This window comes from Heterocephalus glaber, unplaced genomic scaffold (genome assembly GCF_053883595.1).
Source record: "Heterocephalus glaber isolate CG9 unplaced genomic scaffold, H.glaber_assembly_v1.0 deba00000901, whole genome shotgun sequence".
Lineage (NCBI taxonomy): Eukaryota > Metazoa > Chordata > Mammalia > Rodentia > Bathyergidae > Heterocephalus > Heterocephalus glaber.
Window position 1 is genome coordinate 12,684,770 of NW_028258171.1, and position 72,089 is coordinate 12,756,858.

General features: G+C 39.9%; 1 protein-coding gene and 1 pseudogene across 5 annotated transcripts; both read left to right on the top strand.

Annotated features, from left to right (window-relative positions):
• The first annotated feature begins 14,228 nt into the window (after positions 1–14,228).
• Tmx1 (thioredoxin related transmembrane protein 1) lies at positions 14,229–40,126 on the top strand. 5 transcript variants are annotated; one of them, XR_015450091.1, is made up of 9 exons: positions 14,303–14,583; positions 17,278–17,393; positions 18,628–18,673; positions 20,362–20,490; positions 22,850–22,895; positions 22,988–23,089; positions 23,359–23,425; positions 33,779–33,964; positions 39,938–40,126. XR_015450091.1 is itself a non-coding variant. In XM_004835543.4 (8 exons), exons 1-8 carry the CDS (start codon positions 14,432–14,434, stop codon positions 25,912–25,914), a joined length of 834 nt encoding a protein of 277 aa, XP_004835600.1. In that variant the 5' UTR covers positions 14,229–14,431; the 3' UTR covers positions 25,915–30,983. The 5 variants fall into 5 exon arrangements, 4 of the variants coding, with proteins under 4 accessions (XP_004835600.1, XP_004835602.1, XP_087064216.1 ...); XM_004835543.4 differs by lacking the exons at positions 33,779–33,964; positions 39,938–40,126 and adding an exon at positions 25,739–30,983 and having other exon boundaries at positions 14,229–14,583; XM_004835545.4 differs by lacking the exons at positions 33,779–33,964; positions 39,938–40,126 and adding an exon at positions 25,739–30,983 and having other exon boundaries at positions 14,261–14,414.
• LOC147828835 (small nucleolar RNA SNORA70) lies at positions 17,502–17,658 on the top strand (annotated as a pseudogene).
• Positions 40,127–72,089: the final 31,963 nt, after the last annotated feature.

The following is a 72,089-nucleotide window of genomic DNA, read 5'->3' on the forward strand; positions in this document are numbered from 1 at the left end:
GTGATACTGGGATCAAAGGGTGTGTGATTACTAAATTAGTCCACTGAGTGGTTTGGAATAGTTCTGGGTGTGGATAATGGGAAGGCCCACTCTGGGTGTGTTTCCTGCCCTAAGGGTGTGTAGCATGGATAGACTATAAGGTACAGAGAGAGAGCTGTTGCTTTTCACTTGCTTCTTGTTGCTCTTGGTGCTTTCTGCCCTCCATGGACTGTTTCTCCTGTGTGATGCCCCTCTACCATGCCACCCTGCCTGGGAGCCAGACGATTATGGACTGAAACTTCTACAAACTGAGCTACAATAAACCTCTCCTCCTTTAACTTTAGGTACCAGGTATTTTGTCTAAGCAAGGAGAAAAGTAACTAAAACAAGTACCCTTGCAAAAACACCTTGAGTGCTTGACCAAGAATCTCAACACCCCAATGGCCCAGTCAAATTGACTCATAAAACTAATCATCCTAGCAGAAGATATATAACGGGTTCAGGAATCTGCAAGTATCTCCACATATTTGGGACTGTAGGGCTAAATGCAAGGGCAGTGAATAGAAAGGATGTCAGGCTAAATTCCCAAAGCCTTGAATGTGATGTATCTGAATTTCAACCTGTGAAATATTGGGAGCCACCAAAACTCCCCACAAAGGAAATTTGATGATGACAACTGAAAACCACTGATTAAGACGAAAGCTGCTATTGGTTAAATATTGCCTGTATGCCATAAATCTTCTTGTTTCCAAATAATTCAATCTTATAATAATCTCAATGCTTACAATAACCCTTGAAACTTTGTTTTAACTTACATATTTTACTTATTAGGAAACTGAGGCTCAGAGAAGTTAAGTAACTTAGTTGAGGTTACACAGCAAATAAGTGCGGGAAGAGTCAAAGATGATCTATCTGTGGATCACAGTTCATTCTAGTAAGCCAGAGGAACTATACAATACTTCCTGATATGATCATGTTTGTTTTAGGACAATAAATAGTGCTCTCTAATTTTGACTTTTGAAAATTAGAGAACATACTTAGGGAGGTGGGATTATCTCTTAAAATATTTTTGTCTACCATTGTGCACAGTAAAGTGTGGAGATGCTTGCTATGTGAGTTAACTGTTTTGCCAGCCTCTGATTCTAGGAAGGGTGGATGGAGAGTTTTAGGGTGAAGCAGTCTTAAGTGGAAGTGTCCTTTCATCTAATTGCTCAGAATTGCATGAGAAAGAAGACACTATTTGAACAACTCCCCTAAATTTTCACCTGTTAACTGTGTAGGTCTTACAATAACCCAAGACTGAGGAACCGACAGATTGCAGAACTTCTAAAGTCACAGGCTATTAACTAGCAGAGGCAGGATTCAAAGACATCCGACTTTAGAATCCTACACTCAAGCACTTTGAATGCAGTTCCCTCTGTGCTAGACTGCTTCTCAGTGCAGATTTCTTCTACTCAATATGATTTAGCAGGTGTTACGGTCCAATTTAAGGTGTCCCCCAAAGGCCACTTGCTGGGGCTTGGTTAGCAGCTGATGGGCTTTTGGGAAATGATCAGTTCATGGGGGCTCCACATCAGTTAATTAATCCATTGATGAGATCAAAAGGTGGTGGCAGGCCAGGGATTTAGCTCAGTGGTTCCACCGCCTGCCTCGCAAGCACAAGGACCCAAGTTCGATCCCCGGTACCAATAAATAAATAAATAAATAAATAAATAAATAAATAAATAAAAGAATAAGGTGGGAGGAGACATCATTGAATATTCCTCCCTACCGTGTATCAAAAACAATTTTAAAAAAAAGATGGTGGCATTGTTGACAGATGATAGAAACTTAGTTGGTGGTGCCTGCTTGAAGGCAGTGGATCATGAGGGTGGCCTATACTGTCCTCTCTCTCTCTCTCTCTCTCTCTCTCTCTCTCTCTCTCCTTGACCAACAAGAGGTGAACATCTTTGCTCTGCCATGGGCTCCTACCACCATGATACTCTGTCACCTAGGCCCATAGTAATGGAACCAGCTAACCGTGGACTGAAGCCTCTGAAACCATGAGCCAAGATAAACTTCTCCTCCTTTAAGTTTCTCAAGTATTGGCCACAGTGATGGAAAGCTGACTAACACAGCAGGGTCATCCTCTTCTTGGATGACACTGGACCCATGGGTAACCTGTGGGCAGCGTACAGGGAACAGAGACTTCTGTTGCCTGCCACTGTTCTCTAGGACCTTCAGGCAAGTAGTAGCGGGGTTCAAATTGACCTGTACTCTGCCAGCAAAGTAACGTACCCTGGTAACTTTCCCTATGAAATTGGGTCCTCTGCAGGGCTGGAAAGGATATATTTCCTAATTTGATGAAGGCAGCACATGGGTAAGTGGCCTATATGGGAACTGAATTTTGCAGGGACAGTGGAGGCAGACAGAGAGGATAGTGAATGTGTGAAAGAAACTGCTAACCCTAGAGGAGCACTCCAAAAGTTGGAGAGTCGTAAAACATAATTTTCTTCTTCAGACTCTTGCCGAGAGAGATTAAGTTCAAGTACTAAAGACTCTTATGAATTAAGCTTAAATGAATTTGAAAATGACCAGTTTGTAATACATGGTTTTTATTGAGAACATTTATTCACTATTGGACAGTTTGAAAAAAGTTAGGAAGGTTTGTAACCATAAATATTCAACTTCTCTGAAAACAGAAGTCATCTCAGCTAGGGCAGAGGTAGGAGTTAATTTAGAAGATTCTTTCAAATAGTCACATATTGGATTATATGGGCAAGCCTAGATTTTAAAAAATTGTAGCAAACTATAATTATTTACCAAAATCACCATTATTATTTAACAATCCCAAATTTTCTGCACTGGCACATGAACATGGTTAAATATTAACGAGGTAAGAAAGCCAACTATGAATACACCTTTTGGTCACAATCTTAACTTACATTTTTAAAAATCAGAAAGTAAAGTAACAATAAAATGAAGATTGTAGAAGCAAAGAAACAGCTGGATACAACTCATCCAGAATTGCTTTGAGCTAGGGCAATTATTATCTAAGGACTGTGCCCACCCAGAGCCGAGGGTGGTGGAGCACACCTGTAATCCCAGGGCTCTGGGAGGCTGAGGCAGGAAGATTCCAGCCTGTGGTACATAGTGAGTTCAAGGCCGGCCTGAGCCACACAGCAAGAGTCTGTCTTGAAAAGCAAGCAAGGAAACAAACAAATAAAAAGGACTGTGCCCATTCTGCCTCAACCCCATCCTGTTTGAAAGACACCGTATTCCTGACTACAATTTTCATTTGATGCAGTTGTCATTCTAAAATTTACCTGTAGAGGATTCTTTTACTGAATATTTTATGAATAAAACTGAATAACTAATTGAAAATGGCTAACTCTTCTTATGCAATATGAACTTCTTATATTCTATCAAACTTTTAACTGACACACACTCATGTACAAATAGTACAGCAGTTATACTTTGTATTTCCCTCTTCCTATCTGATTTATGCTACACTCTGTCACAGGTAAATGTGCTCTAACTCTGGACAACTCATTGTTACTGAGAAAAGCTGCCTATTCCATGAGAAAAGAATAATCTTCTGGCAGTAGCATCTGAAAATAAAAAGATCTTTTGTAGGAAACAAATTCTCTCCTTGCACTTCTTAGATTTGTTATTTTTCAGAGCATCTCAACAACACTGAAATTATTACAGCTTTGCTTTTGAAAGTATTACTACTCTAGAAACAATAAAAGAATTGGAAGGATGAAAAGTACCTTATTGGTTATAGAATGATGATGCTAATGGTGAAATTGATGAAGTCCAGATTCACTGAATTCTAATGATGCTGTGGATCAAGTTAGGTGACAAGTAATTTACATTCATTATTAAAATTTTAAACAAATATTTATGGAGCTTCTATTTGAAGCCAGACATACTTCTAGGCATTAAGGTTCTGGTGATGAATGAGACACAGTCCTCATGGAACTGAGGGAGAAAAAAGAGCCACAGTATCAAATTGGGTAAATAAATGTGAAATATAATGTCAGGTATTAATAAGTGCTATGAATGAAACAAATGATAAAGAAATGAAAGAAACAGAGCAGATATATGAGGAGATACATTTAAGGTACAGCCCTAAATGAAGGAGACGCAGATCCATGAAAACATATAGGGCAAATATTCCAGAGAGAATATCGAATATAAAGGCTCTGAGATGAGAGAGAGCTTAGGATGTATGAAGAACAACAAAAGACCAATGGATGGAGTGGCATGAGGAAGAGAGACCAAGGGGAGAAGAAATGAGGTCAGAGGAGCACAGTAGTTGGTTCCTAGATCAGGGTCGGGTAGGCCTTTGAGTTTCCAAGGCTAATAGGAAGTTGCTGGAAGATTTTGAGATGCAAAATGACCCTGTCTATCTGACAGAAAGGATTTTTTGTGTGCCTCAACTCATTTCCTTCTTACAGTAAACTTAGGAAGCAGGTCTATCATTTTCCTACCACAGACAAGGAAAGTGAGAATTGGAAAGAATAAGTAGACATGCAATCAAAACTGGAGCGCTGGTCCATGTGACTCCACAACTACCTAACTACTATGGCCATAAAAGGGAGCTGTTAGGTGTGGCAGCCAAGCCCCACGGTGGCCCCAGTGACCCACTGCTCATATCATACTCCCGTGTGGTGTTTCCCACAATGAATACGTGTGACTTCTAAGTCCCTGTTGAAGGAGTGATGGTAGCAGCTTCTAAGGCCAGGTCATAGGAGATATTGCCACTTCTACTTTGCTTTCCTGGATGGCCCACTCTGGAGGAAACCGGCCATGGAGACTTAAGCAGATCTGGGAGAGTCCTATGTGGAAGGACTTGTCGCTTCCCACCAACAGTGGGCACTGACCTGACTTGCCAGTGGCACAAGAGCCTCTTTGGAAGCAGGTCCTCCAGGACCAGAGGAGCCTTCACATGACTGTACTCCAATTGGCAACCTCTAATCTTAACAACCTCAACAAACATGCTGAGCCAGAGCCACCAGGAGTTAAGCCACTGCTGACTCACTGACACACAGAAGTTGTGAAAGATAATGTTTATTTCTCCTTTAAATTACTAAGCCTTGAGGGAGTTTGAGGCAGCAATAGGTAACTAATATCTTAGGCTTTTTTAAGTGCAGGTGCCTCTGATATTATTGAATCCCAATATTATGTAGAATGCAAATATTGAAAACCCAAATAGTGCATTAACTTGTTGACTTTAATATTTTCAAATAAGTAGTCATTTTCTATACTTACTAAATTTCATAAAGATAATTACTTATAAGTATGGTATATCAGTATACATACAAAATTTATTTATGTACTATAACTAGTATAGTATATAAATAAAAATTAATACGCAATGTTGTTCTTTATTTAAATGCCCATACCAATAATGGGCAGGGGAATAGTGTCATTCATATCCAGGAGAAATCACTAACTCTGGGCAGGGCTAGGTCAAGTATTTTTTGTTGTTCTGACTGTGCATCTTTTCGATGCCTTTTTATGCCTTGGACTGTCTGAGTGGGAAAAGCTGCTGCTCTTGTCAGAAATTTTAATGCTAAATGCCTAAGAACATTTTCTCCTTCCCCTTCTGAAATCCATCAGACTTCAAATTTAAGTCTGGTGTCTATGGCTCTAAAGATCCCCACACCTTTTGGACAATTACAATGCTAATATATATTAAACTAATCTTGAGCTACAAATCCTCTGTAACTTGCCAAGTAATTACAGCAGTGATTAGTAACCTTTTATATGGCCAAACCTTTGTTTATTGATTCTAACTTAGGGTTTCACATGATAGAATCTCTTTGAACATTTAGATTTTTCTCTAGATTTAAATATTTCATGCTTGAAGAAGAACATTGTAAAATATTTAATAAGCTTCTTTAAAGTTAAAATTTAAAGCCAATCTCATAAATTTAGACTGTCTTTTACGTTTCCTTTCTGCACGTAGATGGGAGAGGAGAATGTGTAATTAATCTTCTTAATCTTGGTCCACAAACCTGCGAGAGTGTCTGAGGAGCTTTGTCCTTCTGCGATGACACAGGGCCCGTGCTTTTCCAGCTGTGTTTCTTTTTACTTTTAGTGATAGTCTTTCCCTGCCACTCACCAGGCAGCAGAAACAACTTCTTTTGCAAACACTGATATATAAAAGCCTTTCCTCTTTGACAACATTGGTGATGCAGTTTATTTTACTATCAGCAATATATCATCTTTCCTTTAATTCATGTATAATTATAACATATATGATCTTTTCACATACATGTCAGAAAAAGTCCAAATTTTCAATTTATTCCTTATGATAAAGTACTTGGAATGAGGTTCCATGGTGTATAAATACAGTTCTATTTTTTTTTTTTTTTTGAGGCAGAGTCTCGCTATATAGTCCAGGCTCGCCTTGAACTCACAATGTAGCCAGGGCTGGCCTCGATCTCACAGCAATCTTCCTGCCTCAGCCTCCCAAATTCTGGGATTACAAGTGTGCACCACCACACCTAGCTAGCATAGTTCTAATGCTTTAAAAATATTATCAAATTATTTCTGAGAGTGCCATTTAGATTTATCAGGCTGCAAGCCACATTTGATCACAAGGTGTTGCAAAGACAGTCAGGCCTTCATACCACAGTTCTACATCTCTAGATTCAACCAACCTCAGATCAAAACTATTCGAAAAAAATGCCACCTGTACTGAACAAGTAAACTTTTTTCTTGTCATTATTACTTAAACAATACAGTATAGCAATGTCGCTTTTACACTGTGTTAGGAATCATAAGTAACCTAGAAATGATTTAACTATGTGGAAGGCTGTATATAGATTATATGCAAATAGTATGTCATTTTATGTCAGGGAGTTGAGTATCCAAGAAATTTGATATCTGTTAAGAGTCTTGAGCCATCCATCTCCTGCAGATCCTAAGGGATGACTACACGATTATTTTTAATTTAAAAAAACTTAAAAGATAAAAGACATTCATACTTGCCATTTATATTTGTTACAAATATATAGAAAATTTTCTTTATACTGACTGAATGTGTGTATGTACTGTATATGCACATATCCACGGAAATACATGTATATAGCATGCACACATTAATGTCTGTTGAGTTAAGGATATAAAATTTCTATATCTTTAAGTAAATTTGATACCTCTAACTCTCTGGGCTGAAGATTTAATTGGCCTAGAGAATCTGGTAACATCATGACCTGTAAGTGTTTATCAAAGAAATATCAATGAATATGATAGACATAGCTCACAATCTAGAGCCACAACTGTGAGGGAGATACCAATAAGTAAGCAAATGCAATACTATGTGATAAATGTGAAGTTAGAAATTTAGGGTTCAGTGGGTGCTGTGGGCTCCTTATAGAGATTCTTTCTAGGTTCTTGTCCTGAACAAAGAATTGCACAAAACAAATGCAAAAGGCAGCGAGGTTTTACTTTTATTAAAGGTAGGGAAAGAAACATGTTCTGCAGAGTGAGTGCAGGCCAATTAAAAGCAGCAAAAGAAGTACACTCTGTGGGTGGGAGTGGACCACTGCGGAAGAGAGAGCACAGTGGCCAAGAGCTCAATGGCAGCCATCTTTTGTATCTCCCCCTCCTCAGGCCAATTATCAGTCTAGTCCATCCTATCAAAAACCTGCTTGAATTCTTGTGAGAAGAACTCAAGATAGCCCTTTCTGATTGGTTCCAAGTGCAGAGCTGGGTGTATATCTCCTGTATCTCTGGGATTGACAGGCCACACCAAATTCACCAGTCCTAATCTCCTGCCTCAGGTGCACCAAGGAAGATACTTGACCCAAACCAACTGACTCAGGAAAGACTTCTTGAGGAAAGGGATAAGTACTGTCTGAATATGAAATTGATTATTATGTGGAAATGAAGCAAGGAGGTGAGAAATGAAGGCAGTATGGTTTCTGTAAAAACCCAGAAGAATATGGTTTGGTGAAGGTACTGTGAGAAACCCAATGTAACTCTGTCAAATAGTATGAAAGAAAGAGGCAAAAATGAAGACTGGGTCATTAGAAAATAACAGCTACAGCAGAATCTTGGAGACTGTACTGAGAAAGCTTCATGCTGAGAATAATGGGGAGTATATCACTCATCTGTTGAATGATTTTAATAGGGTAATGACACCATCACTCTTATGTTTTAGGAAGACTACTCTAGTGTTAGATAGGAAAATGGGTTTGGTGGTGGGGGTAAAGTGGGATAGAAGTAGGAAGGCACTGAGACATGATGAGCTTTCATGTGGTAATAATCCACATGAGACAGGATGATGACTCAGGGTGAACTTCAGATAGCAGTGTGAGCTGCTCTGTGGCCCCACTCAGCAAAACCAGCCTAAGGGATTGTAGACAGGGCTGTCCTAACAAACACCAAAGACTGGTTGGGTGGTTTTTAAATAACAAAAATAAATTTTCTCACAGTTTCCTGAAGGCAGGAAATCTGAGATCTCACTGTTGGGAGGGTCAGTTCCTTCTGTGGCTTCTGTCCTCAGCTAGTAGTCGACCATCTTCTGCCCATTTCTTCCCTCTGTACCTCTGTGTGTCTGTTTTTCATTCCCTCTTCTTATAAGGATCCTTTCCTTACTGGATTAAGCCTTTCCATGACCTTATTTTAATTTAACTGCCTTTTACATACCCTCTTTCCAAATATATGCTGAGTTCTGGGGGGTTAGGACTTCAACATATGAATTTAGGGGGGCACAACTCACCCCATAACACTGTTGAAAAGTATAAAAACAAAAACAACCATTTAAAGTCTCGGGAAATTATTCTAATGGCATGCAGCAAAAGATTATAAATCATCTGTTAAAATGAGGGAAGAACAGTGGGAATAGCATCTAAGCCACCACGGCCACCCTGCTGCCCCAACTCCCATCTCCTAGCTCATCTGTGGGTGCTGTGTTCTAGCTGGTGTGACCGAGACCACAGGCTCCCCCTCCCCTCAGCTCCCAACCAAGAGACAGAGCACCTCATGGGGGGGGGGCAGGGGGTACACACTTTCTCTCTTCTCTCTGTCTCTCTCCCTCTTTTTTGGTTTGGTCCTACAGGAGACTGAACCCAAGGAGTGCCGAACTACATCTCCCGCCCTATTTTTAATTTTATTTATTTTGTATTTTAAGACAGGGTCTTGATAATTTGGCCAGACTTCAGACTTGCAAGCCCCCCTGCCTCCGCCTCTGGAGTAGCTGGGATTACTGGTGTGTGCCACCAGCCCCAGCCCCAGCCTTGCCACCATGTTTATCCCTTCCAACTCTGAGCTGCAGAGCTTGACTCACTGGTGACTGTGACCCCACATGCAGCATGAAAGCTCTATTTCAGGTGCAGCAGACAGAGAATATCAGGGCCTCCTATCACCCTTACCCCACCTTGCTCATGTGGCAGAGAATCCACCCAGGGAGAAGCAAGTCCAAAGACCAGAGTCCACCGCTCCATCCAGTCCCTTGAGTAGTGGCAAAGAGACTCTGCCTCAGGAAAGAGGCGGTCCATAGAAAGAAAGGGAGAACCCCAACTCTCCCCAAAGGAACTGACTTTATTTGGAACAGTAGGGGGTTATTCAAGCCTAGCGAGTCACTCTCAAAAATAACAGCTTTCCTTAATTAAGAGCAAGAAGCTAACCCATATGCCATCTAAACCTCAAATTTTAATGGCTGCTATCATGAAATCAACCAATAAGAAAGGCTGGCGGGGCTGTGGGGAGAGAGGAACCCTGCTCCACTGCTGGTGGAAGTGTAGACTGGTGCAACCACTGTGGAAATCAGTACGCAGCTACCTCAAAGAACTAGTACTAGAAATCCCATTTGACCCAGCTATTCCCCTGCTGGGTATCTTCCCCAAAGAATTGAAAGAATCATACCACAGTGATATATGTGCACCCATGTTCATAGCAGCACAGTTTGTAATAGGAAAAACTTGGAAGCAGCCCAATTGCCCATCAACTGGAGACTGGATCAAGAAAATGTGGTTTTTTAATAAAATGGAGTACTACTCGGGCATAAAAACTGAGAAATTAGAGACATTTATAGCTAAATGGATGCACATTGAGGCGATAGTCTTAAGTGAAATAAATAGGACACACGTGTAAATACCAAATAGTTTCTCTGGTGTGAGAAACTGAAAGTGTAAATAAGGACTAAAAGGTATAATTGAAGGGAGGGTAGGGGAAGGGGGAAAAATAAGAACCAAGAGAGATTACGTAAAGGTGCAAATTTCCAATGATGAATGTTATTATACTGTATGACTTAAATGTACCAATAAGATTAAAAAATTTTTATTGCATTAAATTATGAAATAATTTATACATCCAGGAATTTTTTTTAATAGAGCAACCAGCCAGGACTTAGTATAACATAACAGCTGGGGGTGACACTAGAGGAAGCGGATGGCAAACAGATCACTAAAGGTAGCCCTATGAACAATTCCCTTCCCCAGTGGTTTGCATGGATGGCTTCGGCTGTGTCCTCTGAGAAGCCATAGCAAACTAGCCTAGCCAAGTCACTGAATGGTGAAACGACAGCCACACACAAGTCTAAGCAGGGAGAGGGGATGCAGTATCCAGAGTTACTACGATATATTACCTAAGATGTCAACAAAAAATTAAAAGTCATGAACAGAAACGGGAAAGTGTGACCCATGCACAGGAAGACAAAAAGGAAGCCATCGAAGCTACCTGAGAGACAGGCATGACGTCAGATTCAACAAAGACTAAAGCATCTACTATAGATATATTCAAAAAACTTGAGGAAATTGCACTTAAAGAGTTTAAAATTAGTCAGAAATTGTATGATTCAACTCATATGGAATATTCAGAGCAAGCAAGGCCGAAGAGACAAAGAGTAGCTGAGCATATGCCCACGGCTCGGGGGAAGAGGTGGACAGAAATGGCAAGAAACTGCTCATGAATAGGATGTTTCTCTCTGGGAGGGATGAAAATGTTCTAGACTTGATTGTGATGATGATTGTATAACTCTGTGAATACACTAAAAGCCACTGAATAGTGAACTGTATAATATGTAAAGTACGTGTCACATTGAAAAATAAAGAGAGCCTATAGACTAAAAAAAACAAGACAATGGCCTATGTCACAGTGATAATAAGATGAAAAGGGGGATATGAGATCAATTTAAAAGTGAGAATCAACAGGACTTGATAGTTGATTGTTTGGAAGGGTTAATCTGATTGGAGTAACTCAAATTGAATAATATTTTCTGGAGAACTTTCATGGTAAGTAGAAACAGTGAAAGCAAATCATAAATGGTTCCTCACCCTAAACCTTATGAAACAAACCAAAACAAGAAAACACATGGTATAGTACAAAGGGTAGCCTGCATCACGGTAAAGCCCACTTCCACCACTGGCTAAAGAGATAACTGTGGGCTATTTTCCCTACAGCTTTCCTTTTTCAAAATATCACCAATTAAAACAAGTGATGTCCCAGCAATGTCCTGGTGGTTCCCTGTGTCAGTGCCTGGCCCTTTAGTTTCTGGGGTGGCCTCTTTATGAGGAAGGTAGAGGTTAGGGGGAGAAGCCAGAATGACTTCAGCAGCTGGGGGCTTCTTGGGGCACAGGAGGGATAGAGGGTTCTAGGTAGCAATTACCTCCCAATTATCACAGGCTTATTTTGATATTTTACCTGGTACAACTTTACAACTCACTATATAGTTCAGGCTAGCCTTGGACTCATTATGTAACCCAGGCTCTACTATACAGTGAGATGCTGTCTCAGAAAAACAAAGCAATCAAAAAAAGTGTCCAGGAGATCCCAAAGCAGATCTAGAAAACCTAAACCCACCCTACCCATGTAATAAGTGGCAGTTTTGCTGACTCCCATCGCTGAAACAGAGTTTTAGGGACTGGTCAGAAAGAGGACTGAAGAATGGAGTATGGGTGTTCAGAGAAATGAGACACGGTACAGCTTGGAGCTGGGAATATTTATGTTTTTGAAGGTGGAAGTCTGCGGAATTCGTGAATCTATAGGAAGTTCTATCTTGGTTAGGGAAGGTGGCTCACCACAGAAAGACAATGGCCCATTTTACAGGTGAAAGCAGGAGTCCACCAAAAATTTTTTTAGGGGAGTGGAGTCATCTAAGATGTTTTTCCTAAAAAATTCTTTGAACTCTCTCAATCTGTTCCTTTTTCTCAAAATCAGGTTTCTGCCCTTTATCAACTAAAGTAATTTGCAGATTTAATGTATCTTTAGGGAGTTTGGGTATGATGGCCTCGAAGAAAAGAAACTTAAACATACCTCAGGAAGACAATATGGATTATCTCGAGTCCTTTGTGTCTTGAGGTTGCAGTCTTCTGAAAAGTATAATGTTTTTAAATTATGATTTTCCTTGTCTCCTGTCTACCAATTCTTTCTCTTCTCTTTCTTTTCTTCCTTTTCCTTTTTTAAATTCTTTCTTTCTTCCTTCCTTCCTTCCTTTTTTTCTTTCTTTCTTCCTTTCTAAGTCTGCAAAGAAGTTTCTTCTCACAAGTTCCTGCTGGAAAAAGTCCTTCAAACAAACAGTGCAGTGAAAATGTCTAAGGGAAGTACTGATTTTTCAGATGTCTTCACCACTAGTTTAGTATGCATTATCTTTATAATATTATATGTTCATGTTTTTAAAGAGCTGTTCCTTCTGATGACAGTAAGTCTTTGGTGTTTCTTTCCCAGGTTGTGGCAATTCTTGGATCTTCTACCTCAGTGCAACGGTTAATCCTGGAGAAGCCGAGTTCTTGGTCTCACAAAAATTGAAGAATGAAGTCATGAACCAAAGGAGGAAGTTGAGACATTTTTTTAATTGGAAATAAGGAACCAAAGGAGGGAGTTGAGATATTTTTTAATTTTTTTAAAAAATTGGAAATAAGAAGAAAATAAGCCTCCCGGTTTCTCCAGGAGGCAAACCCATAGAGTGGAATTTCTGTATGGCTCCTCAGTCTGGAACTTCCTATGGATACACTAGGTACGGAACTGGACCCCCCTATCACAGGTGGTCCTATAGATTTAAAATGACCGATTAAACTCAGGCTCTCTAACCCAGTTACTCAACTTGTAGGGTTTACAGGAAGCTGGGATTTTACAGAAAAACTGGTTGTTTTGCATTTTAAATTCCACAAAACTAAGGAGTTTGGTAGGGAGGGCCTGAATTTCCATGTGGCCTAAGGAAGTTCATTCTTGGCCCAAGTCCTAGTTCACTGTCTTTTCTTATTTTGATTCTTATTAGTGTGGCTGATCATCCAATTCTATCTCAGGCTCTTACCCTGGCTAGCTGCCTTACTCATAAGCTAACTACATAAACTATTTTCATATCAGAATGAAGGGATATTGAAGGCTCCTAAAACCATGATTAGATTACTTGGAGGAATGTGTTGATAAGTACAGTGTCTCAAGGTGCAACAATGTCTGAAAGTTGAGGACTGTTTGAGGAAGAGCAGCTACCTACCCCATAGGGTTGACAAGGAGTGTGGGTTGACAGTGATGTGCTGCTGGGAGTCAGGCTAGATGAACACAGAGGAGGCACAGTTGGCTTTGTTATCATGAAGATGACTGGTGTCCTTGGGATGGCTACGCCCAGGCGGGGTGGAGTGCCATTGGAGGGGTTGGGTGCCAAGCGTAATGATAACTATCATTGGACTGAGGGGAGCTATGCAGATTTTGGTTTGCATTTGTATTTACAAATGTTTGAGGAAAAACAATCTCGAATATTAATCAAAAGCCTATGGGGGCCGGGGATTTAGCTCAGTGGTTCCACTGCCTGCCTGGCAAGCGCAAGGTCCCGAGTTTGATCCCCGGTACCAAGAAAAAAAAAGCCTATGATTTTCTTTCATTATAAAGTTCTATTCTAGGATCTCTGCACCAACTACATTCTTTTGAGGGCCAGCATACATCCTAAACTGCACAAAATACTAATAAAAATGTACACCTCGATTTTTTTTTACATATGTGTGCACTTTCCTACGAAGATACAGGAAAAAGGATACCTCAAAGTTCCTTCTGCGCCTTCTCCGCAGAAACAAACCAATATTCTGACTCCTGTCAACATTCATTAGCTTTATGACCCAACTTCTCACCGAAACAATTAGAAACTGCTTTAATGTAAATTTAGCGAAGGTCCTAAATATAAACGCCACCCACTTGGCGCCAAAATCCTGGCCCTAGCAGCTTTAGTGGTTCCCTCCAAAGCCACGCCCCACCCCGCGCCACGCCCCTTCCGCGCTTCCGGGGCTACAATCGGGACCCGGAGGAGGCCGCTTTTCTGTCATGCGCACTGCGGCTCGTGGCGCTGCTTTGCCTGCGCCGCCATCCACTCGTACCCGGGTCTCGTCACGCGCACTGAGCTCGCCGTAGGCTTGCGCGCCCGGTCGCGCGGTCGTGCGCATGAGCGGAGGGGCCCGCAGGGCGGAAGTGGACGCTGCTGCGGGAGGTGGGGCCCTCGCGCCTGAGAGGTGAGGGAGCGGCCGACATGGCGCCCTCCAGGAGTCTCTTGGTTCCTCTCGTGGTCCTGGGGCTGCTTCTTTGGGAGACTCCTTGGGCCCACGGACGGCGGAGCGATGTGCGCGTCCTCACGGACGAGAACTGGAGAGAGCTGCTGGAAGGAGAGTGGATGGTAGAATTGTGAGTGCGGGGCGGCCTTGAGTCCTCGCCTTCGCCCTCCTCTCCTCTGCAGGCCCCGCTGCCCCGGACGGTGCCCCTTCCTTCTCGCGCCCACTCCTGCAGGGCTGTGCCGCGACTGGGTCCACTCCTCGTCTTTGCCCGCGAATACTGGGTTTTTAAAGCTTGCCCCCGACTTGGGTTCCAGGGCTGTGGGCGCCCGAGGATCCGTGCCCGCAGCGGATTTTCTCGTAACTTTGCTGCCTGGCTTTGAGGATGAGATTGGGGCGGGGCTGAGGGTCTGGCTTGTTCCCATGCGGTTCGCCCTTCCTAGACTTCTGTACTTACTTTTGTCAAGCTTTAGGGAAAAGGATATTGAGCAAAAACCTCTATATCTTTTGTGTGCCCATAAATATAAATATAATACCCATTTTTAGTGCTGGAATTGGGGCCTCCTTATTTTGGGATAGGTACTGTACATTGTTTTTTTGTTGTCAATGCTCAGTAAATTGAAATCGAGTCATCTTTAAATCCTCTTTTTCTAGGAGCTCCAGGTCACAATAGTTTAAACAAAATTGCACGTCTTGTATAGTACTGTATATATTTTATATCTTTAGTAATATCCTGCTGCGTAAATAAACTGTCTGCCTTTGTTTTAGAAGGTAAATTGGTGCTGGGGGTGCTGGTAATGTGACTCATACGTTTATTACCTATATTGATAAAAGCACCATTATTAAATATTAACTAAACACTGCTTAGCGGCTTTACATACATTTTCATGTTTAATTCCCTGTGGTAGTTACAAATGAAAAACATGCCTAAATACCTTAATTTATCTAGATAGTGCTCTGTCTAGATAGTGCTCTACGCATTTTCTTGGGGCCTCCAGAGTAAACATGAAGTAATTATAAGAACACCCCCTTCTTGAACAGGATTTGGAAGAGTGCGTTCCTGTGTCATGTGCAGTTAGGGTTAGGGTTGTCTGTTAGGAAGCAAGTGGAAGTGGACACTCCCCAAGGGAGACCAAATCAGCACACCTCTTAAGTCATAAAAAAGAACAAAAACGGAACATTTACATGGAGAATAATGTGGAAGGAGATGCTTAATATGCATGTAATGTGCAACTCGGTGACATTACTTTTCAGTTACTGTTGAAGCTGCAAGGAGAGGTGGTGGTGGTGGTGGTGGTGGTGGTGGTGGTGGTATTATTATTATTATTATTTTGGTACCGGGGATTGAACTCTGGTCCTATGTGCTTGCGCAGCGGGCAGTGAAACCACAGAGCTAAATCCCCGGCCCAAGGAGAGGATATTTAAGTAGTGGCAGCATTTGTGTTTTGAGTCATTGTGCTGAGTAACAGTGGATTGTGCTCATAAAATACAGTATTTAGTGCTACAGCAATATGTTAAGCAATAGTAACTACGAATTTACATGCAAAATACAAATATTAATGCAGGATATTTTTTAACTCGATTGGTTAAACTAAATAAAGCACTCAGAAGAAATACTAAGGGAAACAAAATTAACAAAACATTGAATTTGAGCTAAACTCAAATTAGAGCATCTATCTGAAATTATAGTTTAAGAATGTTTTCCTTTTCTTTGACTGAAGTTCTAAAGTTGAAGTCTATAAAAAGACCAAAAGCAACAAACTTGAAAAAGCATCTAGTTAGTAATTCTAATCTGCTGGTAATTCCAAGTGATTTAAGTAAATTTACTTCTGATCAGAAGTTATAGAGGTATTTTCATTGTAATACAACTTATTGTTAAGGAGCTTGGCTTTTATATAACTCGTTTGTCTTGTCTACAATGCTTATTTTAAGAGTTTGATTTTCTTAAAACAAGTTAAGAAAATGTGAAGTACTGAAAGTATGTTTGTTTTAAGAAGTAAAGGTGTCATTCTTCCTGGTTCTAGAATCTGAGGCGAGTTGTAAGATAATCTGCAATAAAGTGAGAAAGTAAAATTTTAGGGAAAAATTAGGACCTGGAAGACAATGAATTCCAGAAGAGTAATTAAAATGCTAATATGCTTGGCCAAGAGTTTATAAACCTAGAGTCTTGAAAAAAGAATGACCTAGGGCTGGCCAAAAGAGTTTTGGTTAGCCTGCTTAGTATTGGTGTAGGGATTAGGTTTTGAAGTAGTCTTTTTATATAAAAATGCAAGTCTTTAGCTTTTTAAAAAAATTAGGAATGGCTGGCCTTCCTGGGCAAGGCTTCCCTTGTGATCCTGCTGAATAGTGTTGTGGCTTTAAATTGGGTCTTGTGTTTCCTTTTTCACCAGGGCCAGGACACTTCTATTTTTCCAACATTTTAAGTTTGTGATATAGTATAAAATTATTAAAATTGGTGAACTCCAAAATAGCCTTGAACTTTCTAGTGGCCACATTTAAATAGAAAAATCTAAAGGTTTTGAAAGAGCTGTTTTGCCTGTGAAAAAGCCCTTGTGTCTTTAAAAATTTATTCTCATAATTGCCTTTTGGAGGGTTACATCATTTCATATCTTTGGATTTCCAGATTATGAGACCACACTCACAACTTTATTCGTCTGCGTACAGTTAACTACTAACAAATGTAACTACTAAGTTACATTTGTAATGTTTTTAGATAAGATATTCCTCATGAATTATATGTCTAAAATAACTTCCATAATTTTATGTTTTATCTCTGGATAAATGGTCATTAGAGTGCTTAACTTTTTTCTTAAACTGTATTTCTTAGTTATGCTCCGTGGTGTCCTGCTTGTCAAAATCTCCAACCAGAGTGGGAAGGTTTTGCTGAATGGGGAGAAGATCTTGAGGTTAATGTTGCAAAAGTAGATGTCACAGAGCAGACAGGTACTGTAAGTCTGGTTGATTCTGTTTTCTTTGCCAGTTGAGTTGGTGTTTATTCTCTTTTGCCCATTACGTGGTCTATTCCTTTTTTTAGAGTTTGGAAACAGCGGTCTACAGATAGCTAAGCCAGTCTGGGGCTAGTCAGGCCCACTTGACGCCCCCTCCCTGTGCTGAGCTCTGTGTGCAGTGGCTTCGAGAAGCTGATGCCTGGTTGTGACTGCAGCTGGTCCCTTGTGTGTGTTGCTCTAAAGGAGCCCTGGAAACATCACCCTTTCCCCTTCTTGCCCATGAGCTTCCTCTTACCTTTTTTGGTTTGTGTCCCAGGCTCCAGACTAGCATGTAAGGTGATTTTGAGAAGTCCTAGAACATTGGGGTTCAAGAGGAGATTGGCCCAGGGATTGTTTGCATCCACAACATGCTTCAGAATAAGGAACATGGGGTTCACTGTTTTTTTTTAAGGTCAAACTCACATTTGCTGACAAGATTTGAATCTCTGAAATTGAGTTCCAGCTTCAGTACCTGTGATGTGATGATGTGGGCTCTTCACTGCAGAGCCCTCCTGGCACCAGTGATGGGCCTTGCCCTTGGGGATGCTCCTTGCACAGACCAGCCTCCATCTTCGTGTTTTTGGTAGCCTGCCTTCCCTGTCCCACCTAGGCAAATTTATGGAGCACTTAGCTCTTCCAGCTCTTTCCAAGGTTATTATTCATTGTTTAATCCTTGAACAGCCCTGTAAAATATATGATGTCCCCACTTTACCGGTAAGAAAACCTGAGGCACAGAGATGTTAATCGTCTGTCATCAGTGCTTGACACGTGATTGTAATACACTAGCTGGTGGCCCTTACTGGTGCTGCTTGCTTCAAGAAAGATTTGTAGTGGTTCCTCTTTTTAGTAACAACATAAACTGCCTTTGTTTCTTGAATGTCAAGTGCAATTTCATTGGGGTTCAAGACCTAAGACCTTATTCTTAATCACACAGTGATATCATTAATCAAGTGCTTATATATAGTCAAAAATGTCTAGTATAAAAGCTTTTCAAATTTTTTAATTGAGGTAATTAGTTATGTGTTTTTTCAAAGTTGCTTTAAGTACATAATTCATATTTTCAGTCTTTATTACAAAGCTCAGCTGTTTTAGTATAATTTCACATTCTTAGTATTTAAATTCAAAATCATCTCGTAAGTAGTCATGATTGGTCCATGTGAAACCTGCTGTATGTTCTTTGTCACTTGTAGGACTGAGTGGACGATTTATCATAACTGCCCTTCCTACAATTTATCAGTAAGTATTTGAAGATTCTCAGATATGGTGAAGGATGCATGTAGTGTAAATCAGAGCCGTGGGCCCCGGCTTGTACTGTTTGAAGAGCTGAGAGGATCTCAGAATTCAGAAGGAATTTTAGAGCATTTGTGTTGCTCTGAGTGGTACTGTAGGTTCTTTAGAGAGACAAATGATACACGAAGCTGTCCCTGTTCTCAGAGGTTTGCAGTTGTCTCTGGAGATGTTGCTCATGTGAAATGGTGTGATCCTGTTCACAGTGGTAAACAGGAGCTCAGAGTGGTGGTGAGTCCCGTGGGAGGTTGGGTGAACGGGAGAAGTCACTGAGCTGGAGCAGTTCTGAGAAAACGAAACCCTAGCTGTAAAATTTTCAGGTCCATTCTGAGGACAGGCTCACAAACAGTAGGAACGGATTGTGTTCGAAAAGCAGCCAAGTGCAGTCGCACAGCCTTGGGAAGAGAGTGGGTGATACAGTTGTGTCAGGTTAGAATGAACAAGATTGTGTAATCTGCAGGGTCAGTTCTTTTAGTCTGACTTTATCTTCTAAACTGGAGGTTGGAGATCTCAAATCTGTCTACCTTCCCTGCACAGTGGGCAGAATATCAAAGGTACTTCTGCTCATTTACGGTTAACAAAACAGGTTAGCAGTTTCTTTTGTATGTTTGTGTTTTGGTTCTCTTTTTCCATTTTCTATTCACCCACTTTTAAAATTCACCGCTTTTTTTTGTATCTAAATTTCTATTCCCTTTCTCTACATGTTTATCTCCTTTTTCAGTCAGTGACCCTGCCCCCCTGCCTATAATCAGTCTCTCCTTTTCTTTTTTACCTTTCACCACCCCTACCATTATGTGGAATTTACTTCCCTTTCTCTTGTAGTCGTAATGTTTACCTTGCTCTTTCTCCTACTTTCTGCCTGTTGAAATCATAACCATCTTTCAAAGAACAGCTCAGGTGCCACCTGTTCTACCAAACTTTGAGTTTCGGGGCAAGGGGTTCTTTGTGGTCTTTTTCTCTGGATGGGTAAGGGATCGCCTCAACTCTGCTGTAGGTAGTAGGGAGCTGGAAGAGTGTTTGTTGCTGTGGGACAGAACTCCATACATTGAGAGTAGCAGGGAGGCAATGGATAAAGTTGACCGTGATAGAGTTGCTGAAATCCCTGGAGAGGTAGCACTCTACCAGATGCCTCGAGCAATTTAAAACAGGATGGCTGAGGTGATATGATTATGACTGAAAGTAACAGAAAAATACTTTAAGTTTTTAACTTAGAGTTTAAAAATAGTTGGTGGTTATATGTCAGCCACTATTCTAGTAATTTCTTTAATATGTGTATTACAAATAAGGCTTAAAAAGAATTTTCTGAGGTTTGCTATATGTTTCATAGATTTATTTGAAACTAAAAAAGGCTTAAGGCTTATGATTATTAACATTTGGGGCTAAGATCTCATCAGTACATAATTTAGTATAAGCTTTTTGTGCTTTGTTAGTGTATTTTTTTTTTTTTTTTGGTACTGGGGATCGAACTTGGGACCTTGCGCTTTCGAGGCAGGCGCCAGAACCACTGAGCTAAATCCCCAGCCCTTGTTAGTGTGTTTGAATATTACAATTGGTTGTAAAATGAGGTGAAGAAGTAGTAAAACAAATAGAAAATATATTTTTCAGTGGTAGTTAATACTTTCTTTGATCTTCTTTAGTTGTAAAGATGGTGAAATTAGGCGCTATCAGGGTCCAAGGACTAAGAATGACTTCATAAACTTTGTAAGTGAAAAAGAGTGGAAGAGTATTGAACCTGTTTCATCATGGTTTGGTCCAAGTTCTATTCTGTAAGTATGAGGGGTTTCTATCTTACTCAGAATTAATTGGAACATATAATTATATTTCATATGAAGTACAAGTACTGAGTTTCCTAACTTCTTAAATAAAGCTTGATATTTTTAGTTGAACTAAATCAAACATCTTTTTGCCTGAAACTAGGAGGGAGCATTCTGTAGAAATAAATTTAATGCCTTTTAAGGATACTTTGACTTTGTGGATTTGGTCATATATGTCATTACAAACTACATAATTTCCGGAAGATGGTTAGCAGTGTAATGGGTAATGCTCTTGTTTGAGTGTAATAATCTGAATGCGAAGGCTCAAACTCCTTGTACTGCCTTAGGCTTCAGTTCTTAATGTGAGGTGACTGAATTGTGTTTGGTGGGTTATTATACCTGATAAGTCCGATAACTTATATGAATAGTGAATGTGAACAATGACTCCAATGGCATGATTAACCACTGAGTGTATAGCAAGCTAGAAGGTACATACAGTCCCCTCAGTGGTTGGGATTAGGGATGGTAGGCATGTTTCCTGCTACACAGAAGGGGTATAAGCCTCACTTGTCATAGAGAAGACGTTGGGCATAGTGAGTTTTGCAGAGGTTATGGTCTCCTGGCCCCTTAGCATACTTGCCCTTGGAGGATGAGGAACCAGGACACCAACCATATAAAAGACAAATGCTTTGGATTCTGAAAACAGTTGAAAGATCAGCCCTAAGAGTATTTTGCAGTGTAAGTTCTGTATGTCTTCCCTTTGTGCCTCTTGTACAACCTCTGAATTATCCTTTAGCAGCCAAAACTCATCCCACTGAACCACCACAGTTTAACAGAACCTACTGTTCCCAGTGAAGTTTAATTAGTGCAGACTACAGTGAGGCTACGCAGTGCTTTATGTTTTAGTTCCTGCTGCTGTTCCAACTTACCCTTTTACACTGTTTTTTTTTTTGGTACCAGGGATTGAACTCAGGTCCTTGAGCTTGTGAGGCAGATGGCAGGACCCCTGAGCTAAATCCCCAGCCCACCAACTTAGCCTTTTAGACAAGCAACACAATTAAAGTATTTTTCTATATTAAACTTAAAAATGTAAATGATGAGCCAGGCATAGTGGTACATGCCTGTAATCCAGCACTTGGGAGGCTGAGGCAAGAGGATCACAAGGCCATCCTGGGCTACCTGGTGAGACCCTTGTCTCAAAAAAAAAAAAAAAAAATGATCATTTTTAAAATCTCATAACCCTTCTCTAGTAGAAGAAAATGATTGCTTGTAAATTTCTGTTGACTCCTCAAGGCAGCAGGTTATAGTTTTGTTTTGTTTTTTTTACTCCAGGGCCTTGCACATGCTAGGCAAGTGCTCCATCATGCTTCCCAGCCCAGGCCACATTTCTTTCCTATTGCTACTGAACAGGGGCAACTCCCAGTATGAGCTGAGCAGGTTCACCACCCCAGCAGTTGACAGTTAGACCCAGCCATCTTTTGGCTTTTGTGTGAAAAAGTCCTTTGGGATACTAGATTATTTCTTGCTAGAGGGAAACATGGTTGGAAACCCACCAGCCCTTCTTATTTTTGAAGCAGCCTTTTTTAAACTGTCCGTCTAAATAACCTGAATTTCATTATGTTAAAGCAGTAATTATTTACTTATGATGACTTAGCATTAATTTTCTATGTAGTTACTTACATGTCATTAAAAGTTATCAAACCAATCCTATTATAAATTTTAATTTTAGCAAATAGAAAGATAATTTTTTTTGCAGAGGAGTTCTGGGGATTGAATGCAGTACTTGGCACATGCTGGGCAACTGCTCTACCCCTGAGCTACATCTGTAGACTGAACAGAGATAATTATTAACTGGGAAGAATCAGATTAATAAGTCCTACCAGTTGTTCCTTCAGGATCCTTTCTGTGCTCATTTTTTTGGAAGATTATAATGGTGAATAAGAATTGTCAGTTTCTTTTTTTGTTTGTTTGTTTGAGATAGGGTCTCACTATGCAGTTCAGGTTGACCTTGAACTCACAATGCAGCCGAGGTGTGCCACCATGACAAGAATTGCCATTTTCAACTGGTTTCATAGAACTTGTAACCTTTTACTTGGTATGTTGTGGAAATTAGATGAAAGATAAACATAAATGTTGACACTGGGAGGAAAGAAAAAGAAATTTCAGGTATTGAGAAGGTCACATGGTAGCAATTCAGAAACTGTTACTTCTTATGAGCAAGTCTTATTATAGGCATGAAGTCAGTGATGTATCACTAATCTTGATAATACCAGTAATAAGACAGTCATGTTGAGGAAATTGTAGAGTAGAAAATAGAATCTATAGATAAAGACTCTTGCTCAGTTTTTCAACCATTTCTCTCTTTTTTTAGGATGAGTAGTATGTCAGCACTCTTTCGGCTTTCTATGTACATCAGGGTATGGATTAAAGTATTTCTTTTCGCACATATTTTTAATGTTATCACTTTTTAAATGAACACAGTTTTAGTTTTTTTTTCTTTTGATTTCAGATTTGCTATGACTATTTTATTGAAGACCTTGGACTACCAGTTTGGGGATCATACACAATTTTTGCTTTAGCAACTTTGCTTTCAGGACTGTTGTTAGGACTTGTAAGTACTTTGAAGAACTAGGAAGAAAAATACTATTATTATTATTAAGTTTCTTGAGACTGGGTCTCACTATGTATTTTATGTTGTCCTTAAACTCCCTATGTAGCCCAGGCTACCCTTGAATTTACTGCAATCCTCCTGCTCCAGCCTCCTGAATAGTGGGATTAGAGGCATGTGTCACCATGCCTGGCAGAATATTTTAAAATATAATAATACAGCAGCATTAGTTGTATTATGTTATACATTCAGATTTCTGTTTATCTTTGCAGTGTATGATATTTGTGGCAGATTGTCTTTGTCCTTCAAAAAGGCGCAAACCACAGTCATATCCTTCAAGTAAGTATATTTAAGGTTCTTTGTTTTATGGCTATGCTAGGGATCCAGCCTAGATCCTTGTGCATGCTAAGCAAGCACTACCACTAAGCTACATCTTCAGCCCTTTTTATTTTTTTATTCACTATAATCCCATTCATTTCTGTAAACAGTCACATTCTTTAACAGGTTGGCTTTCTGTTCAGGTTCCTAAGTGTGGAGTGAGCTCCTTTAGCTCTCCCATAAAGGAAGGAAGAGGGGAAGATATGCATTTCATGTGGGAAATATATATTTCCTGGTAGCCCAGTAGATTTTGGAACACTATTATTTCTTTTGTCGTTGTTTTTGGTACCGGGGATCGAACTCGGGACCTTGCGCTTGTGAGACAGGCGGCGAAACCACTGAGCTAAATCCCTGGCCCTGGAACACTATTATTTCTTGACTCTTACAGTAAAAAGAATTTCAGCATTACATACAGCTTGTAGATATTTAATAACATTGATCTGGTATTAATTTCAAAATTTTATGTTGTTCATGGATCCATTTGAATATATACCTGAGATAAAATTTTAACACTTGAATATATCCTGCTTTTGAAGTCATTCATTAGTATAGTGATCACATTGGAAGTTTCTTCTTTATATCTAGCTAGTTTTCACTTTTTCTGAAAGGATACTGGGAAAACTATTCCTTAGTTGACTTAGGCTTGATATTGACACAACTGTACTGCAAAATGGGTTTATATAATTAGAAGCATTTATTGGTGCTTGTTGTAATATAATTGGTTATCCAATCTTTTATTTTTAATCTTGGAAAACTGTACTGTTATAGAGGCCCTCTTGTAGGTAGTTTGTATAAAACTTTCATTTAATATAATCCCTTGCTTTTCAGCAACTTTGTGGTTGATTGCATAGGTAATACTGATTCCTTTTGTAGTTGAAGAAATGAAGGTTGAAGAAGATGAAGGATACCCCCAAGGTCACATAAACATGACAGAGCAGAACATAGACCTAAACTAGACTCATGACCTAGTATTCACTCCATGATACTCCCTATTTTGATTTAGGATTTATCCAGGTCAAAGCTCCTGAAATGAAATTGGTGGATCTTTCATTGACAATATACTTTGTCCTTCAAATACCTGATAGGTCACCTTTTTTATTCTTAGATGTGTTGATGTTAAGAGGGGTATATATAGAGGAAGGAATTGCTTTATCCAGCAAGGACCACTGACATGTAGGGGAAAAGTGTAGGTACAGATTAGTTAAAAGACAAATTTATTATTAGGGTTAATATTTTGAAGTGAAATGAATATAAAATGTTCATTCACCAACTTTTTTGTGTGTGTGTGTGTGTTTTTTTTTTTTTTTTTTTTGGTACCAGGGATCGAACTCGGATCCCTGTGTTTGTGCAGCAGGCAGCACAACCACTGAGCTAAATCCCCGGCCCCATTCACCAACTTTTAAATTGTGAATAAAAGTAGTTGGCAGTAACACTGTCCCCTAGGTGGGACAACCGAAATTATCTCCAGTCATTGCAGTCTGAAGGACAGTACTACTCTTGGGGTAAAACCATTGTTATAATCTGTAGTGCTCACTAGAACCACATGGAATATGATAAAGGACAGAGCCTATTAAACCAGCAGTAGGAGGGATGGCAGGCAGACAAAACAACAGGTTGTCCGTGACTGGGGGTTTCTTATGACTTATTTTACTTAACATCCCCCACCAGCAATACCACTACTGTCCTGGGTTCCTAGGATTGGGGGTGGTCTAATGTATGTGTGCAGTAATGCTCTTTATCCCAGTTCCAAATCCTGTGTCTCTCTAAGGTGCTGTGCTCTGAGCTTAACTAGCAACTGGCCCTGCAGAAAGTAGAAAGGGTGACCTGCACAATTAATATTTATACATTTTGTTATTTGTAATTAGGCCTCAATAAAACTTATAGATGAGGAAAGGGAAGCACATTTATAAGACTAGAAAAAATAAGGACAAGAATGTAACCTTTAAGTATAAATTTGTGTTTCTTGCTTCCCTGGGAACTGAAACAGGATACTGTTGAAGTTCTAGTATAATTATAGACTAGATGATTACTAGCAAATTAATATGATGGTTCTATCATTTTTTCTTACAATGTCTACATTTATAGCTTTAAAGCTGATTCATTAATTTTAATTTAGCATATAAATAAGTGGATATTTAGAATCGATTTGTTAAGTAAAATATGCCTTTCAAACCCAGTTTTTATGATCTTTACTGTTTTCATGATGCCTTGATTTTACTCTAAAGCAGATATAATACATCAACAAAACCACATTATCTGGTCTTTGTCTTTAAGAAAAGCCATTACCAGAATTTTCTCAACCTTTGAAAAAACTGGTGGAGGAACAAGAGGCTGATGAAGAAGATGTTTCAGAAGAGGAAGCAGAAAGTAAAGGAGCAAACTCAGAGTTCCCACAGAGTGCCATAAGACAACGCCCTGTGGGTCCATCATTGACCACAGATAAATCCTAGTTAATTTTTATAAGTATCTTAATACTGATTCTGACAAAGCAGAAAATTGACCATTTGTTTCGTTTTAAAGTGAACTATGATTTGTATATTGCAGAGTTCAGTCTAATTGTCATTGGATTGAACGTTCTCATACAGAAAATATAACCAAGTATAAAAATTCGAAATATAATTTAAGAACTTGAGGTTTAAACAATTGTTTAATTTTAGAAAATCTGGTGCCAAGCAATAAGATTTGTGTATGTTTAGTAATAACCTCTTTCAAGTCTGAGTTGAGAAATTGTATTTCCTAAGATTTACATTAATGGGGGTATTTAAGAAGATTACTTAGAGAAAAAATTTTCTCATTTGATGTATTTTTTCTCCGTTTCACTGTGTGAAAAAACATATTTCCCATAAATGGGAACTTTGCCCCTTGTCTCAAAAAATGTGTATATCGGTGATAACTTTGGTCTTTTAGAGATATAGTCCAAAATTTCTCACTTTTTAGATTATGCAGCGAGTGAAAACTGTCTTGCTTTAATTGGGCAGTTTTCTTTTTTAACTTCGTGTACAGGATATGCTACTGATTTGGGTTTTTATAAGTCCTTGGTGTTCTCTTGATTCCTATAAAGGTTTATGCCTGTTTTATTCCTTTTCTCAGTTGTATGGTTTCTTTTTTTTTGCCTTAGGTTACATTTTTCAAGTTGGACACTATGAACAGTATCACTATTTTATTCACTGTTGGTAAATGGTAGTTTTTGTTTAAAATGGAAGTTTACTGAGATTTATCAAATTGAGCTACTGAAAATTGAAAATTTTGGCCAGTCAGTCCAGATACTACATTATGGTTGTTGAACCTTGTCTTGAGTTTTTCTGTGTGTGTGTGTGTGTGTGTGTGTGTGTGTGTGTGTGTGTGTGTGTGTGTGTGTGTGTTATGTGGAGAGGACATTCCAGATTTTTATTTAGTATGGAAAAGCTTTGGTATTTTGTAATTTGGAAATTCAAAGCTTAATTTGATAAATAACGTTTGAATTCTGCTCAGGAAAAAAATCTGTATGTTTTCAGTGTATCTTTGTCATCGTATGCAAAAAGTTCTTAATTGAATTTACAGTTAGTGGGTGCGTCATGTTTTAAAATCATAGCATTGTTAATGTTTTTTAAAAGACAAAGTTCATATTTTATTGTTCTTGATCGTTAATGGATAGTATTTCCAAGGTGGAAATCAGTAACATGGACCATGACAGCAAAGGGCAGATGTGATAGAGGACTATATAGCCACAAGAAAGAGAACTATGAACACTCGAAGGAATTATCTAGCCACTGTATAATAGATGATTTCTGTAATGTCTTCCCCCTTTGTTAGGTTCTCTTTGTGTGAATCCATTAGATTTGCATTATTGTAATGTACAGCAGTGTTTCTTTAAAGGCTTCTCCTTTAGTCTCTTAAACATTCTACCATTGGAGTTTGAATGTGAAATTTGTGATGCCTTAGAAAACTACTTCAAGCACAAAATAAACTTTTGGAAGTACTTCACTAGCACTGAAGACCAGTGTGATTTCTAGTTGAATATTTGAAAGCCTATACTTAAATGCTTCATATTTAACAATGTTTCAGATGAGTAGTTGTATGTTCCTATGTTCTTTATGTATGTAAATAAAAGGGTAGAATTTTTAAATTTTTTGTTGAGATGATTGAAGAAATGCTCATTCAAGCATTTTTTTCTAATGTTCTAGAATGTTTGATATTGTCAAATTTTTGCTCAGAAAATACTGTGTTACAGAAAATTAAAAGTAGGCTGAACAAGTAGTATCTTGATATTTCCATAAACATGATCTCACAGTTCTTGAAAATTGTCACTGTAGACACCTGAATAATTAATTTTCTGTGTGATACCAGAGGCTTAAAGAAACTACATGGGATTGTTTACTAATGGTTTGGGAATGGATAACATGCACTGCCAGTAACATCTTAGAGAATTCTGATCTACCCGCCCTCCGTAATCATTCAGCTCCACCACTGAAGTACTATAAACTCTGGTCTCTAATGGAAAAGGCACTGTTCTGCCATATATTGCTTAATGATTACCAGCAAGACTGAAAGTCCTAATGAAGATTCCTACGTATGTCAAATAGCTAACTACCACTCAGAGAACCTGTTGGTTCTTAGCTGTGCTAAGTTGTTTTCCTGTATTAATTCATTTAGTCCCAACAGCTGCCTTGTCAGATAGGTAAGCATCTTTCTGCTCAGAACTGTAGAAAAAGATAGAATTTGAATCCAGTTCTGATTCCAAATAATATTGTCTTTTTTCTTCTGAGTATTGAAAACTCAATAATGTCTATTTTAGTCTTTAAAATCTCACGTCTGTCAGACTATAGCAACAAATGCTGTTCAGAAATACCATAATTATTCAGATTGGTAGTCTTGTAATGTTGGTTACCACTAGATGGTGTTTTTGTTTTGTTTTGTTTTGTTTTTGATACTGGGGATTGATCTTGGGACCTTGCACTTGCAAGGCATGTGGCGGCACCACTGAGCTAAATCCCCATCCCAGTAAATTGTGTTTTATTTAAGAGCAACTGTTTTCTCAACTTGAGTCCTTCAACTCAGTGGGTAAAATGTGTATCCCTGGACTTAAATATGCGATAATCATTTTTGAATGAGCCTTTTAACTCATTTTAGGGCCATATAGGACATTGGGCTCAATTCCCACACTTTATAAGGTAGAATTCTTCCAATAAGTTACTTCTGATTTGGGTTTTTATTAAATGATTGGGATTGAAATTTTTTTCAGTCTTTATTTTTTATTAGTACGTTTGTAGTACATAATACATTCCTTGTGGGGGAGCTGGTACATGTGTATAACACATCTCAATTCTTTTTCATCCCCTTTCCTCCCTACTCTGTCTTTTGATCCTCTTTCAATCTCCCTACTTTGTTTTATTTTGCTCTTCATTGAGGTTGAAATTTAAGAGTAATCTTAATGATTATATAATTTTAAAGGTAACATTTTAAATTGAACATCCTTGCAGAACTAGGTACATTGATATTACATTTCTAGCAACTTTTGTATTTATTTGAAATTTAATTGTAGAAGAGCAACAGAAATTGAAGTTGAAAGTTTGGTAGTATGTACGGTCAAATTATGTACTTGAGCAATATTTTAAAATATTTTAAAAATTCATTTAAATGGTGATAACAGTATTTTGGCCATTAATGAAGTCAACTCGAAATGTTGCTAGTGGCGGGATTCATTGGAGAATAACAGTTCAGGTACTTGCAAGATTCACTTTTCTGCTGCGTGGCAGTTCTTAAGTTTTGTCTGAACTTCAGATGTCTCCCTACTTCTCCAGAATGAACTGTATATTTCTTGATTAGAAAATTTAAATGCTGTTGACTGAATGCCTTACCCTCTGCCTCAATTAATATTCCTAACACCTTTAATAAATGAGGTGTTTATGAGTATGTCCTGTCTGTTGGTTTAAGGCTTAGCTTAAATTTGTTAAGACCTTTCTGACCTGCCGCCCCATGACTATGTGTTTAACCATTCTCTGGCAGCTAAATCATGTTATGTTTTGTGATAGTTCTTTGGCATTTATTATTCTGATTATTTGAGCTAGCAAATTACCATCTTTGGGTCTTGTTTGTGTGTAAAGTGATTTCTGAGGTTTCATTACTTTTAACAAAATAATCATTGCATTTGTAGTTTGTCTCTTAAATTTGATTCTGTCTCTAAAACCCATTAGTCTGAAACTAAGAGTAGTGCCCTGGAAGAAACTTGGGGCATTGATTGTCATCAAAGAAATAAGTCACTAGACTGTAACTCAGTCTAATGAAGTGGAGCAGGAAAAGAAAAGTCTGTCTTGCCCCACACTTATGGTCAGCACCATTGTGGCACAGTATTAATGTCCCAACCTTCACAGCAGAAGCCAAATTTTTTTAAGTCATCCTCTGTCTCCCTGCATCCATGTGCTTCAGGGGACGCAGACATCATTACCTTTGCTGAATAGGGTTAATCTAGTCCAGTGACTGACATGGTCAACAGACTTCTTCAAACTGAGCTAGTGAGGTGTTGGGCACCTTTTGCAGTACTGGGAATTGAACCCAGCGCCTTTGCACTGAGCTATATCCTCAGCCCCCCACCCACCCACTTTTCTGTTTTTGACACAGGGTCTTGCTAAGTTGCCCAAGATGGGCTTGTACTTGTGATCCTGCCTCAGCCTCCCAGACTGCTGGATTACAGGTGTTTACTGTAATATATCCAGCTTCTTTGGTGACTTCTTAAAAATGAAGCTCAAAAAAGGCAGTTGTCTTCTGGAATTTGGCATTTTCTGGATGTGACAGAATTTTGTGAGCATCCCACAGACTGAAGGCAGAGCTAAGAGAATCTCAAAAAAGCCCTGGCATAGTACACCCTACCTCTGCACATCTTGAGATTTTTCCATACCACCTAACCATTTTGAGTAAGGCTTTTTGGTTATTTGAAACTAAAGTATGAATGTGAGTCTCCTCTCTGGACTTGGTCTTTACTTAGCTTAACCCAACTCGGTTCCCGTGTCCCATCTGCGAGGACTCCAAACCATGGTTTACTTTTCACTGTGGCATTTAAGATCAGGAGAATTTTATGTATGTGGTTGAAACTGATCCATGGGCCAACCGAGGCATACTGGGTAAGGAAAGGTTAAGTGAGTATAGTTTTGGGGAGCTATTTTTGATTGCTTATAATTTATTACACTAAGTTCTGTAAGCATTAAGAGATGAAATCTTGGAATCTAGCAGTAGTGTGTTGGATTTTCAAGAGTAGCTGTTTAGTGTGAAATGAGGCTTACCAGCCCAAGAGCCTTGATTTTTAAAAATTCTTTTCATTTATATTTGGATGTTTATGAAATACATGTTCTATGTACTGTTTTAGACAATAACTTGAGTCTTCTGAGAATAGGAGCAGTATAAATTAGGAATTTTTTGTCATTTCTCTTTGGGGAGAAGGAAGGAAAGGATGAAGTACGGTTTGTATTGACTGGAATGGTTCTTAATCTAATGTTTATGAAAGTGGATTTCATTTGAATAAATTTTTGAAGTGATATTTTGCAAACTTGTCAAGAGTGTTTTTTAAAATTATTATTTTCAAGCTCCTTGTCAATAAATACTTTGATACCTTCTGGGGAAATCAAATTACTTGGTAACTTTTAGTACCATATTACATACAGACTTGTTCTGTATGAGTACAAGATGTTAAGTAGCTTCAGTTTTCAGGCTGATTTTTAAAGTTAGGATATGCAAACTGCATAAAGTGATATCTTATTCTCACCCTTGGATAAGAACTTAACAGGGACTACAGCTCACAAAGCAAGATGATTCATTTTTCAATTATCTTTGGAGCTGTCCTTTTTCTGAGATGATATCCTATTAACTGTTTAAGGCCCCAATATTTTTTTTTAATTGGAGAATTTTAAACCACTTATTGAATTAGAGCTGAATAAACAGGTTTCCACTCTATAGACGGCTCATGAAAGACAAAGATAGGTGGAAAGTAAGGATCCAGATGTCACAATCAATTGACTTTTTCATACTTTGAAAGCTTACTTTGAGTATAGTCATTGGAAGCCATGCTGTGTTGTACAACTGTAAAGAGAAATGTCCTGTTCACATTGTTAAATAGAACCCAAGTCTTTGGCCTGACGGGCTGTTGGCATAAGAGATTTATCAGCTGGCAGTTAATAGCAATCTCCAATTTTATATGTGCTGCTGAGGCAAGCACAGTAACAATTTCTATTCATGTTCATGTGAAGATAGAATAAGGTGAATGATTGAATTTTAGTTGCATTGCTGATATTTGGTAGTAAGAAGCTAAGTTCCTGCACTTTTCCTTTTCACTCTCTTACTATTATTTTTTGGCCTGAGCTAAAGAATTCACTGCTGAGTATGTGATCAGATCTTCATTGCAAATTGTGATATGATAGTGTATCAGGTTTTCCAGACGGTAGTTTCAGCATCCATAAATACTAGTTTTTTCCCTCTTTGTTGAATTCCATTTAAGTCATGTGATAAGACAATGTTTGCATAGCAGCATTAAACTTGCAGTCATCTATCTGAGTCCCTGTAATTAATGGCAAGAGAAGGATTATGGTCAGAGTTTATAGTCTTCCAAGCCATAAGCCAGCAATGCCCAAATAAAGCTAGAGAACAGACTTCATCTCTAGTGTGATGAGTCTCTAGTACCAGGCATAAGATCACTAGTCAAAATACCTGTTAATAGTGCAAATAGCCAGAGAACTCTGCAGATAATACATATTTCCCCCTGAACAGCACATGCTCCTTGAGATACCAGTGTTAACCCTAATGTGCTCTTAGTTCAATATCCTGAAGCTTTTGGGTTTTATAGCTTGATGGCATCATGTAGCTGTCCTTTTCTCAACTGAAGTATTCAGGCCCTCTCCCTACTACCACTAGGCTTCTTATACTGTGAAGTGAAGAGGTTTGAAGAGAAACAACAGCAGTTAATTCACTTTGAATGGTTAGGTTTTCATTTTCTCAAACCAAGGCCCAATTTTTCTTCTGTCATTAAGTTATATAATCTTTTTGTAAGGGGAAATTGGTAAGTCAAATCACCTATGATATCAGGGACTAACCTGAGGACAACTGTTAGTTTACCAGGGTTATGAACATCACTTTGCAGGTAGTGGCCAATAGTCTTTCGTGTTAGAAATCCAATTATATTAAAAGTTCAGTCATTGGTAGCCATCTAGTCACTCCCCCGCCCCAAAAACAATACTCCTATCGGAATTATCAGATATTTGGCAATGACTTGGGACCACTTAGAGTGGTTGTGTTGCTCTACAGTGGAAGAGAAATAGTGTTTTACCTGTTAAAGTAGGTAAAGCCTTCAAATATTCACCATCTCTTTCATAATTCTCTTCCGAGCTCTGTATCTCTGAGGGTTGAGATATGAAAGCTGAAGTATAAAAGGTAGCTCCTGCAAAAGGTCCTAAAGAAAAGTTTTGGTGGAGACAGAAGCCTCTTTTTCTAGGTATGTGATAGGGGAGTTTAGATTTTTGGCTATCCCTGTGTTGTAAGCCACCTAAAACATAGATGAGTGAGTCCAGGTAGGTGATGTGATTACAGGGGAATGGAACCAGTGGAGCCAGGTGAGTCCTTCCTGATCCCAGCATTCACTTTGGTGTGTGCTTTAGCCAGCTGTGATGAGATTTTCTCCAGAAAACTGGGTCGCCCAGTGCAGAGTGTATTTGTGTGAAATCCATTTGGAAGTGCAAAAAGAGGACTTGACTTGGCCCATGTTCAGCCTTACAGTTTTACCAGGGCATCCCAGCCACAGGAAACATGCACTGATGACACTACACACTTTTAGTAAATGAATGCCAGGGTCTACTCAGTGCAGCCGCCAGAGGTCCTTACTGTAAGTAATTTTATGTGAGGCTTTTACAACATCTCATGCAGAGTGTCAGAGACGACCCTCTTCATTGTGCCTCCAGATTTCTTCCAGTACCACTTTGCACCCTTTGGATCTGATGCCTGGGATTCCACAGTATACTTTTATAACCTCTCCAAAGGTTTGATCTGTTGAAGTTTCATGGCTGCTACTTCTTTAAAAAAGAATACTACCTGTGGTATACAGTGTTCCGCCAGGGCGTTTCATTTTGTGTTTTTGTTATCCTTTCTACAATGAGTTCTGACTTTTGTAATCACCACCACCATAAGAAGCATTAGAGCATTTAAGTGCTTATTTGTGGAATTTGGAATTGAACTCAGGGCCTTTGCACTGAGCTACATCCCCAACCCTTTTAAAGAATGTTTTTACAAAACTTAAGAGTCTTGGTAAGTTGCTGAGTTGTCCAGGCTGGGCTTAAACTTGTGATCCTCTTCCTTCAGCCTCCCAGACTTCCGGAATCACAGTCGTGTGCCACCACTACACCTGGCTGAGTGATCTTTATTGGGTTTCCTTCTGAGGTCAAGAATCCTATATTGAAGCCAAAGCAATTGAAAATCATGGACTACCTCAAAACTAGTGTGCTTTAACTGTATATATTAACTTTCATTTCTATCTAATAAGCTCTGGTGAGTGCAATGACAGACTAGGCAGATTTTGCCTTATGTTGTATTCTGAAGATTATAATATATCTCTCCTGACATTTCCCCCTTTAAGTCTTAAGATTTGATTGTCTAATAATTTGAAGTGTAGATCATTCATGAACAGCAGTTACAATCGCCAGTTTCTCTACAGTATGACAACAGTGATGGCAGTGTGTGGAAGGGTGAGTGTCAGGACTTAATGGGGCCAGCCCATGTGTGAGAACTGCACATGCCTGCATGCAGCAGATTCAGCAGTGCGAGACCCCACCAACTCTAAACATGACCCTGAAGCCAGGTCTGCAGAACTAGTTTACTTGCTGAGATTATTTTATTATAAGCTCTAAAGGTTTTGCTACAAATAAAAAGAGAATGTCATGGTTTATGTGTAGAAGTCCCCCAGAGCCTCATTGGTCATTTGTGGGGGCTTTTTGGAGGTGGCTGGATATAGAGTGTGTGATGCTGGAATCAAAGGTGTGTTTGGTTACTAAATTAGTCCACTGATTGGTTTGGCATAGTTCTTGGAGTGGGTAATGGGAAGGCCCACCCTGGGTGTGAGCACTACCCACCTTAAGGGCATGTAGCCTGGATAGAATATAAGGGACTGGGTTGGGGATTTAGCTCAGTGGTTCTGCCGCCTGCCTTGCAACCCCAAGGTCCCGAGTTTGATCCCTGGTACCAAAAATAAATAAGGGACTCAAAAGGGCTGCTGTGATTGCTTGTTGCTTGCTGCTTTTGCTGCCTTCTGCCTACCATGAACTGTTTCTCCTCTTTGCTGCCTCTCTGCCATACCATCCTACCTTGTAGCCAGCCATTTATGGACTGAAACCTCTACAAACTGTGAGCCAACGTAAACCTTTCTTCCTTTAACTTTGGGTGTCAGGTATTTTGTCTCAGCAATAAGAAAAGTAACTAAGAGAGATATTGTTGTAAACTTTTGACTTTGGTGATTTCCATGACATCAGAATATTTAAAGCTTTTGCAGATCTTTCTTGGACAAATACACAGAAAGATTTGTGATAATTAAAGAGAAAACCCAGAATGAGATATTCAAGAGCTCACTTTGCTGTTGAAGAATAAAGACAGCCATGACAATATGTAAATTGTAAATATGGTAAATGACTAGCTTGTTCAAATAGTACTTTATTATTGAAAGAGGTACTGGATATGGCTCTTGGAATGACAATTTTCTTTTGTGGAATGTTAGTCCTTTGACATTTTTTGTGGTTAGTGATATATTTGGAGTTATTTTTATCATCCTATGTTGTACTTTATAAGTATCTTGCTTTATTTCACTTTCCTTTTGATTGATGGAGAGTTTTTCAATGTTGTGTTTCTTCTTTGTAACTATTTTCTCCCCCATTGAAAATGATGCTATTTTAATTATTTTGTGGTCCTCTAAAAGTTCTAGTAAGTGTGTTTAAGTTAAAAAAATTCTAAAGTTAGTCACTATTTTTACTTACTTCCAAAGTTCTATGCTATTATTTTTTATTTTAGTTTGGTATAGTTTAACCCTACACTTTAGGAGTCATGATTGTTGTTGCCTTATTTAGTCAGTATTAATTGAGTTTTCTTACCTATTTTTCATTTATTTTGCTCACCTTTAGGTCTTGCATTTTAGATCTTTCTGGAATCATGTTAGTTCTTCCTAGAGCAGTTCCTCTGAAGTTCTGAAAAATAGTTATAAACTAGTTTCTTTCTAGACAGTCTGTCACATTTCCTCTGGTTGCAGTTGGTATTATGTTTAGGTGTAAATATCTTGATTTAAGGTTTTTAGGATTCTTCAAGTTCTTTGAATCTGAAGAATTTTGCCTTTTACCAGTTTTTTAAAAATGTATAGCTATGTCTTTAAATAACCTTCCACATATTCTCTATTGTCTTCACTAGTACAGTGTTATGTCAGATACTCTCATTCTCCCATCCAAGTACTAACCAGGCCTGACCTTGCTTAGCTTCTGAGATCAGACGAGATCAGGTGCATTCAGGGTGGTATAGTCGTAGACTCCTGTATTCTTCTATCCTCAGCTTCTGTTTTTTCCAGTTTCCCTTTTATATTTTCTTCTCTGTATATTACTCTTCCTTCATTCTGAATAATTTTTTCAGAACTGTCTTTACATTTATTAATTCTTTCTTCAACCACATCTCCTGTTTAATCTCTACTTGGTTTCTACTTCAGTGATATATTTTGAATTTCTAGTTACTCTGCTTAAGAAATCTGCTTGTTCATCCTTTTAGCACTACCTTTTCTTATTTAAATGCGTTCAATACAATAATAACTTACAGACTTCATTTCTGTATTTACAGTCATCGTGAGTCTTGATAGGGTGGTTTGTATCAGCTGTGTGTCAGTCGTGGTGTTTGTTTCCTCTTATATGTAAAGACTTTTGATCTGAAGTTCATATTTACTGTATAAATTCTTGGTAGCCTGGCTTTTAGGAGTTCCTAGCATTTGCATTATTTCTACCAGTCACTTGGAGATGCTAAGTTCTTACATTGAAGTTTTTCAGACCCAAGTATAGTAGCAATTTTGCCCTTGTATTCAGGACCAACCTTTGGTCAAAACCTACAGATTTTTTTCTTCTTCCAGAGATGAGTGATGAGTGAAATCTGCTTTGATGGGTTTCTCTCTGTGTCTGTCTCCGTGTGTGTGTGTGTGTGTGTGTGTGTGTGTGTGTGTGTCTCTCTCTCTCCCTCTCCCTCCCTCTCTCCCTTTCCCTCCCTCTCCCTCCCTCTCTCTCCCTTTCCCTCCCTCTCTCTCTCCCTCTCCCCCTCCCTCTCTCCCTCCCCCTCCCTCTCTCTCTCCCTCCCTCCCTCCTTTTCTCTCTCCCTCCCTCCCTCCCTCTCTCTCTCCCTCCACCTCCCTCTACTGGAGATTGAACCAAAATGCAAGCACTGACCTACCTTCCAAGCCTTTTTTCCTTAATTTTTTCTTTTTGAGACTTAGTGATTGCTTTCTAAGTCACTGAGCTGCCCAGGCTGGGCTTGAACTTGCAAGCTTCCTGCCCCGGCCTCTTGAAATGCTGGGATTGTATTACACACATGCACCATTCTAGCTGTTCTTATCACTGAGTGAGTTGTGAGTGGGTCTTCTTTGACCTGTCACTCTAGGACCCAGGCTTTTCTTTCTGTGTCTCTGTTTGCTACCCACCAGGAGATGGCCAAGTCTCTGGTGTTAGTGGTCTGCTATGGGACTTGGCTACCTCACTGGATTCCAGTTTTTGCTTCAGTTTTGGTCTCTGAGCTCAGAGTTTCTCAAATGCCTGGTCACGGATTTAAAGAGATTTTAAAAAATTCACCCAGGCTTTTAGGCATCCTGTCTTGAGAGTTTCTCTGAAGTTATCCACTCCACTAAATTGCCTGAAACAAATACTCATTTGGTATTATGTGTTTATTCTAAAAAAATTTTTTTAATTGTTTCTCTATTACTTTGGTGGTGATTTGAGAAAATTAAAGACTTTAAAAGACCTTTTATTGTAGAAGATAATTTAACAATTACATTATGGCCTTCTTTAGACTGAAGCACAGGGTTGATGAAACACACAGAATGAGTTTAAAATTTTAGCTGAATCCTGAAGTTATGTCTTGCTTTTGTTCTTCACTTTCACTATCAAACATTATTATTAGTTGGGTTTGGCAGCTGAAGGTGTGTTTTCCTGTGTCATTTCACTATAACTACTAGCTTCAACTGATAAATTCTACTCATTACAGTGAAAATTTAAAATAATGCAAAATGAATATTACAGATTTTAAATGTTGGAACTTTTACTTCTGGATGTGCTTTGTTTAACGCTAGCCTTTAAATTTATAAAGGTTAGAGAGTGACCTTTACCAAAGGAGGATGAGAGATGGTAGAGAAAATATTTGAGAGCTATCCTTTTAAGGTCTTATTTAGATAAAAATCTGTGTGTTGTAGCAGAGGACAGTGTAGTTAGTTAAGTTGGCAAAAATAAATTTCCTTTAACCTTAGAAAAAGCATCTTTATAATTTAGTATTATGCCTGTGGCAGGATTGACTGAAAAGAAATTCTCAGTAATGGAAAGCTCATTTACTTGGATAGAGCAATAGCACACGGGTTTCTGAACCTCTGGTCTAGGGTCACAGGGCTTGGGTACCCTGAAATTATGACTTATGACAGCTGTACATATATGTTTACATTTCTGGATTTTCTTGGGCCCAACCCTCCTTGGCCCTTGGCTTGATTTCCTTTGCCGGGTACAGTTGTGCTGCGTACAAACTGAAATACAATGTGGTGATCTTAACTACTGAAGTGGTAATTACCATTTTAGGAAATGTTGTGTTTCCTAACAGCTTGCACCCCATAGATTGAGAAACTGAAAAGATAAATGGAAGCAGCTTGATTCGATGTGTTGAGGAAACATACTTCTCGTGGGGTTGGGATTTAGGCTCTCGTGTTAACCTCATCAGGCGTATAAATGGTGGAACACAGAGGAGGTGATACACGTGTATTCATCACAGTCAAACATTGTATTCTTTTCATTTTCACCAAGATCCTTTGTGTGTGTGTGTGCCATATTTGGGAAGGGTCATTTAGGCTAGCAGAAAGAGCCCTTTGCTCAATTGTGCTTGAAACTTTGCTTGATTTCTTGAAGACCACATTTGAGACCTGCTATGCCTAATGGTTAGCTCTTTCCAGCTGACTTTGTCAGAGCAGTAAGGAACTTGAGCACTGGCAGACCACAGCTGTACTTCATAATTCCTACCCCTCTCTCCTTGATTGAACTCAGGGCCTTTACACTCAGCCACATCACCACCCCTCCCCCTTCTATTATTATTTTGAGACAGGATCTGGCTAAATTACCATCTTCCCCAGGCTGGGCTTGAACTTGCAATCCTTCTGCTGCCTCAGCCTCCTGGAATGCTGGGATTACGGGTGTGTATCACTATGCCTGGGTAGCTTTTTCTTCTTAAGGAAAATATTGAATAGATCTTTTAAAAAAACATTGCCATAAAGAGAGGAAGTATGGGGGTGGAGGGGTATAGCTTCATGGTGGAACACTTGCCTAGCATGCGTAAGGCCCTGGATTCCTTCCACCCCAGCATCACACACACACCCCATGCACTGCAATAAACAAAAACCAACTGGGGTGAGGGAGGGAGAAGAAAGCTGCAACAAGAGTTTTGTGTGCAAAATATAAGAATGTGACTTTTCTTGAAAATTTTAGCAATAGGATTGAATTTATTTTTATAGACAAATAGAAATTTTGGTTGTGTTTAGGCTCTTTCACCTTTTTTTTTCTTTTACAAATAAACCAAATACTTCCTATCTGGTCTTCACATGGGAAATACCTCTTTAAAAAAAGAAGGACTTGCCTTTCCGATAAACAAACCTGAAATGCCTCTTTTTCTTTCTCAGGTAAAAATGCTTTCATTTTTCATCTTAGTTGCTGACAAAGGGTAAACATTAAGAGCTCATCTACAAAGTCCTTGAGCTGAGGCATAGTCTTTCCCCTGTGACAAACAGAAAACTGCCATGGTTTCTGAGTTCTTTCTCCATGGATGTGGGTCCTGGCTTATTCCATCCTTCTTTCAAGGGTCTCCCTGTCACCTACCTCTTCTGGATTACATCGCTCACTGGGATAGAATTCTCATTTGCGGATGTTTTTGTGAGCATTTTATGAATTTCATCATGTGTTCCCACTGACTGGTATCTATTTCTTATTTGTCCCTGCAACTTGTCCTTAAGGGCAAGTCTCTATTTTTCCTTAGTTTGAATCTCCACTCCCTCTCTCTCCCTACAACCTCCCCGCTTCCCCAAAGCAGAGCCTAATGCAAAGGCTGGTAAGTAGGTAGGTTATTGGAAGTGATCCCATTAAGCTAGAGCACGGGATCAGGGATTGAACAGGACAAGAGTGAGGGAAAGTATTGTGATGTAGGATTGAGCTGTCCCTATAGAAGAGTGGCACTGACTATTGATGGTTTGTTATTTTTGATTGATCTCAGATCTACTTGCTTCAGAAACAAAAGGAAACATTTATCCATTGGCTTTGCCTCCTGCTGGTTAAGCCTGGCCATAACGGAGTTATCTAGGAGAGATGAAGCCCAAAGGACTTAAACTTATTTGTGGTGCATAAGAGATGTCCAGAATAATTATGTGAACCGAACAGGACCCAGCTCAATTCCAAGTATATGGTATGCATTCAGTATTACTTACTGACCTCAGAGTTCTGGTTATATCTCTGAAAATAAGAATAGCATGCATAGTATGTTACTATTCACATTTTCCCAGACCTGCTAACCAAACAAATGGGCTGTATTTTATTTTATGTTTTAAACAAGATATTATTCTGCTGGCTTTTTTGGGTATCTAACGTTCTTCCTACATAACTCAAATCAATATTTGTAGTAATAATAAAAGGATGTTCCACATGACCACCTCCTTCAGAAATATGCCAGACGGAAATGTCTTCACTTTGTGGAATCACTATTTTGAAATATGTGTAGATTTACAGAAAAAACTTAAAAAATAATAGTTCCCATACACCCATAACTTAACTTTCCCTTGTTAAAGTTTAATCAACAAAATAAGTTAATATTGATAGTATACTATTGGCTAATGTATAGACTTTATTCAAATTTTAAGTTTTCTTAAATTTAAGTCTCCCAAATTTTCCCAGTTTCCCCACATTTAGCAGTTTTTCAGATCTTAGCAGTCCTTCTAGTCCAGTCTCAAAATAGGATCCCACATTATTTTTAGTTGTCATGTCTTTATTCTCCCTAATTGTTTTTGTCCATTATGACCTTGACATTTTTCGAGAATATTGGTCAGTTATTTTGTTGGGTTTGTCTGATGTTCTTTCATGATTAGAGTGAGATTATGCATTTTTTGCAAGAACCCCACTGAAGTGTCTCCTACCCTTCTCAATGTATGATGTCAGGGTGTACCTGACTTTAATAGGTCTTCTAATTGGTGTTGTTTATTTTTATCACTTTATTAAATTAGTGTACACCAGATTTTTGAATCGTAATGTGACTTGGTTTCTTAGTAATATGTATTTTGTAGGGACATGCTTTGAGATGATAGAAATACTGTTTCTCATAATACTTTTGCTCATTTATTTTATCATCTGTTGATCGTTCTTTTTAACAGTTGTTAAAGGTATTTGCCTAATGATGATTTTCATTATTTCTTCATTATTTATTAGTTAGTTGGAATGCTAATTTATTTTTTTAAAACAATTTGGAGTCATGGGCATAATCCATTGCATCATACGTGGTGTTGTTCAAAGGTTTCTATCTTAGCTCCTCTAGTTAGTTCTTACATCCTCTGAGCGTAGTCTTATCACTTTTTGAGCTTTTCCTTTTTGTCATCATTTTTCCTGTTCCAGCCCTGTAATCAGCTATTTTTCTAATGAGCATTGGTTCTGTGTAAGAACCTGCCTATGAGCTCGAACTGACCAAGGAGTGACGAGGATGAAAAATAAAGAGACACAGAAACAAGTTAAAATCTGGGAGCCAGGGGGCTCATGTCTCCTTTCGACATAGAGCCCCAAGTGACTGGTTCACCTTGGCTTTATTCACTCAGACCCGGGCACAAGCAATTAAGAGTTCCACAGGATTCATCTGTCTCCCTCCCTCCACGGTACTTCACCGGGTAGACAACTTAACCTTACTTTCCCTGCAGCGGTCTCCCATAGTTCTGTTTATTGGAGAATGGTATTTTGAAACCAGGATCTTGGAACTAGATGTGTTCATTGCTTTCAGGCCTTCTCAGAAGATAAAGCTTAGAAATATGAGTATGTCAACCCCATGTACACGCACATGCATAATTCATTTTTGGTTTTTACTTTTTATAGTAGTCAAAATACTTAGGATAGCTCTTAGACCTTCCTGGTTCCTTCATGTGGCTATACAATTCATTTGTAATACAGTTAATTTCATTTGTTACTGTTTATTCCATTTTCAGTTACCCCAAATCTTGGCTTATTGTTAATCATTTATTTATTTTTGGGATATGTGAAGCACAATGTAGTTTTAAGAGTCAGAGTTATTTTAAACTCCAGTGAAATAGAAAAGTTTTACTATCTGTGCCATCACTACTCGTGTTTGTCAGTATTTTCTGCCCTGTACCCACTCACTCTGTGTAAGACACTATCCCATTGATTTTGTTTTATTAAATGTTAGATTTCCTTCCAGAAGGGTTATATCAATCTTTATTCCCACAACCAATATACAAAAACCTTTTCTCACAGCTTTGCCAACAGAATGTATTCTCATTTTTTAATTTTTGCTAACCCATAGATAAGAAATAGTATCTGTTGTTTTTGTTTACATATAGCTACCTCCTCTAACTTTTTTTCATATACTTGAGGACCTATTTTGGAGTTATTTATGTTGGATTTTTGGTCTTTTCTCTCTTGATGTACAAGAGGTCTTTACTTTGTTTGGGGTTTTTTTTGGTACCAGGGATCAAACTCGGGACCTTGTGCTTTTGAGGCAGGTGGTGGAACCACTGAGCTAAATCCCCAATCCGCAGCTCTTTTCTTGGTTTTTAAAGACAAGTTCTGGCTATGTAGCCCAAGCTGATCTCAAACTCAGGATCCTTAGATGACAGGTGTGTACCACCACCATGCTACACTAGCTCTTTGCATTTTGGGGATATGTCTGATACAGACATTTGTAAAGTTTTGGTTTTTTTTCTTCACAGAGACCTTTGATACATTTGGAGTTTGTTCTTTTGTATGGACTGAAATATAGATCTAATTTTGCCCTTTTTTTCACATGGCCTCTTACTGGTCCTGGCATCCTTTATTAAAAGTCCTTATTTGACCCATTGATTCACCACATTTATTCTCTAGTAAAGTGCATGAAACCATCTTTAAAATTTCTTTTTTGCTCATTTTGTACTTTGTTGTGGTGTACTTTTTCAGAGTATGTGGGAAACACCAGAGGAATTTATGTTATCTGTTCATTGCCTGTGATCACAAGTAACGTTCTGAGTTGGTAGTGTTCTTCTGAAAGAATAGTTAATTATTGCAACAATAATCTTGAAAGCTAGAGAAATTTGCCTTCTGGCTGTGTACTTATAAAACGCTGTTACCCAAATTGAACCCACAGCTATGAGACATTACTCCTCCTGCCCAAATGTTATCAATGTCTGTTCTATTGTAAAATCATTAGGCTGGAATGAAGCTTCCTAAAATTAGTCTCAGTGCCACTTTGGAAGCACTGTATTGAAATCTTGAAGAATGGCCACATGAGCCCTAGCTTTATTAAGGGTTATGGTGCTCAGTTCCTGGACTTGCTTCCTTAATTCAGCTGCTGGACTAGGTAGACTCAGTGTTATGCCCTGGTTACTGCCGGAGTAGTTTCATTAGAATTATGAGGTGCTTTATCTGTTGTGTGCACCTACACCTAGAGAACAAAGTTGCCTGGCAACAATTATGTTCCCGTTCAAATTCAGAGAACTGAAGCAAAGTCCAGACATTATCTTCTGGAATGACTTTGCACTGATGTGAGGAGGAACACCATCCTAAGGAATCTGCTCACCTTCAGAATAAGCAATTAGCCGTCCAGACGAATAGATCCGTGAAGACTAATGCAGCATAGCATCTTCCCGTCTCATGGGGCCAGTTGGAAGGATTTGCTTTGTACCTTAGGTCTGGCTTTGCTTGTAAAGCAGCCCCTCTCCAGTTCCTGGGCTTGAATTTCAGAGTATGTGCAGAGTGCTAGAGGAATTTTAATTTCTTGCTTTTCTTTTGTCTTTCTGATTTAATAAAGTGATGATGGAAGGTGCTATGAAAAATGGTTTCTATGAAATTGCTTTTACAGATGTTCATACCTTTGACCTCTAGAGGGAGCAAGGAGGTTACAGTTGTTTAGTAATAATTCCTGAAAAAGAACTCAAATCTTTCTTCTCCCTAACCCAGATGGAAATTTGTTTCAGCAGGTGGGGCTGTTTCCTTGGGAATAGTGTTTCCTTGACTAACAGTATTTCACTCCTCCACTTCCCTGTCTACCCTTTTCTCAAAAAGACTTATATATTCTTTTTCTCTTTTCCTACCCAACAAAAAATATGAGCATGTGTGACCAAAAGCTAATCCACAGGTTGTTTTGATGAGCTGGACAGCCAACCTTCCAGATGGCTTCCGGGCTGAAAAGTCAGCATATCACAACCCCCTTTGTTGACAGAGAAGTCAAAGCTGTTAAGAGAATGCCCTATTTCTTGTTGGTCTCCTGGTTTACAAGGCGTTTTCTTCATGATTACTTGTAAATTTTTTCTGCAATAAAACCTTGAACAATAATGAAGAGCTAGTTCCAACATACACATTTCCTTTCTCCTCTGTGGGTATTGCTCGATTCCAGATGGGTTTGTGGTGCTTGTGGTGCCTCCGTGTGGATCTTAAGTGCTATGCTCAATCTGAGAGCCTGCTGTGGGGTTGGGCTGGGAGTTTTCCTTCTGTGTTCTGACGGGTTGGCCTGGAGAGGCTGCAGCCCTGTCACATTCTGAGCATGCTGCTGACTCCCAAATTGTTATCTTCATCTCAGACCTTTCTTCTGAGCGACCTATTTGACATTACCACTTGGATGTCTCATTGGAATTTCAAATTTACAAGGTTCAAAACAGAATCTTTGCTTTTCCCACATCAAGCCTATTTCTCCAGGACACCCTGTTCCAGTAAAATGGACCACCATCTGTCTATATTTCTTGGGAGCCGTTCGTGGATCCTCTGATTTCTTTACCCCCACCCATCTAATTGACCCATCTGCCAATTCTGTAAGCTCTACCTTCAGAATACTTCCTAAACCTGCCACCTTTTCCCTCTCTTTCTCCTGCTCTCTAGATTCCACTTCTGCCAGATAACAAGCTACGATTATCTCTCACCCAGAGCATTCAGAGAGCTTCTTAATGCCTGTGATTTTGACCATGAGTTGGAAAAATTTAATGTGCTATTCTCTCTTCCTGAATATATTTTTCTCTAGGAGGGGATAATAGAATGCAAGCTGAAAGAGAGTGACTTAGCTTCTGACATAAAAAAAAAATGTGGTTCTACAGAAAGACAGGCTTGAAAGCTTTGTAGGGAGAGAAAGGATTTTATGATTTTGTTTTTTTTAGTTTACATTTATATGGCAAGGATTAGCCTGGAAAATTATTAATGTCTCCCATAACGTCTAGAATATTTATTTCCCATTAATGCCCAGTGATAAGACTGGAGGCCAGAAGATGAAAGCCATGATAATGAAGCCTGTGCTGCAGCCTGAAGAGACTTTTGGAGAAGACAGGAGGGAGATAGAGAGAAAGTCATTTAGGTATTCTGGTCTTCCCTCTGTGCTGTAGCTGGGGAGAGGGGAGTCTGTTAAATATCTGGAGGTGTTAGAGGGACACCTGGCCTCGCTTCCAGTCTGGGACACTGGGAAGAGGTCATCTAGAAGCTTCCTAAGGGACCTTCTTGACAAACTGGGTGACCAGATGAAATAAATTCAGAGAGGTGGTTAGGTCAGGGAGAGTGACAGTCTAATTAGAGTCCCCCAACCTTCCTTTGTTCTCCTGAGACATGCCTCGGAGTTGAGAGCCAGTAGGGCCTCTGGGGCCTATTGAGAAAGGGACACACAGGCTGTATAGCGTTCTCTAGAGGAACAGAATCAAGAGAAAATACATGGATAATCATGCAAGGGGATTTATTAGGCTTACAGGGTCAGAGGTGGGGGAGCCCACGGTGATGGCTGTCTGCATTAATCTTAGTCCTCTCTGCATCATCTAGGAGCTGGTGGAACCATTTCTCATGTTCTCTTGCTGTTTTTAATGTAACTCATTAACTGGTCACCAGCAACCCTATCTTCTAGTTCTGACACTCTGTCCTCACACTGGCCTCTTCTGCTGCCTATACTTTTGATAATATCTTTAATCTCCTAAATTTCTATTTGGAGCCTTTTTATGAACTAATTCTTTTCTATGCTAGTCATTAATTTTTTAAAATATTTTGTTTAGCTCTGCTGCCTTTTTCTTAGTGTCTTCTGTAAACTTCGTGATGATTTTGTTTAATTGGCCCAATATCCTGATGCTTTTATCTTCTGTGAGCTTGCCAAATGCCTTATTGATCTGTTTTGTAACCTTAATTTTGAGTAATTCAAGTGTGTAGCTTTTCGTTTCCTCCACTTTGATGGCTCATGGATCAGCTTTGGGGATTTTGGGAGTTTTTGGAGGCATTTTATTTGGCTTGTCTTCTCATGTTTCCATTTTTTGTTTGTTTTCTGTTGAAGCTTGTGGGTTGATTATAGTAGAAAGCTTTGTTTCTAGTATGGAGACCTCTTTAGTTAATGTCTACTTGGCCTTTGCTTCTGTCCCAAGATACAGCCACCTCTGTTTATGTGTGATGGGAGGTTGCAGCATATTTGGCCCAGTACCCAGTTGTCCAGGAATGGGCCAAAGTATTGTCAATGATCCTGAGGCAATCCGGATATTGGCATCCCAAGAAAACCAATTAATAGCAACAGCTATGTCACCTTGGCTATAGTAGTAAAATCAGCATCAATTATAGCATCCGAGACAAATTGAATATTGACAAACCCTAAGGACCAATAATGTACCATTCTTAACCATAGAAAATAAATCTATAATTATAGTGTGAACACTAAGACAAACCAAGTTTTGACCTACTATTGACCTACAGTAAACATCTACTAAGTGGGACAACTTTATCTCTACTAATGAACAGTGGTCAATAGCATAAGGTTAACGAGCTATCTAGAGTGTCATAAAGCTTATTAGTAGTTATACTTGTAAAGGTAGTTATACTAGTAAAACTAGAGGGGATGGGGAACTAGAGAATAAAAAAGTGAAATTTAAGAAATAAATCAATGGGATAGGAGAAGGAAGGGAGAAAAGTAAGATAAGGGGTCCTATTGAGGAAATTAATAGTGTTAGTTGCAGGAAAAAATGAATAAGAAAAAGAAGAAAAACAGCAAAATACAGAAATTAAGGGAACAAGAAGGAAGGACAAAAAGTTGAAAGAGGAAAAAAAAAAGAAAAACTAAAAGAAGAAAACACCAAAAAAGGAGAAAAAAACTCCAAAGCCCCCAAAAACCCAATGAAGAAAAAAATAATAAAAAATAGAAAAATCAAAAAAGAATTGAGTCAAAGAAATTTTTCTGTGTTTTTGAATGAGTGATTTCTTTCCAAGATCTTCAGTCTTGGGATCCAGCCAGTCATAATTTTCTCCATCTAGCTTTAGCACCTATAGGCCTATAGGTTTATAGCATCTAGGTATATAGGTTTATAGCACCCACAGGCCTCTCTGTCTCTTCACCCCAGACTGTGTTACGGTCCAAGCCAAGCTGTGTCCTTGCTCCCTTTGGTAAAAGGGAAACATGATCAGCCCTCTGGTCTCTGCAGGGTGTAGGCCATGGGATGGGTTTGAGTGGACTGTTGGCCTCAATGTCCACATTAATGTCATCAGGTCTGGTAGCTCCCTTCTCTCCCCGAGTGTTCTCCTCATCCAGGATCAGGTCAGTTGATTTAGTCCATGCCTCTGCTGCCCCATGAAGGGGAAGCAAAATGTAGAGCTCCCTCGAAGTTGGTGGATAGCTGCCCTTGCATCTCAGAGGTGATGTGCATCCTGAGATCTATCCTTTTAACACATATGTAGGTGTAGCATACAACATTGTTTACAATAGGCACAATGTTGTACAGTAGATCTCCTCATCTTGGGTGACTGAAACTTAATACCTGTTGTGTAGCAACTCATCATTTTCCCCCTCAACCCCAGGAAATAGCCATTCGGCTCTCTGCCTCTAAGTGTTTGACTATTTGAGATACTTTGCATGAATGGGGAAGATATGTGGTACTTGTCCTGCCATGACTTTGCTTTTCACTCTATAACAACATATTTTAAATTTCTTACATTACAATTGTGATTTATCTGATAGTATCTTTTTGTTGTTGATTTTCATTTGTCTCTTCTGACTGGACTGTAAGCCAAGAAGGGAAGGTACTTTGTTTCCCTCATTGCTGTGTTCCCAGCCCCTAGAACAGAACTTGTTCACAGCAGGCAGGCAATAAGTAATTTCTGAAGGAATGAACGAAAAGCTGCTTTTTCTGCTCCCAGAAGCCTAGATCTCAGAGTAGGTGTAAGTGGATCTGTCATAAGCAAGTCTTGTACCTTTCTTGGCTTAAGTTGCGAAAACTGCTTCTGAGTACTGTTAAGCAACTCAACCAGCAGTGCTTAGATTGTAGAAAAGGAGAAACAAAATACTAATGTTTCAGATTAAGCCCTTTGAATGGAAATGTAGATTGCATCATACTACCCAGTCTGTCTTCTTCCCCTCTTTCAGGTGTGTCTAATCTCACCGAGAATGGAAGCCGCTTTGCATTTCTTTAAAATATTGAGGTCATGGAGTTGCGGATGGTGCTGTCGGGATATCACAAAACTTTTTTTATTCCAGAAAAGTGTGCTCTGAGAGGACCCTGCTGCAGTGCTTGGGCTGCATAAAAATGCCACGATGAAGGCCTCACAGGGTGATTCCCCAAATGGGCTGACTGTCCCAGCCACCATGGAACTTTCGCAGCATCCTGGACCCCCATGGTCTTAAGTTCAAGGCTGGGTTTAGGAATCGGTAGCTGCTGCCCTGGCCTACAGTGGGCAAGCTCTGCTCTGCTCAGAATAGAGGGAGCTGATTATGGTGTCTGAACAATTAGCCAGGGCTGATGAGTCAAACACATTTTATGTTTGAATCAATAGATGTTTGTGCCTATGTCTTTGGAGGTATTTCTTAGCAACAATTGGGGACTTAAAACTTGATATTTGAAATCTAGTGTTAGTTTTAGTTCATAAAGTGAAGAATTGAAATTGGAAAACTTAACAAACTCATTTGACTTATTCCTAGCATTGAGAGTTCTCTCTTTCCCCCTTTAACCTTTATTATATAACTCAACAATTCATTTACTTTATAATGAGACCCCTGTCAAGATCCTGCAGATAATTTCCTTGTTTTACCTTGTTTCTCAGTACGTATATAACTTATTTCTGTAAAGAATAATCTCATTTATGAGTTTGGTGTGCTGAACAGGTCCCATCTTCAGACACCTTCAGAAGCAGCTCATTGTTATTCTGATTGTTGCTTATAAAACAGCAGTCATCTGTGATTGAAGAGATGTGTTCACTGGTCCATGTAATTTGCACATTCAGATTGTACAGATTGTTAGCAAATTCACAGCTAGAATTCCATGATACATAGCTCCAATTTATATTATGCCATGAATATTTAAAAATGAGTTTATAGAGATAAAATTTACATGTAATGAACTGTACCTATTTAGGTACCGGAAATTGTACAAGTAGGTGAGTTCTTATCATGTAATTGCTACCAGAATCAAAATAAATATTTCCATAACTCTCAGAAAGCTCCCTCTACCCTACTGTGGTCAATCTCTCCATCTACTTTTGGCCCCCGGGAACCATTGATCAGCCTTCTGTCACTACACATTAATTTGCATTTTCTAGACTTTCATACAAATGATACACATTAGGTATGATTCTGTATCTCGTTTCTCTTACTTGCCATAATATTTTTAGATGTGAATATTTTTCATTTTATTCTACCCTTTTTTCTCACCCAATCTTTCCACTACCATCCCCATTCTTTCTCTCTTGAAGTCACTTAAGCTCGGTGTCTATATTTCATTCCCTTCTAGCCATCTACATACAAACACACACATATAGGAGAGCTAAGTTGTTCAGTCTGTACAGGTCACCTTTGGGAGACCCAATGTAGGACAGCAAAGGGTGAGGGATGGATTTGGAGAGGCAAAGGGGAGAGGATCAACAGAAGTAGGTGGGTATTCCTGTGAATGGAAAACTGGGAAACTCAGAAGGAGCTTGCAACTAGTCAATAGCAAAGCCAGCCTTCTAACCGTACTCTCTGACTCCAGATCTCATCTCCCATTTCCCTCCGAGAGAGTTTGTTGCTCTGTCCCGTTTTAAAGGTTCCAAGTTGAGGGAATAGGGGACTTATGGAACTTACGGAGTACAGGGTAGTGGTAGTGATGATGAGTGATGATCATCATGACGGTGATGATGGGTCCCATGGTGGCCATGGCGGTGGTGTGGTGGAGTCCATGTTGACGGCATAGTGCTAACAGGACAGTGGGATTGTAAAGAGCACTCAGATCCGGGGAGAGCTGGAGGCAACTGATATTAAAACCCATCTTTTCAGGGGTTTTCCTCGATTCTCATTTCATCCTCACTACATGTTTGTGAGATGTGTATTATCATCATTCCCGTTTTAGAGGAGGATCCTGAAACCACAGCAATTTCTCAACAGTTTGCAAGAGAAGCAGCTGAGAAACATTTAATCCAGTCTTTATTTGTAAGAATCAAATTTAAGCATTTTAATGGCAAGTAAATTTAACAAATCACCATTTAAAAAAAATTTTTAAACAAAATCAGGTTTCCTTTTTATTACTGAATCTTTAAGAGAAAATGAGTTGATGTACATTAGCTTGGAGGAATTTCAATTTTGTTGTTGTCGTTGTCCTTAGGGAAAGGAAGAAGCAAATAAAGGTAGATAATACATTCTATTTTTATTAAATAAATGTTAAACATATTGTCCTTTGGCTTCCACTTGGGCTTAGCTAAGCTGTGGCAGCTTCAGATCAGCATGTGCATGTGGGGACAAAGTGGTCAGGGGTTTCTTCTCTCACCTCTTCCCAATTCTCACCTTGCTTGGCCATGATTTAGGCAGAAGGCTAGCCACAGCTCCTGCTAGGTGGCCCCTCTCCCCCACCCCTGGCCCTTCTGAGCACAAGGTTCCTATAACATTATTCCTTCCTCTTGCTCCCTGGCTTAGGGGAGCTAACTGCTTCCTGCTATTCCCAGTGTTTGGTTGTTTTACCATTCCTTGAAACCTGCCCACATCTTTTGTGCTCATTATTAAGCTGATATTGCTCAACTTCTTAACCACCCTGCTCTGCCCTGCTCTTTGGTACTAGCCCTGGGACTTTGCAAATGACATCCCCCTTTGCCAGCAGCTGCCTGTCCGTTCTGCCAATACAGGGACTTCCTGGAGCCTGCAGGGCTGGAGGAAGGAGGACTCTGTCCCGCCTTGGCTTGCTCTTCTGGGAGAGTCTCCTTTGAAGCAACCCTGTCCCTGCAGCAGCCCTGGGATCCTCTCTATTTTGCCACTCCCAGAACCATCCCCAGGGGCCTTGCTCTTCAATGCAGCAGCACCCAAGGCACCTCTTCTTCAGAGGCCCGAACCCCAGACCTGCATCCACTCTGAGCTTCTGGGCTGTGACACCTGGCACTCTTCCCTCCGTTCCTGGCTGCGTGGTGCCAGCTGTTTCTGCAGTTACTTTTCTACATTCTCTTTCACATATTTAGATCTCTAACCCTTTTTTCTTTTTATCACACTGAAAAGCATGTAACAAAAATGTATTCTCTTAACCATTTTGAAGCTCACAGTTCAGTAGTATTGACTATATTCACATTGTTAGGCAGCTAATCTCCAGAACTTTTTTATCTTGCAAAAATGAAGCTCTGTACCCATTAAAACAACTCCTGATTCCATGAGGATCTGGAACAATTTTCTATCTTGCAGCCCCTGGTAACCACTATTCTGCTGTCTGTCTCTATTAATTTGACTTCTTTAGATACCCCATGTAAATATCTCCAATCCCTTTAAACTAATTCTTTGTATTTAATTTCCTTTATTAAACTAATTGGTGTAGTTTCTGTTTTCATGATTAGACTTTGACTGATCTATCTCTTAAAATTGTCCTATCTTTTAAATAATTTTCAGTTAAATTCTTTGAATGTGCCATCTGATTCCTGCTGGGACCCCAGCGGATACACTCTCTTATGAAATTATTGGAACAGGAAATTAAATGAAGATCAAGTTAAAATAGTAATAAAGATATATTTGCTATTACTATTGAGAGTACTGTTGCAAATGAGGCCATATCCCAGCCTCCCCCATACATTGTATCCCTCAAAGTGCTAACATCCAGAGGAAAGGGAAATAGGGAAAAGGCTGCAACTTCAGTTTCAACAGACCCTTTGTGGCACTAGGCCTGAGGGTCAGAAAGAAAAGCCAAGAGCAGAACTCTGTCCCCTTTCCCAAGAGAGCATGTGGGGAAGATAATAAAAAGCCCTATATTCATATTCACAGATTAATGAGACCGGGGTGGGGTGCAGAAGAAGCCAGGCTGTCTGTGTCCTTAAGTGATACAAAGACTCTGGCTCCCCCAAGACAAGGTTCCCATCCCATTTGTCAGTCCCTAGTGCTTCAGTGATGCTTCTACATCTTGATTTAAAAGGAAAAATCTGTTGCTTTTCCAGAATAGTAAGAGACTGGAAAATCCCCACCCACTAGCCAACTCACAAATGCCACAGACTCTTTACAGCCTTAGACCTCGCCAGGATGCCCTGGCAGGGTGGGGTCCCCAACCCTCTTAAGAGGAGTCTTCCTTTCCCAGGGGTCAGATGGTAAAAGGAGGCTCCAGGGATCTTGCCCAGGGTCCGAGGAAAGGCAAGTGGAGCACAGGGTGGGGTGACAGGGTGGGGTGCAAAGGAGGCAGGAAGGGCTGTAGGCAAGCCCAGTGATGAGGGCCTTGGGATACTTGAGCAGTGGCCTGGCTGGCTCTGCATCCTGGAGAATATTCACCATCAACCCCTGCCAGGAAATCAGAACACCACATAGGAGGGAGAAGATTAGGGGATTTCTTTAGCAGCTGTTAATCAAGAAAACCTGAATGCCAGGGGCAGGACACTGCTTCCTCTTGAAACTGGATCACCCTTTGTACTTGGGTAGAAATGACCATGAGAGAAAACTCATCTATGTGAATTTTGTGGCTAGATGATGTTTGGTGCAGACGTGAGTGAATCCTTCAGTGTCCAGGAACTGCATAAACAAACCCCAGTACATTATTTACAGGATCTTGTGTAAGCAAGAGGAACTGGAACAATTTTCAGGGACCTGTAACTGTCTTCTGATTGACAAGATGAAGTGTCCCTCCCTGCTTCTTCCCTCACTGACAAATTGAATAACTGGGGGACAAGACCATGGCTTTCATCCTTGAAATCCCAGTGTGCATTGTGTGTGGTGTTTAAGTGAGTATTTACCAGGTTGAACATATATAAGTAGGCTGTAGGAGTCCACAGTCTCTAGGTATCCACAATAAATCCTTTCTACCCTGGAGGCTGGCTTGTGGTGGGAGATCCTTCTGGGGATCTTAGTAACAGTTTCTTCAGTTTATGGGATGGTTCTTTTCACAGGGGCCTTGAGATTTGAGAGTAATACAAGTTTGGGGGGCTAAGTGCTAGTACTTGTTTTCCCACCCACACTTTTTCCCCCTCAGTTTCATCATCTGCAGAAATCCAAGTCTCTTCCTGTCTCTGTTACTCAATGAGGTTGTTATAGGGAATCATGACAAAAATTAGAGGAAGGAATTTTATCATAAACTCAAAGTCATGATACTAGCTATGATAGAATAAATAAAGGAGTTTGTCACTGGCTTTACTTCTACAATATTAGAGGAGAAAAAGAGACAAATTGAGCAAGGGAAAAGAGATACAGTGGGATATTGTCCTAAAGGTCAGCAAATATACATGACATACTGTGGACGAACATGTTAAAAAGATAATCTCGAGCTCCTGACTTTAAGACAGATTAAGTTGTGAAAATGAGCCAGAACATTACAGGAAGAGAGGACTCTTCATTTTACCATTATCCTATTCTTAGTTGTAATTATTTCCCTCTTCCTCTTGGTTATGACCGCTGGTCTGCTAGAACATTAAGAAAGAGGGCTAGGGAGTCGGAACCATATTGAAGTGATCCTTGAATGTACATCTGCCCATCCCAGCATCTCCAGGGATCAACTGATGGGCCTGCCATGCTCAGTAGAGATACAGTTATTGACAATGTCAAGACATAATCAGAGCTGTTCATACTGTCATTACTTCAATTGAATTATGTGTATAGTTAACAGTTGGTGTTGAGTTCAATAACTATTTAAAAGTTCCTCAGAAAGATGACACTGTGATTTGACTTTGAAATGAAAAATTACCTCCGGTGCAGAAAAGCACAGAAACAGAGTAGTGGGGCTTTAATTTGATATTCTTGAAGCAGTTATGGGTCGATCAGAGGAATGTACACAATAGTCCATATCTCTGTAAAACAATAACCAAAGTGCTTCTGTAACCTAAAAGAGGAAGTGTCGTCCCTCAAAGAGAAGAGACTGTTGCTGAAGTCCATGAAAGGGTTGGCTGTCACAGTCCCAGCCAGGTGACAGCAGAAATCATTGGCGTGTCTTGGTGAGTGAACAAGTAATGAAAGCAACCAGAGGCTGGCCTGACTGGAGGACTGCTTACGACATCGTGCCGCATAGTTTAAAGGACAGTGTCTGCTTTATCTCAGTGGCAGGTCAGGAGTGTCTTAGGATCAATGGCAAACGGTACAAATGCAGTCTTACAACTTTCTGTGAGCCACTACTATTTTTACAGGAAAACAAAATTGGGCCCAGTGCCTCCTCTGCTCCTTTTTTGAGAGCCACTGCAGGGTTGGTGGGCAGTGGCCAGGCACAGTGAGAACAGGAGTATCCTTTATGCCCATGGTACTTCTTGTCCAAATGATAGCAAACAGGAGACGGGGCCAGTCCGAGTATGGAAGGGAAAGATTCTGTCCTCCTTTTAGACATACGAACTTGAGATGAACGAAGGATTTGGAAATAAAAAGTGTAGTTCTTTATTTATATGATGTTCAGTTTTGGGCTGCTTTTTATAAAACAACAAGAACAAGCTAGATTTTTTGGAAAGTCCAGCTATTTCAATACTCCATAACAAATGTAAAATGTTTTAAAGTAAATTTATCTGCTAAATTTTTAATTGTCTCCAAGATGATACCTTTAAATTTACCAAGCATGATTATTTCATGAGCATATTAAATGCTGTATAATCAATTATTAATGTCTCTAAAATAAAATTACTTCAGATTAAGAAAAGCACCAGAAAATTAAATATTTGCCAAAATTACATGTTTTGCCAAATTCCTATGAACAAACAGATCATGAATAAAAAAGAATATTTACAGACTTGTTGTTTTATTCATCCTACCCATCCACATCTTGACTTTCCTCAAGTGTGGGTAAAAAGACTCTAGACATTTCAGGTTTTTAAGTATCCGATATGTTTGTGATAGGTCTTAGTCTGGGACTTGTGACCAGAGTTCCATGAATGGACTCTCAGAAACTCCCCCAAATTACATAAAAGATCTAGGGGACTGTGTGCCATTTGGCAATGTGAGGGAGAGTGATGGGTCCTGGATGACATAGATGTATTAAAAGTGTCCCTGTCTGAAGGAATGCTCACCATTGGTGAGCATTTGGACTCACTGTGGCTGGGCCCAAGGCGCCTCGGAGAACAAAACTTTAGGTGAATATTCTGCCCTAGCAGGAGTCCGAGTCTAGACCCAGGAATAACAGAGAGACACTTCAGTAGCAGGCACTTGGAAAATGGCTTTGTGATCCTTGGTGTTGGGGTTTGGCTGCCCAAATGTCCCTGCTCTTCCTCAAAATAAACAAAGAAAAGCCACTGCATTCCTATGCCATCCCGGTTTAATCTGGTACTTTGAACTTTGTCTTTAAGTGACACAACCCAGGGCCCCGTCCTCTCATTTCCCTCTGGCAGGGTCAGAGATACCCTGACTGCGATAAGGACGAGATAGGGAGAGGGCTGCAGGGGCAGCCACCCAGGCCACTCCCCACTGCTGGTGACATTTATTTTGTAATTTGAAAATGTAAAAAGGCTGGGTCAGATGGATTCCCGGGCCTGGGCTGGCCTAAACTGATGCTCAGCCTAGATTAACAGGTGGCTTGGGTTTAAGAGCATCTCAGTTTAGCCAGTGTCAGAATTTGTTGCAGAGCTTGTTCTAAATGGGTTCCTTGGATCCTGACCAGCGGTTCTGATTCAATGGGCTTGGTGCAACATCCCAGACTTAGCTTTCTCTAAGCAGCCTCTCCAGGTGGTTTTCAGAAAGGGCCTGGGATGGGTTTTGTTGTTCCAACTGCTGTCGAGAAAATAAATTTAAAAAGAGGCTGGGATGTAGCTCAGTGCCAGGGCCCTAAATTCAATCCCCAGTACCAGGGAGAGGGGGAAGGATCTACAGTTTTTTTTGTTTTTTTGGTACCAGGGATTGAACTCGGGACCTTGCACTTAGGAGGCAGGTGGTGGGACCACTGAGCTAAATCCCCGGCCCAGGACCTATAGTTTTTACAGGGGAGGAGACTGGAACTGCATTCTGGTTTTAAGACAGAAGGGTAGCACAGAGACTTGTCTTGGAGGTGATTTTTATTGCAAAATGACTTATCTCTGCCTGCATTAGCTGTTTATTTGGGATAAGGGAGACGTTGAGTGGTCAAAGATTCCTACCCTCCAACACACCAAGCCCTTGGTGCCAGCATCAAAGAGTAAACAAATCATTATCTAATCCGTTTAGTCTATCAATCAATTGATTAATGACAGCAAGAGGCACACAGCATTGTGGAAACTCAGAAGCATAACTGGTCTGAGGTTGGGCTTGAGGCAAAGATTTCTTAAGCAAGTCAGTGAGATTGAGATTGGAATAAGAGGCCAAATGGGCATGGAATGAGTGGTGTGTGGAGCCTGGTGAGGGAAGGAGGCCAAAACTGGGACACACAAGGGAGAGAGTGACAGTGAGGTTACAGGGATGCCGGGAAAAATCACACCGTGAGCCTTCCTTCTGCTTGGTGGTATGTGATCTTGAGTAAGTTTCCTAATCTGTTCCTCTGTAAAGTGGGAGACAGCACTAACTTGACACACAGCTACAGAGACACTCTGTAAAACGCAGCTTTACAAAAGTTCAGTTCTTAGGAGCGCCCAGCGTCTGAGGACTCACATTCGGCTCTCTTGGGATGATAGAGTGGCATTGGCAGGAGCCTAGATGAGACCCTCCGGAGCTCCCGGGGAGGCTCCCAGTGCAGGGGCCGGAGGTGCGAGTCCCCTCTCCTCTGGCCCTGTCTCAACCATCCTGTCCTGAGTCCTCCGTGGGCTCAGCCCAGGTGTAGTTCCTTCAGCTGTCCAGCTTCCGGCAGGGAGCAGTCTTTCTAGTTTCTGGATGTGATTTCTCTGACTGAATGAATTCTAGCTCATTTGTTGATTTTTAAAAAGGGATCAGCAACCCTTGTTTAGATAAACATGCATTTTTAACAACTCATTAAATTCATGTTAATAGACTCTGTAGACACTGATGAATCAACAGGACATTTAGTGGTAGCATCACTAAGCAGGAATTATACCTAGCATTTATTTGGATTTTATCTATCAATTTTGCATGGTTCACAAATAGCCAGAGGAGATTCTTGGATGCAATGCAGATCTCTCTGCTCTTGACCCTCTCCTCTCTCCTAAAAGGGTAACAGGGATGCTGGGTAAACACCCACATGCAGCGCTTTTGAGACCAAAACTTTACCCTCAAGATACTAGTTTCAGTTTTGCAAGAATTTATACAACACCTCTCTTCCATGCCCAGGTACATTCTCACATTAGCACTGCTTCTGTGTGACATGGTGTGGGCTCAATTTGGCTGCAAGTACTACAACACTTGGCCAGTGATGCCTTACACAAAGAGATCTTTTTATTTGTTCACTTAATAAAAAGAAGAAGGCTCAAAGTAGGAAGTTGCCGCCTTGATTGAGCTGAATGACATCATCCAGGGCCAGGTCCCCTGTGTTTCTCCTTTCCACTGCCCTTAGCATGTGGCTACTTTACCCTCATGCTCGTGGCTTTATTGTCCACCTTAGATGCATCTCTCCTCTCAGGTAGGACACAGAGAAAAAGTCATGCCTTCTTGTCAGTCCCACTTTGCCGAGATTGCCAAGAAGCCATCCTAGCAGATGCCACTGGTGAGAACCTGTATATAGTCACTTCTAGCTGCAAGGCAGTCTGGGAAAATAGTGGGGGTTTTCACCTTGCAAAGTAGAAAGTTGTAAGGGAGGAGGGGTTGGAAATGCCTGTAGGATTAACTGTATCTGCCACGGGGTCCTTGGGCAATGTACCCAGCTTTGGGTCAGTTTCCTCAGCTAGAGAATGAGGTGGCTTCACCGGAATCTACATCATGACTGGGGTTCCCTTTTGTTATGCAGTAGATTTGCTGAGCTTTAACATGCATCTATATCACCTTGGGGGACCTTGTCGAAATGCTGGTCTAGAGCTTGGGATTCTGCAGTTCTAGCAGGTGATGTCAATGCTGCGAGACAAAAATTTGATTTTCAAGCTCCTAAAAATCTATGAATCCTTAGACATCTTTCCTCTCTTTTCCATAGACAAGCCCACTTAAGGCCAAGGCCATACAAAGTCCTTAAGTTGCCTAGAACAACTTTGCATTCACAAAAGTTTCCTGTCCATCAATATAGGTACACTACTATTTTTTCCAGCATCTGAGCTATAGCCTCAGTCTTCAGGAAATTGTAAACAGTTTGGAAGAAGTAATAGGAAATGTTTTCACATTTAAATTTTATAAATTAAAAGGGCTAGTGTGGTTGTTCTCATCTCACAGAACTTAGTCTGAGACTCAGGTCAAATTACTTTCTTCAGAGTCTGTAGCTAGTAGGTGACAAGGTTTAGATTCTACCCCAAGGTGTTGGATCTCAGTCTGCTTCCTCCATTTCTCCATACTGATCATGCAGTGCCCCACTTGTGGGAGACCCCAAGTGAGTGGATGATTAAACTGACAGCCAACCTGTCTGTGCTTAGTCTGCCTTTGCCCTTCCAGACCCATTCCCCATGGTTTTCTTTGTCTCCCATGGGGATTCACCTCACCTAAGGAGAATCACCTGTGAGAGCCTGCAGCATAGAGGAGGTAGAGGTGAGGATAGTTATTTGCTCACTGTTCCCAATGGCAATGGCTGTGGTTCTCTGCAACATGGGTGGCTTCTCCCATGGCCCTCTGTGATGTCCAGTGACTGCTACCTCCCTTGTCCCTTCAGTCTTGAATGATAACTACTTCCTGTTCATGGGTATCCGCCATTAACCCCACCCAGACCTCTGTAAATCTTTTTTATTTGGTTGCCTCTTTGAAGTGTTGTCTATTTTCTGATGAGACCATAATGCTGTAAGTCATTACCTAAAAATGTTCAGGTAGTACATTTAGTGGAAGTTGGAAGTAGCTGAGAAGAAGTTAAGGCATGAATTGGCCTTTGACAGGTGGGGAGGTTGTGCAGAGAAAATGAGATTACATGCAGCTGACGGAATGAAACCAAATAAGGCTTCTCTTATAGGAATCATGATGTCAACCAGCATTGAGTGCTTGAGTTAGTGCTGGTCTAAGTGCTCAAACTAACCATTCCTCCCTCAACATTCCATGCTTGTTTTTAAAGAAGAGAAGGAAATCCAGGAACAGAAGAAATGCTCCCAGACCACGCAGCTCCTAAGGGGCAGGATTTGAGCCTTGGTGGTCTGGCTCTGAGCCTGCCCTTGACCCACCCTGGTGTGCTGAGGCTTAGAGTGTTTAGGAGTAGGGATGGGCTCTGAAGAAGTGGGATGGAGAGAGGAGAAAGTGTGCAGGGGGAGCCCTGGGAATCTGCTGCTTCTGTGCAGCCAGAGGTGCTTGGTCTCTCAGGAAATGTGCCAGGAAAGTAGCTGTCAATCCTGTGTGGGGTCAGTCAAGCATGTGCGGTTGTCACCAGTTGGATGGGCGGACAGTTTGCAGCAGCCTGCCTTCCTGGTGTAATGATGGAAAGTCTGTCTTTCCTTTTCAGGTCTCAGGCAGGATTCATGCTTCTTTATCTCAGTGGCAGGGGAGAGGCGAGGTCCTGAGTCAGGGTGGCTGGAGCCCAGGGGTTAGCAGAAGGACCTAGAAGAGGCTCCGTCCAGATGCTGTGAGTGCTGGAGCCTGCCTGGTGTGTGGAGTCAAAAGACTTAGAGACAGTGGTTCACTATTAAGTTCTACAGCTCTGCACCCCTATTTGCAGGGGTTATGTTCCCAGACCCCCCAGGGGACCCCAAACCTACATATATATAGTATGTTTCTGTCCTATACATACTTACCTATGATAAAGTTTAAATCTATAAACAGTGAGAGATTACTAACAACGATAATGAAATAGAACAGTTGTAACAATATAAGTATTTAAAACTTATGGTTTCTGGAATTTTCCATTTAATATTTTCAGATCATGATTCACTGTGGGTAACTGAAATCCTAGAAAATGAAACTACAGATAAGGGGGAGAAACTGTAATTGTTTTTTAAATTCTATTTTACTTTTTATTTTGAGACAGGATCTAAGTCATTAAGTTGCCCAGGCTGGGCTTGAACTTGCATCTTTCTGCCTCAGCTTACCACAGTCCTGGGATTGCAAATAGGGGGCCACCATGGCAAGCTGTAATTGTTTTTAATTGCATGGAGATGGATTCCTTTAACAGCCTAAATTGCCCAATTGTTCTCTTTCTGTTTTCCATGAGTAAATGTAGATTTAACCTGAGTCTGGTTTTCTTCCTCTATACCATGGTAGTTGTAATACCCACCTACTGTGCACGGTGTGTCCTCGTGGACATCCATATCACAGATATTAACCCAAAGTAGGTGCTCATAAATAATGGAAATCGCTCCCCTTCCCAGTTCCCCTTGCTTCCTTCCATTTAAAGTAATTTTGAAATGATAATAAGGACTTTGCAGGGTCGTCTTCCTTCTTCCCTTCCAACTTTTTACTGAGAAAAATTTCAAACATACATAAAAGTAAAAAGAGAGTAAAATGTACCTTCATCCTCAAGATTAAATAATGCTAAACAGCTTGCTGTATTTGGTTTTATCCATTTTATTTTCACTAAAGTATTTTAAAGGAATCCCAAATATCATGAATTTCATCTCAAATGTCTCAGTATGTTTTTCTAGGAAATATTTTCAGTGCTGTTAATACTCTTAACAAAATTAACAACAACTCTTAGTAGTAAGTTATACCCAAATCTTACTCAAATATCTCTACTTCCCTACATAGTCTTTTCATAGTTGGTCAAATCAAGATCTAAACACAGACACAAGAGAGAAACCAGCTACATGGGCCCCTATTACAGTGCTTAGTCTAGGGATTTTTTTGCCTGTGTGCTGTGACTCAGCTTGGCTGATAAAGTGCACCCTGACATTCATGATTTTGAAGGTCTGGAAATGATGCCAAATGTTTGTGGCATTCAGCAGTGTCTGCTAAGGCACAAATGTGAGTCCTAGGTGCTTCCTAGCTAAAAGGGTAGGACTGACATTATGTCAGCATAAAGGATCATCTTTGCCAGGACATAATAACTGGCTACCTTCCATTGACATAGGTGTATATGGTCCATAGTTCCGGTTTTCTCTTCTGCCATGTGACACTGTTTACAGTTTGGTATTTGAGAAGGATGCCTCTCCCAGGATTGTTTGAAGAGTAAAACTTCTAGAATGATACAAATGTCATTCTTTTTTTTTTAAAAAAGTGGTCATTGAGAGGGGAATAAAACTTTGAGTAAAAGTTGAAAATGAAGTTAACTTGTGAGGTGGAGATGAGCTCAGAGATGCTACTTTTTGAACTGTGAGGAAAATTAAATAGGGATAAACATTTTCATAGTCTCATGAGCCTGGGGTTGGATGAAAGTATGTCAAGAATTAGTCATTTTCTTAGGCTCTTTAGACTTCTGACCCAACTTCCTCTTGATTCCCAAGAACTTTTGTTGATCTTGCCCACATTTTCCAGGACTACATTCCCATCCACGTCCTGTACTCCACACCCATTGTTCCTCTTGTGACACCACAGTGTCCTCAGTCCTTGTTCTGCACCATAGCATCCATGCTGAGTGGATGAATCCTTCATTTAAATTTTACTCACTCCGCTGTGCTGAGTTCAGACCAATATATCTAATTCCCATTGAATATCTTCACTCGAGTGTCTCAAGAGAAAGCTCTTCCTCTGCTCCTTTAAGTTGGCTCCTCCTCTTTATCTTTCTCATATCATGAAATAGGGAAGTTATTTATGCCAGAAACCGGAAGTTCTCTCTGACACATCCATCATCCTTCATATTCACACTACTGCCTGTTTGTAAAAAAATTTACTTCCAAATATATTTCCAGTCTATTTACTTTATTCTATTACTACTGTTGCTGCCTTGTCTGGGTTACTGTTACTTCTTCTCTGGACTGTTGCAACAGTTCTTGTTAGTCCTCCATTTCCATGCTAAGCCTTTTAATCCATTCCTCACACAGTAGCTAGACAACTTTCTTAAAATGGGCACTGTGTCATGGCATGGCCCCTGTTCCAAATAATAGTATTTGTAACAAAATGCAAAATGCAAGATGGAAAGAGAATTAAAAAACAAACCTCTGCCATGCAGTCTACCCCATGCTAAATTCATGTCAAGGTACTCTGTTTTCATTTACCATGTTCAATTGACAGCCACCAAGCTTTGATTTTTTTGTTTGTTTGTTTGTTTGACCACTCAAAGCCTTTTCCTACCCCGGGGCAGAGAATATGTGGTGATTCCTCTACTTAGAAGGTTTTCTTTCACAGCCTGTCACCCAGCCTGTTCCTTCTTGCTCTGGTTTGATGTTAGATGTTCCCCATACTGGTGCTGTTGGGAGATGTTGGCATGTTGATAGGTGGGATCTTGGGGGAAGCCTTTGATTCACTAGGGTTATGTCCAAAAGGAGATTGTGGGATGTTAGTCTCTTTTTGTCTTTTTTGGTTCCTAGCTATGAGATGAATAATTTTGCTTCGCCATGTGCTTTTACCATGATGTGTTGCCTTACCTCAAGCCCAAAGCAAAGGACTAATTGAGGACTGAACTTCTAAAACCATGAGCTAGAATAAACCTTCTCTCTTTATAAGTTGATTATCTCGGGAATTTGTTGTAGTGTTGGAAAGCTGCAAGGTTTGACATGGAAATGAGAACTTTATTGAAAATTGGACTAGATGTCATCCTTGTTACACCATGGCAAAGAATGTAAATGCATTTCATCCAGGCCCTCATATTTTGTGGGTAGCTAGTTTATCTCATGAGGGAAATTTCAAGGCATCAAAATGTTTAGGCTATAGCATGGGGATTGTTGGTTGATTTTAGCCAAATTTATAGTGAAAATCAGGAATTAAAAATGGAGCAGAACAGGGCCAGGGATTTAGCTCAGTGGTGCTGCTGCCTCGAAAGAGCAAGGTCCTGAGTTCGATCCCTGGTACCAAAAAAAAAAAGAAAAAAGGAGCAGCACAGAAAAACATTTGAAAAACTTGCAGTTTGGCTTGAAAAGAAATACCTGTAAGGGTATGGGTTGCTAGCGCTGATAAAAGGAAACCAAGTGCTTTCCATCAGGACCTTAGGAAAGATGCCTTGAGGACATCACAAGAGTGTGCAAGATCTCATCACCCATCCTAGGCTCAAGGGTATCAAGATGCAAATCTTTTTCAAAGACTCTCCAGGCAGCATAGAAACTTTTGAGTAAAGATCCCCTGGTCTGCCCACCCAGGACCACCTAGGGAATCATTTAACCTGATCTGTGTCCCCATGTTTAGCTGGCAAGGCACTGAGTGGCTGTTGTAGCCATGTTTCAAGTGAACCCAGGTACAGCTCATGCTGGCAGTAGATTTTGGCCTTGTCCGTATGATGCTGGTTTTGCAGACATGCAGAATGCAAGAATCATGTGACGGTGGAAGCTGTCTTTGAGATTTCAAAGGAAAATCTACAAGGCCAGGCAGTGTATTGTGGGGTTGGAGTTCTTATAAACAGTGCCTGACAGAGCAACATGCGGAGCTATGGGAGTAAAATCGAAGCTATAATGGAGAACCAGACAGGTGGAGTTGCCGGTAATGTGCAGTGTCCATCACGAGAGCTACAGGCAGTGTACCATGTCAGCCCAAGACTGTGGCTATGTGGCTTGCAACCACTGAGGTCATAGTGGTGGGGCTGCCCTTGGGATCTCATTCTGCCACAGTATCCCCCAAGTATTAGACGAGGAGATTTGGGACTTAATGCTCGTCCTGCTGTATTTCAGCTTTACTTTGGGCTGATCCCTTTTCTCTATTCTTTTATTCCTCTCTTTTGGGATGAGAATATGTACTCACTGCCATTCCCAACATTGTGTCTTAGGAGCAGGTAACTTTCTTTTTGATTTTTACATTACGAGAGGAACATGGACCATTGTGGGGGCAGAAATAGAATGCTACGGCATGGATCTTCATTGTCCACCAAAGGCCCACCTGTTAAAAGCTTGGTCCCCAGTGGTGCTGAAGACCACTGTGAGTGGGACCTTTGAGAGGGAGGGCCTTGTGGAAGGTCTTGGGTTGTCAGGGGCAAACCCCTGAAGGCAATTGTGGCATTCATCTCTTCCTCTTTTTACTTGTTTGCTTCCTGGCCATGAAGTGAACAATTTTACTTCACCATGTGTTTCCACCATGATGTACTATCTCACCATAGGGTCAAAGCCAAGGGCAAATTGTGGACTGGAACCTCTGAAACTGTGAGCCAATAAAAACCTCTCTTTGTAAGTTTATTATATTAGATATTTTGTGGTAGCAATAGGAACTTGACTAACACATTCTGTAGATTATGAGCTCCCTGAGAACAGTGACTTTACTCTTCTGTTTGTTAACGAATAGGGACATCTAGAACAGTCCCTGGAAGAGCAGTACTCAGTATATCTCTGTTGAATGAGTGGATGACCATTTCAAATACACAACTTTCTTCATCCTGCCAAAAAGATAAAGGAGAGACTGACTTTTAAAAAGCCATATTCTTGCTAGCTCATGCTAACCAATTTTGGGTATTTAGGCCAGTATTTACCTTTTACTTATATTAATGGACCTTTCTGTGAAATAAAATAAATCATATTTTAAATGAGTCCTCAGGTCAGCTCTATTTTATCTGCATTACTCAAAATTGTCAAACTTTCTGGAAAGCTCCCATCTCCATCAAGGCCTAAATTTGTCCATTTCTGATGGACGGAGACCAGTAATACATCCATTAAAAAAAACTAAGTGTCCAATTAGTGCTGGCTATTGAAAGGCGAACATCAAATGCATATAAATGGGCCCATAAATTAAGCCAACACTTTTATTATAGTTTTAAAAGAGAAGGGTCAACATATTTGTACAACCATTTCCTGTGACACTTTTCAATAAATCGTGTAACTTTAAGGGTTTTTTTCTTTTGTTTAATGGAAATGCAGTGTTTTCTGAGAACCATAAAGTTCCTCCTTTACTGACTTTTGCAATACATTATCTTAGTGATTTGCCTTTAGCACCATAGCTTATTTGCAAATTATCTCTACTTTCCAGTTTAACTCTGTACTAGATGCTAATTTATGCCTCACCTTTATTTTGTAGATATGATTTATTTCCTCATCTGTACTATAGGCTTTTAAATAGGAGTCTATGACTTTTTTGTTTATGCATTCTCAGTGTAACAGCAGGTAGTCATACAGGCATATACCATATTATCCAAAATCTCAGGGGCTTTACTTTCTCTTTAATGCACCTGTCTAACTGGAGTCAGCAGAACGACTCTGATCATTGTGTTCTCTCAGGGACCCAGGTTAATGAAACCGTCTCGACATTTGCTTCCCTGATCCACACAGCTGTGGAGAGGAAGCATGCCGGACAGCTTCTGCTCGTGTCTAATACAGTTCATTCTCATGCATATCTCCATCTAACACGGGTCATGTAGCGCTGCCTAACTGCAAAAGGGATGGGGAAGAGCAATTCTAGAGTACACTTGGGAAGGGGACTCAGGAATGCAGGATACACTGCACATAGTCCACACTCGGTCCGCCACCGGTGCCAGGCTCCTTGTGCGATTTCTGAGTACAGTACTTGTTTCTCTGTAAGTATGGGCGAAGAAAGGTAAAGGAGAAGACAGTTGTTGGTTGGATGAAGGGAGCATTGTACAGTGTATTTGTGCTTTCTTTCCTGGTTTCAACTTCTCTAAAATCTGGAAGGGAAAGGCCTAGAGAATATTTCAAAATAAAGCACCCCCATGGATACTGGCCTTTATGCAGGAAGTAGCTATGCACTGACTAATCATACGGTTTTCCACCCTGACTTTGTCACCATTCTGCCAACGATTTGAATGATTGCAGATGTTGACACATAGAGAACATTTGCAGACTGCATGAACCTGGACCTGAGTTACTAGTGAGTAATTTGGATGATAGAATTATGACCCAAAGCTGGAATCCTGTGCTGGAATAATGGGTTACTCTAAATGATCAATGTGTCATGTTTGGATCTGAAGACCAATTGCACAACTATGGAATGGCAAATCTTTGAATAATAGCATGTGTAAAAAAAATCTCCATGGTTTTTTGTTGACAGGAATTGTACTTTGATTCAATAGTGGGATGCAGAGGCCAGATGAGCTACAAGAATGGCAGTTTGTCCACATGGGAACATGGTACCCAAGGCAGGGCAGGGGCTTGTGGACTCTGCTTGGGTGATGTGCTCAGGCTTAAGCTCAGTTTGGGGTGACACTATTTGAGGGGAGTGGGAGATGAGCCTGCCCAGAGGAGAGTAGTGGGGTAACCAATAGAACAAGAGCATTCAAGGAACAGATGAAGGAGCTAGGTCACCTTAACTTAGAGAATAGAGACTGGATTGGGGACTTGTGGGATAGAGGGGGAGTCTTTAAATACCCAGAAGAATAAACTTTATTTTGCTGTAAAGACCAAACAGGAATAGGTTATAGGGGCACTGATTTTTGACTCAGAATGGAGACTAGAGCCCTGAGGAAGTTAAGTCTCTTGTACATTATGTCAAAAAGGATATTTATGAATCCAAAGAATGGAATGACCAATTAACTCAATTTACCCAAGATTCAAAGACTTTCTTAGACTTAGGATTTTCAGTGCTAAAACCAGAAAAATCACAGACGAAGTTGTCCAAACCAGTCACCCTATCAAAGAAGATTGCCTTTAATATTTTCTATTTCAGAGATCCCATCATTTAGAAGAGAGATATGTTGATTTCTTTTCTCAGAAAAATCTCAGGCAAAGCAATGATTTTTATACAGTAATTTTGGTTTCCAATCTCATACGAATTTAATCACACAGGACTTTTACGTGCCCTTGGAGCAGTTGTTCCACATCTGTGTTTAAGATTTAATCATGTGGTAGATTCATATACTACAATTGTATCACATAATCAGGAGAACATTTCCCTGTAAGTCCAAAGTCATTCATTATATAAATGAGCATTTTAGAAATAAAGAGCTGCACCTCTCTTAAGAAATCACAATGGATAATTTCTTGATTGAATTGCTGTTATTCCTAGATAAAGCATTAAAGTGAAAAGCACTTGGATTATGCACAGTGAAAGAGGTGTTTGTGTTCAACACATCCTTGAGGAAACTTTGTTCCTTTCATTTCATCATTTATTGTTGTCATGATTTTGGAATAAATTTATCAAATCATACTGCAAGCTTGCAGATTGGTTCCTTCCCTGTGTGTTTAGGAACAAGATCTTCACAAAGAGGTTGCATGGTTTTCTCCTGGTAACAGATATCTTCCATTCTGCCGGTTCAACTTCCATGAAAACATGGACTAGTAGCTGAGGTTTGCTAACTTCCTCTACGTCCCTTACGATAAGCTTGACAAAGCTGTGTAAATAGTCCTTTGAAAAGAGTGACTGGTTTCTGTCACTATAACAAAATACCTGAGGAGATCATAAGGAGGAAAGTTTTATTTTGGCTCAGTTTCAGAGGTTTTGGTTTATGTTTGGCTGACTCTTGCTTTTGGGTCTATGGTGAGGTGAAGTCATGGTCAGGAGACCATGGTGGGACAAAGCTGCTCACCTAATGCCAGCCAGGAAGCAAACAGAAGGCCAAGGTCCCAATATGCCCTTCAAGGGCACAAACCCAGTAACTTACCTGCCTTTCATGAGGCTCAACTCCTAAAATTTCCACAACCTCTCAAGAGTGCTACAGGCTGGCCCCCAACACATGGCCTTGGGCGATATTTAAGATCCAAACCACAACAAAAGCCAACAGTGGGTACATTCTTGGAGATTTTACTCCTTTAATTTTCATCTACACAGGCGAGACATACAATTGTCTTAGCCTCCTGCTCATATCACTGTGCACTGTGCTATGGCAGCTTGTGGAACTCTAGTTGGAAACATACTGTAAGTAATGCAAGGTGGAATAACAGTGATGCACTTCCCAGAAGGCCTGACAGAGAGGACACACATTTGTTCCTAGACTCTGCAAGTGCTCACAAATGGCCACGTAGAGTGTGAAACTGAGCACGGAATTCCATGCTTACCTGGTATAGCTTTTCACATTGGCTCATCTAGGAAGTCAGCACTGAGAATTTTCAGTGGATGCTGTGCTTTTGATCCAGAATCTCTTTGAACTTTTTATGAATCAACTCACTGGTAAATATTGGAAATGTATTGTTCAAGTCCAGAAAACAGTTTTACCAAAGATAAATAGCATGGGTACTCGTCAGTGATAATTAGCTTTCTTTTATTTTGCAATATTTCAGTCGCCTTTAAATACTCTTAGAAACTTGGCTGCCCTTTTCCAGGGCATGTGAAATTGTCTACAAGGGAAAAAGGTAGATCCCTTTCCACCCACTCCCATTCCATCAAGTGATTGCTTACTTCTTCTCTTTTGCTACTTACTTTTTCCTGGATTCAATCCATTTCGCACACTCTTCATATTGAGGGAAAGTGGACATCCCTTCATTATTTTCCGTGAGGGAAGATGACACTTGGTTGTAGAGTGTAACCTACCCTCAAGAGAGAAATTGGATAAGAGGATTGAGAAATAATTTGCTTGTGGTGGTGAAAGAAGATCAAGAGATGCATGGAGGTTGGTAAGGCTGGTGTGCATGAAAGAACTCAGCAACATCAGGAGTGAGAGAGAAGCTGGGTGGCTGGACCATGGGGCTGGTGTCTGGAACATATTCTCTGGGACCTGCTTTAGGGACCATCCCTGCCCATATTTGGAAGCTTTTTGCTGTGTTGTCACAGAATGGCTACAATGTAAAAAAAAAAAAAAAGGAATTATATCGATTGAATTTATATCATCCATCAAGAAATTCTCCTTCACAGATACTCAGGGTGTCACTGAGCTCAGACAGCTCCATTTTGCTGCCCAATTGCTTTCCATGCCTGCTGAGTGCTCTTCTCGGTGGCTGTCACTATGACACTCACTGCATGTGGCCTACATGTCACCCTTCCCATCACCTGTGGTCTATCCCATGCCTCAGTGGCGCTATCACCCTATAAATCTCTTTAATGGCTCTCATTTTCTTCAAATTGGTATCAAAACAAAGTTATCCGTGGTCAGCCTAGTTGTTTTTCCTGTACCTGCTTCTGAAAGGCACTCTAAGATAATAATGTGTATAATTTACAGCTATGAATTAATTATACTAGGGGAAACAATCACCATGTTCTGTTTGGTTTACTTTTGCCCTCACAACATCCATGAAATGACTAAAATAAACTAACACCAGCACTCCTTTTTATTTCTTGTAAGAGTTTTGTTACCCTTCCTTGTGTAATCCTCCAGCACTTAAAACAAATGCATGACCTTTTCAGTGAACCCACAAAATCACTGCAGGTTCTATTTTCTCTTGGACTCTAAAACTGAAAGTGGGACATTAGTTCCAGTGTCTGGGGCAATCAACACAACCACAATGCTTATTTTTTATAAATTCTTAGAGATTACACAGAGATAGGCACCTCGGCTCATCTGTATTTGTCATTATACACAAAAGCATTGTGGAGACAAGATTTGATTGACTCTGCCTCTTTGAGTTGCTGTGTGTGTGTGTGTGTGTGTGTGTGTGTGTGTGTGTACATAAAGAGAAAATGCAGCACTAAGAAGAGAATGTTTTTTTCTAGAATTGCTTGGAAGGTAATGAGCTGGCATGATTCCTTAACACAAAGCCGAAGCACTGTGATGTGCTACTCCTTTACCACGTCCTGTTGTGTTGTAAACTGGGGTGATGGGGTGTTGACTTTGCTATCACTGCTGGACCCCTACAGTCAAACCATTAAGCCTGATAATTACCATGCCCTCTTGATATTTATAAACTGCAAATTTAACTCTGGACATGTTTCTCTTCAAGCAAATTGCTTCTGAATCTACAAAAGAATTCCTTTGACTATACAATTTTAAGAACAGCCTTTACCATAGTCCCCACTTACCCATGGTTTTACTTTCCATGGTTTCAGTTACCCAGTCAGCTGTGGTCTAGAAACATTAAATGTAAGATGCCAGAAATAAGGAGTGCTTAAGTTTTAAATGATCTGTCATCTAAATAGGGTGATAAAATCTCGTGTCATCCCACCGCATCTCATCCCGAATGGGAATGAGATGTCTAGTGTATCCATACTGTATACCACCTTCCTGATAGTCACATAGGAGGAGCTGGCTCAGTTACCATGATGACAGCTGCCACACTGCAGTTCTGCGTCCCATACCCTTATATAGTGTCACTTATGATGTCACTTCTCATCACATAGGCACGGTCATCCTATGTGCTCAAGGAAGAAGAGTGAGTACAGTAATTAAAAGAGAGAGAGAGAACACTCATATAACATTCATTATTGTATATTATAATTATTCTATTTTATTATTAGTTACTATTCATCTCTTACTGTGCCTAATTATAAATTTCATCATTGGGACCGGGGATTTAGCTCAGTGGCACCGTATTGCCTTACATCCCCTATACCAGAAAAAAAAACCAATTTAATCATAACTATGTATGTATAAGATAAAGCCTAGTCTACATCAGGTTCAATTTTATCTGCAGCTTGGAGCACCCACTAGGGTCTTAGAATGTAACCCCTCAGATAAGGGGAACTGCTGCAATTATCTTTGTGCAACACTATTTTGGCTACACATTTTTCCATCAAATACATATATAACCCAAATTATAATATTCTTTACATGATATTTAAAAATTGACTAGTTTACTGGTTCCTCCAATCCAAGCGTCTGTCTACTCTTGCAAAGGTTATTTTGTTTCTGATGGTTCAAATATGGAAACTTTTAGCAAGAGTTGTATAGCAAGCTAAGCATCATTTATTCATTGATGAATATTTATTAAGTACTTATGTGTATTAGGTATTGTGTTTGTATTTCTAGAGAAATTCAGCAATAGGTGGCAAGAATACTACAAATATGTATGACCTTTGTTCCAATCATTGTACTTTTAGAAATTTATCATAAGGAAGCAATCATAGATGCAAGACAGATTTATGTAGTTTAGATGTTCATTGTCATATGGAGAACAAAGAAATGGATATGGCCTAAATTTGTAACAGTGGAGAAATAAGATAATTGTGGCCTAACCATATGGCCCATCCGTAATGTATTTTTAGCCATTAAAAATGCTATTCTCAAAGAGTATTTAAGAATATGGGAATTGCTTGGAATAGAATGTTAAGTGAAAAAAACTAGGCTACAAAATTATGTGTACAATGTGTGATCTCAGTTTTGTACAAAACAACCGAAAACAAAAGTCTTTTCATAGAAAATAAAACCAAAGAAAAATACCAAAATATGTTTTTTCTCTAATAGCTGGCTTCCTGCTCATTTTTATTTTTTTTATAAATTCTAAATTAGCTATGTATTACTCTTGTTATTAAAATGTTCTGAGCAATTAACTATGTTCAAATGATTTATTAACTTCAGAGAAATGGAACATCTTTTATTGGAATCATTGTTTTGTTTTGAAGTAAGATGCTTCAAAAATAGATTGAGATCTCATTTTTGTGGTGACATCAGAACAGTTTGGAGTCCTTTTGATGAAGGTAAACACAGCAAGAACGAGGGGAGACAATACCAATATTCTCTACGCACCTGTTCTTCAAGGCCCAGGAGAAAGGGTGACTCTCTTGGTAATTTTCTCTCCACTCTCCTCCAACACAGATCCAGTATAACCACTTATCGCCTATGTTCCTCCTATTATCTGTTTTCCCTCCTGGATTGTGTCTAGTATATCAGCTAGCTTGTACTACTCAGCAAAACGTTGAATGCAGAATGCAGAATGAATGACTAATCAAATGGTGGCATTGTCCAGTTACCTTCTGAAACTCCTACACCCAAGCAAACTGAGGCTCCTAAGTTGGACTTCAAGAGAGAAGCAGCTCAGTTCAGAGAACGGGATGCATTGTGCCTTTATAA

Bases quoted from the DNA above. Each gene is read 5' to 3' on its own strand.
- Tmx1 (XM_004835543.4), top strand. From the start codon at position 14,432: ATGGCGCCCTCCAGGAGTCTCTTGGTTCCTCTCGTGGTCCTGGGGCTG. The intron at 20,491-22,849 runs GTAAGTATGAGG...CTCTTTTTTTAG, and splicing joins TTTGGTCCAAGTTCTATTCT to GATGAGTAGTATGTCAGCAC. The intron at 22,896-22,987 runs GTATGGATTAAA...TTTTGATTTCAG, and splicing joins GGCTTTCTATGTACATCAGG to ATTTGCTATGACTATTTTAT.